Source organism: Muntiacus reevesi, chromosome 12 (assembly GCF_963930625.1).
Source record: "Muntiacus reevesi chromosome 12, mMunRee1.1, whole genome shotgun sequence".
NCBI classification, from domain to species: domain Eukaryota; kingdom Metazoa; phylum Chordata; class Mammalia; order Artiodactyla; family Cervidae; genus Muntiacus; species Muntiacus reevesi.
Genome location: NC_089260.1, coordinates 3245764 through 3317852, shown reverse-complemented (window position 1 = coordinate 3317852; position 72089 = coordinate 3245764). Strand labels below are relative to the sequence as shown.

Sequence of the window (72089 nt, the reverse complement as noted above, 5' to 3'; positions counted from 1 at the left end):
CTATTCATCTTGGATTGACCCTCTCCTTATTTTGAATTTGATAGACTATTTATTGAGTTCTCAGTGTCTCCAGCTGTAATTGCTCAATAATAGGAATTGTGGGTATAGTGTGTTCATCAGTTGTGTTTATCTAGCAATAGTTTATTATTTCTATTTGCATTTAACAAGCAGACTCATGAAAATGCTAGAGGTTAGGAAGATGCAGGCTGTCAACCAACATGTGCATTTTAATTATGTGCTGCAGCTGCTTGGGAATGAATTCATCTCCAGGCTTCACCATTGTGGAAGGGCTGGATAATTTGTCATTTGTTGTAGAGCAGACAATTTCTGACCTGAATGGTATTTAAAGGCTCCTCACTTATTATGAAGATTAAAACAAACAAGGACAATGAAATCTAAAGTTTACTTTCTGTGTCAATTATAAAGATATCTTTAATGTAGTAATGTGTGGCTTTAACATTTAAATGTCACCTCCACTTGCATAAAATAGTGTGTCTGTGTTTATTTAACATATTTACATAATAAATCCCTAAAAGCAAGCTTGGCCATTAGAGATCAGAACAGAGGGAATCAACTGCCATTTTTCTTAGCATATACATAATAATTATGATCTCCATTAATTGCGTGGGATTCCCCAGGTAGCTCGGCTGGTAAAGAACCCACCTGCTATGCAGGAGACCCTGGTTTGATTCCTGAGTTGGAAAGTTCCCCGGGAGAAGGGATAGCTACCCCCTCCAGTATTCTTGGGCCTCCCAGATAGCATAGATGGTAAAGAATCTGCCGGCAATGCGGGAGACCTGAGTTTGATCCCTGACTTTGGAAGATCCCCTGGAGGAGGGCATGGCAACCCACTCCAGTACTCCTGCCTGGAGAATCACCAGGGACAGAGGAGTGTGGTGGGCTAGAGTCCATGGGGTCACAGAGAGTCGGACATGACTAAGCATAGCACAAAACCCAGCATAATTGTGTGCCTAATGTGTGATAAAACTTATTCATTTACTATGCCTAATGTCAATAGCATTTTTTCAAGATTTCTATAATTCTTGTTTAATACATGACAGAACTGCGGGTCAGAGTGATTAGGTAACTTTAACTCCCTAATTCATGTAATAAATATTTATTGGTTACCTACCACTGATTATCTAGTCTGTATCAGGCATGTTGCTAGGTACTCAGTATATGGTCATGGGATGACAAAGCGTATTTTTTGCCCATGTGGCACTTTAATTGGTGGTATCTATCATCTTTGGGTGCATCAGGAAGACTGAGTCACGTTCCAGGACTGCTGTTTACTAATCGAGTGCCACTTACTGGCTATGTGTCACCTTCTACCTGTCTTTAATTCACTAGGTGGACAAATTTCTTAAGCTTGATAACCACTGACTTCATCTGTAATATGAAGACTACAGTAATATTTAAGTACACAGTTAAGCCAGACACTTGTTTAAAAGGCTTTAACCCACTGACGGCTCCAGTGACTCTCCTAGAACAATGTACATATTTCTACTTGCTGGTAGCTCAGTGGTAAAGAATCCGGCTGCAAGTGCAGGAGATGAAGGAGATGGGGTTTCAGTCCCTGGGTCCGGAAGATCCCCTGGAGGAGGAAATGGCAACCCACTCCAGTATTCTTGCCTGGAGAATCCCATGGTCAGAGAAGCCTGGCGGGCTACAGTCCCATTGGGTTGTAAAGAGTCAAACATGACTGACCAACTGAGCATGCATGCATTATACTCTAATACCAACTTTTTCCCAAGGAGAAATATCTGCATAGTCATAAAATTGTGTTCTTGCACTTGTCCACTTGAGTAAGCTTTACTGGCACTAACAACGTAGGATACCAGTATTTTTTGGAATGAATCTCCATCCTTCCTTCCTACCCCCTCCCCCATCGCTCTTCTTTTTTCCCTCCCTTTTTTCCCTTCATCCTCCCTTTCTTCATTTTCCTTTGTCAAGCAAACAAAAAATCCCATTCATTCATTCATTATTAGACATGTACCATGTTCCATGCTAGGGTCTAGAGATATATCAATGAATACAATTTGAGATTTCCTGTGTATAGTGTAGGAGGAAAGAAAAACAAATTCAGAAACTACAGTAGTTTCTACCATCTACCAGGTGACTAGATAGCAAATTAGGCTTTCTGTCTGTGTTAAGGTACTAGCTGGACATAAGGAAAACAGTCTTTGCGCTGCTCTTGTATTGATGGTAGACTCATAATTCTACAGGGACACTGAGGCAAAAGTGTTGCTTTAATACCCAAGCGCGTTGAAAGATGGCACAGTGGCTGCATGATGGCCACCCTTGGTAAAGGGAGCATGGCAGTCAATGGGAGCTATTTTGATTTCCCCAGAGCTGTGCTCCAGTCCCCGGCAGCCTGCCACTGATCCCTCTTACCATCCTCCCACTGCAAATAACGGAAACAGAAGTTTCATTTCTGAAAGCCCATGGTGCAATTTTTGCTCAGCTTGACAGAAGCAATATTGACATTTTAATTTTAATGAGATGTATATATGAAGCATAATAAGGCTAAAACACTGCATTTTCCAGGTGTGGTGAAATCAAGCAGGTAGCTGGACAATGTAATATTTGTTCTTGTTGGAATGCTTTCTTTTTCCCTTAATGGAGGAGGACATTTTCTCTTTGTTAGGTAGATAAATTTCTTAACTTTCAATTTTACTTTGCCCACCTAGATACAGCTATGCTTCTAGAACCCTGACAGTTTTTGGAGGGCGAAATCATATATTCCTTTTTTAAATTTCCTTACCTTTTACTATGCCAGTCATTTCCACAAGGAGAATATTTAATAAAAAATGTACTGCATCCAAAACCTCTGAAGTCAAGTGCAGTAAAAGGTAAGAAGAGTCAGCTGTTCAGGCTCCTTACTAATTGCGTGCTGTCACTGCCTTCATTGCTGCCTCAGGATTTCAGCTCTCACTAAGGAAGGAAGGCAAAAAAAAATACAGCATCTGGGCATTCAACCAAAGCTCACATGCTGTCATTAAAACTGAACTACCTTGTGAAAAAGATTTGCTTAAATGATTTTTTTGCTCAGAGCAGGTGCTTAAATTTGTCAAGCTGTCTTTTTAGTTTGGTTGATTATTTCAGATCTTGCAAGTTTATTTCTAACAATATGTACAGCCATTAACAGTGTGAGGTGACATATTTATTGTTGTTTCCCCCAAGGTAGAAATAAACTGTACTTATTGAGTAGAGTGATCTCGCTTTTCTATTGAATCGACTACTTTATTCAACTTATGTAAAAGTCTCATAATGATTGTTTTTTTTTGATCCTCGAGCTTAACCATGCGACAGATTTTCTCAAGGAAAAGAAAAAAAATCAGTGAAACTGCACATCTGTCAACTTTGTATAAACTAAATTTCTCTTCCAATTAAAACATAATGTCTCTTACATTTCTTCAGATGAGAAAGGTATTAGGAATAAGATGCACTTAAAAATAAAATTAAGAACCTATGAATTAATTTTTCACTCCAAGAATCCTTTATGTAGTATAAGAAACCAATAAAATGATGAGATATCAATAGCATATTTTATATTGGGATAACTATAAACAACTGAATATTTAGGGCTTTTTAATGCAAAACATGAATTAATTTCAGAGAAAGAGAGAGAGAAAGTCTTCCTAATGATTACAGGGGTTTGCCATGTACTTACTGCCTCTCTGAAGTTTTCAAGACTTCTGCCAAACTGAACTTTCCAGGTCAACATCTTCTTACTTGGAAGAAATGATCTGTTGCAATGTAGTATCACAAAAATGCATTATGTTGCTTACGTTGCTTAAAAATCTTAATAAAATCTTATTACAATTTGACAATTTTAAAAGAAGTTTCTTTCTAAGATGAAATTCCTTAGACTGATTTATATGCCGCTTACATCGCTGGAAAATAAGTTTCCTATCTCTATGGTAGGTTAGCACTATCTGCTTGGAGAATCACTCTTTCTTTGGTACATTTGATACATTTCCCTTTTTGTCTTTGCAGGAATGACCGATTGACAATTCTATATTCTAATTAAGCGCAATTCTGAAGGCAAGTCCACGGCCTGAACAGAGGCCTGCTGCTTTACGCCGTATCCATTTTTAGTAACCCTCTAGGCGGTGTCTGTTTATCTCTTCCTTTCACTGCTCCTCTTGCTCTCCCACTTTGTAAATCTTATTTAAGGAAGTAGCAGCCCTTTCAGTTGCAAAGAAGCTTGCAATAAAATAATCTTTCAGGAGTGCTACTGTGCATTCATCTTCCTGTCTCATTCTCATAAATTATTGATTAATTCTTTAGGACATAATCAGCTTTTCTTAATTTGTCTAGTTGACCACATATGAAGAAACACTGCTATTTAGTGACACTATCAAATTATATTTTTCATAATGATTCATCTTTTCATATTCTTAAATGCAACAAGTAATGAGATTTATATTATTTTAGTCAGACAAAATTCCCATTACACTTTCCATTTTATATGTAATTATCTCATTCTTGGTGTTCTTTTTTAACCACACAACATTCATGTCATTTACAATTTATTGAACAAGCTGTTCATTTGATATTCACAAAGAATTAAAAAGAATGGGTAAAATTTAAAGTGTTAATTCTTTACAATTAGCAAATGGTCACAAAGTAAATAAACTACAATCTTTATTTAGTCTGTGAATCATCCTATAACCTCATAAACAGCTTCATGCTTTTGAACCAAAAATAAAGTGATTTTCAATGTAAAAATACAGAACAGTTTCTTCATTATCCTTTGTTGGCTGCAATATGCTATTCTTAATTTGAACTGGAGATACCTTCCTACTGTGCTCCTCTTATGATTTTCTTATTTAAAAGAAAGAAAAACACAAGTAAAAGAAGAAACATTCTTTTGCCATTTCTAGTTCTATGGACATCATCCTATTATCCATAATAAAATGAAAACCAATAAAATGTCACAAAGAATACAAATTAAATCCAGCTACAAACTATACATTCAACAAAATCTTATCTATGACCTCCATGTGACAATAGGCTGCGAAACCTTATTTGTAGGGATTTGTGATTAGTTTGATGAGTGAATCTTTCATCACTTGCTGTAATTTCAGGATAACCGAGATTCTAAAGAAACTCAGAAATTTACTGGTTGTCTTACGAATGACTACTGCTGTGGATTTGGTGAGAATGCTGTCTGAGAAATCAGGATGAGAAAAGGACTAGAAGAATTAATTAAAAAAAGAAATGTAGTGGACAGTAAATAACACATTTCCAAACATTTAATAATTTTAACAGAATCTATAATGGAATACATCACATATATATCTCTCAAACCACTAGTTTCTTAATGCTAGTATATTCTGAGTTAGTCAGAGAGCTTTTCTGCAAGAGTCCTGGAGAAGGCACGTACTCCTAGTTCTGCAGATTACCACCTGAGTGCTTTTGTGTTGTTAATATCTCTGATCTGTATACTATCAATAAGAGACTCATTCCAGGTCTGAAAACACACACAGATTAAAAGTAAGGAGATGGAAAAATATATTCTTTATGAATGGAAATTAAAAGAAAGCGAGGGTAGTGACATTTAAATCAGACAAATAGAATATAATACAATGACTTTAATAAGAGATAATGAGGGACAGTACATAATGATAAAGGGATAGATACAAGGAGAAGACATAACAATTTAATATATATATATTTTAAATTATAAATTATAAAATATAATTTTCTAATTATATAAAATTATATATAAAATTATTAATAATAATACTTATATAAATAATTAACATATACATTATTTATAATCATTTAAAATTATGTAAATATAATCATAAATAATTATACAAATATATAAATACATAATTTATATATAATATATATTAATTATATAAATAATTGACATATAAATTAATTATAATTATTTATAATTATATATATAATTTATATATAAATTATTATTTATAATTATTTACAATTATATAAATGTAATTATAATTATATAAATATATAACATATATAATATATATTTATATATTATTAAAATATAATAATATATAAAATATAAATTGTAAAATTATTATATATATATATTATTGGGTATATATATATATACCCAATACAGGAGAACCTAATTACATAAAGCAAATATTAGCAAACATAAATGGAGAAATTGACAGTAATACAATAAGAGTAGGGGATGTTAACACCTGACTTGCATTAATGGGCAGATCATAAAGAGGAAATTAGTAAGGGAAATTTGGCCTTATAAGAAAAGTTAGACCAGAATGGGAAAAAAAAATATATATATATATTTATATATATAGATCTATCTATCTGTACATATACATATAACATTCATTCTAATACAGCAGTATACACATTCTTTTCCAGTGCATGTGGAACATTCTCCAGGATACATCTCATGCTAGGCCACAAAGCAAGTCTCAATAAATTTAAGAAGACTGAAATCACATCAAGAATCTTTTATGACCATGATGGTATGACACTCAAAATTAGTTAAAAGAAGAAAATCAGAAAAATACAGACATGTGGAAGCTAATGAATATAAACAACTGATGGGTCACTAAAAAAAAATCAAGGAGAAAATTTTTAAAATACCTGGAGACAAGTAAAAATTGAAATCAAGATCCAAAATCTATGGGATGCAGCTAAAGCAGTTTTAGGAGGGAAATTTCTAGGGATATGGACTTAACATAGGAAACAAACAAAGCAAAAAAAAAACAAAACAAAAATCAAAAACAAAAAACTCAAACAATCTAACCTTATACCTAAAGGAACTAGAAAAAAGAACATAAAAAACCTTAAGTTAGTATAATGAAGGAAACAATAAAGATCAATTATGCGCTTTGCTGTGCTAAGCCACTTCAGTCATGTCTGACCCTTTGCAACCCTATGGACTATATAGCCTGCCAGGCTCCTCTGTCCTATGGATTCTCCATGCAAGAATACTGGAGAGGTTGTTGTGTCTTCCTCCAAGGGATCTGCCCAACCCAGGGATCAAACCCATGCCCCCTGTGGCCCCCACACTGCAGACAGATCTTTACTGCTGAGCCACCAGGGAAGTCCAAAGATCAGTTGACAAATACATAAGAGACTGAAAAAAAAAAAGGAAAATATCACTGAATCTGAGATTGTTCTTTTAAAAGATAAACAAAAGGATAAATCATTAACTAGACTCATCAAGAATAAAACAGAGGGAATCCAACTAAATAAAATCAGAAATGAAAGAAAACTGATAAACATAAATACAGATGATCATACAGGTTACTATGAACAAATTGGACAGCCCAGAAGAAGTGGATAAATTCCTAGAAATATCCAGTCTTATAAAACTGAATCAGGAAGATACATAAAGTATGAGCAGACCAATTAATAATGAAATCAAATCAGTAATTAAAAATACTCCCAATAAACAAATCCAGGACAAAGTTTCACAGGTGAATTCTATCAAACTTTTAAGGAATAGTTAAAATCTATCCTTCTAAAACTATTTCAAAAAATTGAAGAGAAAAGAATGTTTCTGAACTCATTATATTAGACCAGCATCTGCAAATGACATGAAAAAATATATATAGAAAGCTCTAAAAGTACAACCAAGACTATTAGAACTAATAAATAAATTCAACAAAGTTGCAATATACAAAATCAATATGCAGAAATCTGTTTTTTTCTATATACCAATAATGAACTATCAGAAAGGGAAGAAATAAGACAATTACACTAACAATTGCATCAGAAAGAACAAAATACCTAGGAATAAATCTAATCAAACCAGTGAAAAACTTATATTCTGAAATATCTAAAACATGGATCAGAGAAATTACAGACAATACAAACAAATGGCAAGATATACTATGCTCATTAAATGGAAAAATTGATATCATTTAAAAGACCACACTACCTAAGTCAGTCTACAGATTCAATCAAAATACCTATAATATTTTTCACAGAACTAGAACAAAGAATTTTAAAATTTTAATGGAATCACAAAAGACCCCAAATAGCTAAAATAACATTGAAAAGAAAAAATTAAAATGAAGATAACACATTTTCTGATATAAAACTATACTTCAAAGTTATAGTAATCAAAACTTCATGGTATTGTCAAGAAAACAGATACATCCGTTATGGGAATAGAATAGACAGTCTAGAAATAAACTAATGCTCATATTGTCAATCTATGACAAAGGAGGCAAGAATATACAATGGGGAAAAGACAGCCTCTTTAGTAAGCAGTGTTGGAAAAACTGAAAAGCTACAAGCAAAAGAATGAAGCTGGACCACTTACACCACATGCAAAAATACAATCAAAGGAATTAAATACTTAAACGTAAAACCTGAAACTGTGAAACACCTGGAAGTAGCCAGAGATAGTGTGGTCCTTGACCCTGGTCTTAGGAACATTTTTTTTTTGTTTGCTTTTAATTTGTTTCAACAGGCAAGAGAAACAAAAGCAAAATAGACAAATGGGGCTACAGCAAGCTAAAAGTCTTTTGCACAGCAAAGGAAATCATCCATCAAATGTAAAGCCCACCTACTGAATGGGAGATGTACATAAAGTGCATATCCAATAAGGCACTAATATCTACCAGACAGGGTTCCCAGGTGGCACAGTGGTAAAAAATCTGCCTGCTAATGCAGGAGGCAAGAGGCACTGTTTCGATCCCTGGGTCAGGAAGATCCCTTGGAGAAGGAAATGGCAATCCACTCCAGTATTCTTGTTTGAAAAATTCTGTGGTCAGAGGAGCCTGGTAGGCTACAGTCCATGGGGTTACAGAATCAGATATGACTGAGTGGCTGAGCACAGATACGCATCTAACATATACAAAGGACACATATGATTCAATATCAAAAAAGACAACCTGATTTAAAAAAAAATGTGCAGAGAAACTGAATATTTTTCCAATTAAGACATATCGAAGGTCAACAGGCACAGGAAAAGATACTCACTGAGAATCACACTGAGTTAGAATCACACTGAGATCTCACCTCACACAGGTCAGAACAGCTGTCATTAAAAAGACATAACACGTGTTCACTGGGACGTGAAGAAAAGCGGACCCTAGTGTACTTTCCTGGAAATTAACGTGTTACAGTCACTATGGAAAACTGTATGGGACTTTCTCAAAAAGTTAAAAGTATAACTGCGGGCAACCCAGAGATTTGACTCCTGAGTATTTACCTGATGAAAACAAAAATGCTAAACAAAAATATATGTGCACCCCAATTTTCATTGCAGCATTATTTATAATAGAGGATATATGCAAGCAATCTGAGCATCTATTGCCAGATAAATGGATAAAGAAGATGTGGTATATATACAGTGAAATATTATTCTGTCACAACAAAGAAGGAAGCCTTGCCATTTGCAGCAACATGAATGGAACTGGGAGAGTATTATACTTTGTGAAATAAATCAGAGAAAAACAAATACTGGGTGTTTTCACTTATATATGGAAATTAAAAAACAAAACAGATTAAGATGAAAATAGACTTATAGGTACATAGAACAAATGAGTGGTTCCCAAAGGAAGGGTGGTACGGAGCTGGATGAGCTAAGTGACAGGGATTGCCTGGTATACACTTCTGATTATATAATTAATCCTGGTGAATAAATAATTCACCAGGAGTGAATACCACTTAATCCCTGACACTTGGTTCACCCAACTCCATATCTCCCTCCCTTAGGGAACTACTCATTTATTCTTTGTGCCTAGGTACTATACTGACTTCCCTGATGGCTCAAATGGTAAAGAATCTGCCTGCAATGCAGGAGGAGCAGGTTTGATCCCTGGGTGGGGAAGATCCCCTGGAGAAGGAAATGACTACCCACTCCAGTATTCTTCCCAAGAGAAGGGAAGTTTTCCCTTCTGTCCCTAGACAGAAGGTGCTGGTGGGCTACAGTCCATGGAGCCATAAAGAGTCAGACTCAACTGAATAACTAACACACATACACACACGTACTACACCGTATAAGAAATAGGTCAATAATATTATAACAACTTTGTAAGGGGATAGAAGGTTGCTAGCCTTATCATGTTAAGCATTTTACATATCTATATTATATATAGATAAATAATATCATTTAGTTGCTAAATTGTGTCCAATTTTTGCAACCCCATGGATTGTATTCTGACAGGCTTCTCCGTCCATGGGATTTCCCAGGCAAGAATACTGGAGTGAGTTGATATTTCCTTCTCCAGGGGATCTTCCTGACCCAAGGATCAAACCTGCCTCTTCTACATTGGCAGACAGATTCTTTACCCTTGAGCTACCAATAGATTCAGCAATTCTAGCAAATTCAAGAGAAATGAAAACCTAAACCCACCCAAAGATTGGCACCTGAATGTTCAAAGTAGCACTGTTGATTGCAGCCCCAAAACAGAAAGGACCAAAATGTTCATTTGTCAATGTATGATTCAACAGAATGCTGTATATCTATACAATGGAATATTATCCAGCCATGAAAATGAATGGAGTGTGGATGCACACTTCAACATGGATGAGTCCCGGAAAAAAAATTATACTAATTCCAATAGTCAGGCACAGAAGACTGTATATGACTCCACTGATATAAAATGTCCACAATAGGCTAATCTACAGAGATAGAAAGGATATGAACTATGCTAAAGACTAGTACTGGAGGGCAAGAGTGGGGAGAGATTGCTGAGAAATATGAAATTTCCTTCTGGGAAGACAAAAAAGTTTTAAACTTAGTTTTTGATGATAGCAGCAAAACTCAGAAAAAAACACTGCATTGTAATTTTTAGCTGTGCCAATTATATAGGATGTGAGTTATACCTCAGTAGTGCTGAGAATGAGTATGTTTACAGAAAATTCCCTAATTTTGTTCATTGTGTAAAATCACTTAATATGAAACTATTACCTTCTAATTTCCCCTCAGTGTAAGAACCACAGTACCCTGTATAGAAGAAAATGTAAACATTACCTAACGCCTCACCAAGAGGTTCTTTGTGCTCTATTATTCTATTCTCCTGTGACAGAAATAATTTTGGACTTTCTGATATTATTTCAAAGTCACACAGAGAAATGGAAGTAGACTCGTGTAGAATGACAAGAAAAACCGGGGAAATTCATGAAGGTGTTCTTACATTCAGGTTTGGTATAAGGCTAGTTGCTAATTACTGAAATCAATAATTTATCAGTGGTTCTATTGTCTTCTGAATCTTTAAAGGAACAAACAAAACAGCTGCCTGCTTTGTGTTCAGTGGGCTCCAGAGGAGGAAGCAAGGGCATAGCTGTCCCATCATGGGAGGCAGTTCTTCTACCCAGACCTGACAGCTCTCTGTACCAGTTTTCACATGGAGAGCCTGCACTAAAAATGTTTCACAAAGAAAGCTGTTACGTGTAGAGGTCAATCAGAGGTCTGTAGATTAAGTTCAGAGGTGCAAGGGGGGAGCAGCTTTTCTCCCAAGAAAGCCCAGGCCAGGGCCCTCCGCGTAGATCCGAATCGGTGATCTTGCTTCTTGCTTCTTCCTGAGGAGGAGGAAGCTCAACACCAGACGGCAGGAAAGGCGGCTTTGCGTCGGTTCCTCAGGCTGAAGGGCGCCCCCTGTTGCTTAGGCGGATTAGCTGCACTTCCCTTCTGGGTTCTTGGGGGTGTCTCTTAGCATTGCTTCAAGCGCTAAGTGTGGGACTTGCTACTATTAAAGTGTGCGGAGCTTCAGGTAAGTCATTGGAGAAATGAATGTGTGATTATATTTTACCCGAAGTTCACGGAGGTATTCACACTGGTTATATGAACAAAATTCGAATTCAAATGTTAATACAATAGTAGATGTAAGCTAGGTTGCAAGGAGCGGATAACTTTATTTTATTAAGGAAGAGTTTAAGAGGCATTCTTCTTTCTTTACTTGACACAAAACCTATTTGAAATTTCACTTCCACTATTAATCATGTTCTTTCTTGTCTTCCTCACCTAATATAAAAGACAATGACTTAGTTTCACCTTGAAGAATAATATTGCAAAATTGGCTTCAGTTGAGATGATTGTAGGCTATGTAGAAGGACTAAACCACCATTTCCTGTTCTCAGGAGATCTGTTGAACAAGAAATAAGGCCAATATATTTTGACTTTTAGCTTTCTTTTTAGCAACAGAATTCTTTCATACCTGTACAAGTGCCTCCTTACCCAATGAAATCTAACAAATAGCATGAGTATTTGGGCTGTTCCCAAAGGATGCCTTAGTGATAACCTTGGGAAATCTTTCAACAGAAAATGATATAACAAAAATGTAGCAAAGGAAAGTGGGCAAGAACTTGAAACCATGCAGGTATGTGGAAGCAAAGCAAGGATTCATAAAACTATTGACAGTTGCAAACAAGTCTCTATAATTTAGGAACTACATGTTTTGTTTAGATTTTTCCATGTAGTTTAAATCTCCCCCTAACCCTGCATCATGCTTGGGCTCTTTAAATGTGGTTTGTTCATGTCAGGGAGGTTCAGATGGGAAGAGGAGAGGATGCATAAATCAGTAATGATTTTTGGTAAGAATTTCAGTAGTGAGTTGGGTATATTTTTACACTATGCACAGCTCTTCTGATGTGACTCCTCTCAAGGAAAAATCTTGGATATGCATGAAGTCACCCTACCATCCTCTTCCTCCATGAGTGATACTGATTTTAGCTGTTAGCTGTGCTCTGTTTGACTGTGTCTTTACCTGGTGTTAAGGGACAAAGGCAATCAGAGTACAGTATTTTGACCCTTTAAGGTAAAGCTTCCCCCCTCTTGAGGGCGCCGGCTGGAGGAGGAAAAGCACAGACCTCTTAGATACTCTTGCCCAGAACAGACTGTCTGCTACACAGACTTGGTGGGAATGAGGAACCGGCCCTGGCAGACGTAGAGAAACCAGAACCATAGATGGAATAGATCCTCTATTGCATTTATTAGTGGAGAGGAAGGGAGCAGGTCATTCCTCAAATGTTGCAGGCTCTCACTGTTTTAATCATGATTTAATAGATTTTTTTTGAACTTGTGTTTCTCTATTTGCTGCATACTCTTAGGATAAACATCATAGAAGACAAAGTTTCTAAGCACAAATATTTGCTTTAATCAAGATGCAAGCATCACTGTCAAATTATACATATGAACTAGTTGTTAATAATGAGTTCATTTTTCTATAGCTAAATTTTTAGTGTCATTAGGATCAATTCCAAAATTTAACTTGATAGATGGATTTCAGTGAAGAGATGAATTATGTTTCATTATCATAAAATTGTAGTATTTTGTATTATCGAGGGCAATAAATTCAATTTTATATCTCAAGAGTTCATAAGTCCATTTAGATACTAACATTGACTTCTTTGTGACTTGGACTTTGGAGATAATTAAACTCTTATGTTCTTTTTCTATGATTATATAGAAGGCATAGGCATGTCAACAGACATTATTTGCAATGTTAATTATATTTGAAATAGGCTAAAATGCTATTGAAATTTTGCTGCTTCCTTTCAGAAAAAAAAAAATGGAGCAATAAAATATAAATGTTTTAAGAAACTTGTAATAAAAATGTCTAAATATTAATATGTTGAAGCTTTAATATCAATAAACTTTTAAAGCCATGTACATGTGGAAAATAAATTGTAGAGTTTTTTTTTTTTTTGTCTCTTTGGACTAGTAATTAAGACAGGAGGTTCTGAAATCTGAACATTTCCATTCAAATAAGTGCCCTCTCAACTGCTGTTAACTATTTAACTTTGGACAATTTACATGATGACGTTCTTCTTGAGACTTTTAATTTTTAAAGTAGAAAGACAAGCACCTGTCTTATAGAGTTATTTTAGACATTAAGCAGTATAGATACTTTAATATAAGTATTTTCAGGGCAATTTAAAACTTAGCATACATACTCACAACCCACATGTACACATGTGAACTGTATATGTAATTTTTTAAAAACGATCCAACCATCTTTCAACTTTTCTCAAAAGCATCAGAAATCCTAGACAATAGACTGAGACCTCATGAAATTCTTTAATAGACTGTGTCCCCAGAAAACCTGAACCTGGAAAAATAGCCAGAGAATGATTTAAGTGACTATATGATCTAAAGCAAACTGTCTTCTTTCTTTCATTTTAACATTTAATTTTCTTTTTGCTATTTCTGAAAATCAAGCAGGAGTCCTGCCATCCCATTTTCTGATCCACACATTTATATGCATGATGCATTTCATTTTTAATCTTAAACTTGCTGCTCTTCTTCCTTACTTGTCTTCCCTTGAATTATTTTGCCTTTTTCTTTCCAGAAAGAGATAGCTATTTTATCTTTGCTTCTACACCTTATGACTTTCATATGTTCTGTATTCACTTTTTTTTTTATCACATTCTTTTTTAATGCTGTTAAGCTTAAAGCACACTCTCATCAAAGGGTAATGAACAAATAGCTGGAAGTTTTGAAGACGAGGGAAAATTATTACTGAGATATTTAACAAATGTAGACATCCCAAGGTTAAAAAAAAACTTTATTTTTTTTTCTTTGTAGAGGAAATATCCCTATAAATATTATGCAAACTATTAACTTTCTAACTTATTATTTGTATTTTAATCATAGAAATTAGTATTTAAGGCGATACATAAATATACACACACACACACATATATATAAAATCTTTAGATAAGGACAGACACAAAGCACATACTGTAGTAAATGTAGGTCTTCACTTCAGTGAATACTTAATTGAAATATAGGTCCCCTTGTGTTCACTCTGTTAGATGAAAATCACTAAATTAGAATTCCTGGAGTTCGACAGGACAGAACTTAACGGTATATAAAGATTTTATTCAACAATCTATCAGAAGAAATAGCAAATGCACGCCTATTTTTTGAATAACAGAAACCTCTGTGGAAATAGTACATCTTTTCTGAAATGGTTGCCTTTTAAATGATCTTAATATTAAATTTTCTGTGATAAAATGACATTTTTTTTGCTACTCATTTGTGCGGCCTACTACGTGTCCAAATTGCTCACAAGAACACTCTCTAAATAAGAGGCTTCTCTTCAGATTCAGAGAGTCTCAAACTGGGTTTCTCAAGAAGACATTAGCAATAACAGTATATAAATCAGGGAGGAAATCTAGAGGTAGTTTATATTTTCCTCTAAAACAAAGAGCTAAGCAAGCATATAAACCAAATAGACAGTATATGCTGTTTTTAATAGCCTTTGCTTGGGTCCTTCATACTAGATTAAAATTTTCTGGGGATAAGTATTATTCTGGCTCATTAAATATAATTAATTATTGATAATTGTTGAATTAGTGAATAACTGAATGCATAGTATGTATATATAACCAGAATTCCTATTATGAAGGAATGAATAAGCTGTATTCCACACTTATTTGGAGGGCTTCTAAAAAATGTTCAAAATCTACAATTAAAAATATTCAAAAGCAAGGTCTAGAGAGTGAATCTGAGCTCCACTTACTTCTGTAGGAACTCTGATATAAGACATTTAAACCCTCCATTTTGGAGATTGACGAAAATGTATACTTACATGTACGAAAAAACTGCTCAAAAACTGAGAGCTGCAGAATCTACTTCTGCCACATACTTGCCACGGTAGAAATTGCATTCTGCATTTGTATCTACCCAGGTTTTAGCATATTATTTAATGTATACTATTGGAGTTAAAATCTTACTGCCATTTTTGTAGAAATCTAAAAAAAAAAAAAAAACTTTTTTCTGATTTTACTTTAAAACTTGCATGTATAATCTTCAGTAACTATCTCATTAATAGATCCTGTTATTTTTTCCTAATTACACACTTATAAGAAGAATCGATGCTTTTGAATTGTGGTGTTGGGGAAGACTCTTGAGAGTCCCTTGGACTGCAAGGAGATCTAACAAGTCCATCCTAAAGGAAATCGGTCCTGAATGTTCATTGGAAGGACTGATGCTGAAGCTTAAACTCCAGTACTTTGACCACCTGATGCAAAGAGCTGACTCATTGGAAAAGACCCTGATGCTGGGAGGGATTGGGAGCAGGAGGAGAAGGGGACGACAGAGGATGAGATGGTTGGACGGCATCACCGACTCGATGGACGTGGGTTTGGGTAAACTCTGGGATTTGGTGATGGACAGGGAGGCCTGGTCTGCTGTGGTCCATGGGGTGGCAAAGAGTCAGACAGAACTGAGTGACTGAACTGAACTGAACTGAAGAGCTATAATGGCAATAGGAGATTATTATTGCTGGACAACTCCTTTTCCGGACTATCCCCCTACTCTCTATCCTGTGAAAGACATGTCAGACACCTCTTACTTTATTATGAAAAAATTGCTGGCTCTCACTAGATTCTTTTCAAGGACTGTTCCCATTGGAGTTTCTCTAAAATCCAGCAGTCCTGTGGAGGTTCTTCCTTTAGTAAAGAGAAAGACATGCTACCGTTGTGTGCCTGAATATCTTGTCTTCCACTGAACACAGTCAAACTCCTGCTCAAGCTCAAAGAGCTAGTAAGCAGCTAGGGTGTTACTGAAACCCAGCCAGCTTCCCACACTTAGGGAATATGCTGTGGAATGGTCATCCTTAGCAAGTCAGTGTCACAGACCCCTTAGCACCCTGAAAGCTAATCTTTTTGCTCGTTGTCTAACCAAGGACTGCAAAAATGCTTATCTCAGCATGACTAAGCTTTAGACAGGGTTTTTCTTTTTTTTTTTTTTTTAACTATGGACCCCTGGACAGAGGATGAGATGGTTGGATGGCATCACCGACTCAATGGACATGGGTTAACGTGGACTCCAGGAGTTGGTGATGGACAGGGAGGCCTGGCGTGCTGCGGTTCATGGAGTCGCAGAGTTGGACATGACTGCGTGACTGAAATGAACTGATGGGCCCCTGGCCTCTTTTTTTCTTAAAACATTTACTTTAGAAAAATTTCAAATATAAATTCTTTCTCAGTCCTTTTGTGATGTAAATCTTCTTGCAAGTGCTTGCCAGTTTTATATGCTAGGAACTGTCTTCCTCAAAGACCTGGGAGCCATCCCACTGAAGGTCATCCTTGCAGGAGGCAGCCTTTTCTGGCCCCCAGTCTCTGTGGGGGAGTAGAGGGTAGGAGTACAGTTGTGGGAAGAGGAAATGAGCAAACCCAGATGGCCTAATCCCACTGACCAACTTCCCATGGAATGTTCTCCAGGACTTTTCCAACCGTTCATCCCAAGCACTTAAAAATCCTTCTGTTTTTTGCTCCAGTATAGTTGAGCTCAGTTTTTTCTCCTCTGTGGCGGTAATCGTGAGTGAAATATTCCATGTCTGTTTAACTGTCTGCACGGCCATTTTTCTTTGATGGATCTTATGCCCAGATATCCCTGCACTGCTGGAAAATGGGAGGTGCATTCCTGATGCTACCAAACATTTTCAAATGCTTTTATGTTCCTTGAAAATCATACTGCAGTAGTAAAATAGTCTATCGATTGGCCAGGTCAACGTTATTCTCATTCCTGATATAAAAAGGACACCTGTGAAAACTTTTTGTTAAATGGGGCAGGATATTTTTTCCTTTGGCTAGACTACCACATAACAAGTTGTTGTTTTCAACACATAGGCAAGACCAAACATGGTTGCCTTTTTATTAGCATCACATTCTAACCAACTGCGCTAACTGGCCACGACTGGTTGCCTTTTTAAAAAAAGTCATATGCTGGACACTTAGGTTATGTCACAGACTGCTGACATGGCTATCAATTTATTTGTATTGAATTCTCGAGTAATTCACCTTGCATTTACCAAGTATTCAGTTTTATTTTTTCCTAAAATGGCATCTGTGACTTAATATGTTACACATTAACTTTTACAAGGAATTCTGTATGCTGGATTCTCTCAGATAAGGGTGCTGAATGCTTTTTTTTTTTTTTTTTTGGTAACCCAAAACATTTTATAACAATCTCTATTATCTAGACAGTTTTGGGATGACTGCTGGCAGCAACAACAAAAACAAAGTCCTTTCTTTGAAATTGAATCTATTTCTGGATCTGCTTTCTGTATGAAATCAGGCTATCAATCCATCAGTTTATCCATATGCATTTTTCCTTTCAACGCCAGTGTCAGGCAATAGAATGCAGGGCTCTCGGCTAATGGTTTCTTTAGCAAAATCTTTGTCTACCTGCAGTGCTAATCTCTAGCTTTAAATTCAAGATGAGATCTGCTTTGTTTGGTACTTATTTCCTTCCATCTCTCTTCTGCCCTTCTACTTTTATTTTTACAATGTAATGGAAAAATATAACTAATCCCATTATGACACAGCATGCTCTGGTATCCACTTACTTTCCATCAGCCTCTTTTAAATCACTGTTTTAGAGCAATATTTTTTTAATTTCTAGAAAAGATTCTGTCCACTGACTGGTGAAAACCCATAATACAAGAATATAACCTACAACTTAACTGTATCAGTGTGTATGAAGGTGTGTATATGTGTGTCTAGTTTTGTGTATAGTTAGTTATACATAGAGCAATATGCACATGTGAAGATAGGTATACTTATTTTCATGTAATGTTTTCTTCATGTTTTAATTCATGGGGGTCATTACTTTTCCAAACACAAGTGAATTGCTTGATAAATTATAGCTGTTTATATTTTCAGTGTTTTGAAATAGAAGTTTAAAGAATACTTTTAAACCATTTAATTGTGAGTCATGAAACTTCATGTGCTAATACTGTTTTCTTTTAATATTGTAATCACTTTGGTTTAGACACTATATCAGTGACCGAAGTTTCAAAGACAAACAAAATATGTTCCTATTCTTGAGGCCTAACAGTCGTCGTTTTCCACCCTGTGTGTAATAAATCACTTGGGGAGCTTTGGAGTCTTATGCGTCCCCTTCCAGGAGATGATGATTGGCTTAACTTTTAAAAGCTCTCTGGTTGATTTTATTGTGCATCCACTGTGAGACCCATTGTCTTCTGAAAGGCGAGGCTGGAATACACATAAGCAGATGCCACCGCGTAGTAGGAGCCCTGAATAGACACGCACAGGAAGCGTGGGAGACGGAGGAGGTGCAGAGCGAGCTCCCGGAGCCGTTTTACGGGAGGTCCGGCAGGGATGCGGTGGGGTGGGCAGTGGGATCATGAGGCCTGCGCTGAGTGTGGCGCAGAGAACTTGTGAAGTAGTGAAGGGGAAAGTGGATAGGAATATGGAGCTTCAAGGGAAGGAAATCCAGATAGAAGAGACTATTCGCAAAAGGAGCCATGTAACAGCCTGGCGTGTGAGAGCTGATCGCCCTTCCAGCGTCGTGGAACACCCACGTGCGCGGCTGGGCGGGGCAGACGTGGGGCTGGAGAGGAGGAGACCGCGGAGCATCATTAAAACTTCCCCTCCCTTATAACGCATGCTCAAACCCCCCATTCAACAAAGAGGAAAATCCGGGAAAGTAATAAAGGCAAGCAGACTCTGAGCAAGCATTCAGTGTTGACAGTTTGCATATAGAAGAAAGATCAGTTGCATAACCCTAACCTATCCTGGTGGTCATTAAGCAGAGGAAAGATTCTACACATTGTGTATAGCCATGTGTGGAAATATTGCTTTTCATACATCGCAGAAGATATAATGCCTAAAACATGTGTAAAATAAAAAGAAACTCCTTTCTTGCTAGTTTTATCTCCTTATTCCAGGATAAGGTTAAAAGAAGTATCAACTTCCCTAGCAAATAAAACATACTTATTAGGAAAACGTAATAGTCCAGGCACACTAGAAAAACCTTGGTCTGCAAAAATGTCATGTATTTTAGCCAAAATATCCTTCATCATTCCAATAAAGTCAATTAACTCATCATTGGTTTTATGGCTACCCTTTAGAATTTTTTTAATGGAAAATGTGCATTTCTGGATTAGAAAGAAAGAGCACACATTTTTAACTTTCCTTCTTCTGAGATGTCATTAAGATGATATTAATGAAATAAAAAGGGTTTAGAATTCACAGTGGTAAATAAAAGTGGGTGATGACTTTATTTTTCTGGGCTCCAAAATCACTGCAGATGGTGATTGCAGCTATGAAATTAAAAGACATTTACTCCTTGAAGGAAAGTTATGACCAACCTAGATAGCATATTAAAAAGCAGAGAAACTGGAGCCCATCACGAGTGAAGTAAGCCAGAAAGATAAAGACCAATACAGTATACTAATGCATATATATGGAATTTAGAAAGATGGTAATGATAACCCCATATGCAAAACAGAAAAAGAGACACAGATGTACAGAACAGAGTTTTGGACTCTGTGGGAGAAGGCGAGGGTGGGATGTTTAGAAAGAACAGCATCGAAACATGTATATTATCTATGGTGAAACAGATCACCAGCCTAGGTTGGATGCATGAGACAAGTGCTCGGGCCTGGTGCACTGGGAAGACCCAGAGGAGTCGGGTGGAGAGGGAGGTGGGAGGGGGGATTGGGGTGGGGAATACATGTAACTCCATGGCTGATTCATGTCAATGTATGACAAAAACCACTGCAATATTGTGAAGTAGTTAGCCTCCAACTAATAAAAATAAATGAAAAAAAAAATAAAAAATAAAATAAAATTAGAACCACCAAAAAAATAAATAAATAAATAAAAAATAAATAAAAAGCAGAGACAAAAAAATAAAAAGCAGAGACATTACTTTGCCAACAAAGATCCGTCTAGTACAGGCTATGGTTTTTCCAGTGGTCATGTATGGATGTGAGAGTCGGACTGTGAAGAAAGCTGAGTGTGGAAGAATTGATGCTTTTGAATTGTGGTGTTGCAGAAGACTCTTGAGAGTCGCTTGGACTGCAAGGAGATCCAACCAGTCCATCCTAAAGGAGATCAGTCCTGGGTGTTCATTGGAAGGACTGATGTTGAAGCTGAAACTCCAGTATTTTGGCCACCTGATGCGAAGTGTTGACTCATTGGAAAAGACCCTGATGCTGGGAGGGATTGGGGGCAGGAGGAGAAGGGGATAACAGAGGATGAGATGGCTGGATGGCATCACCGACTTGATGGACATGAGTTTGAGTAAACTCCAGGAGTTGGTGATGGACAGGGAGGCCTGGTGTGCTGCGATTCATGGGGTCGCAAAGAGTCAGACATGACTGAGTGACTGAACTGAACTGAACTGAGAATTAAAATTTAATAGAATGGCTGAAAGGTAATAAAAGGAAATATCCCAGAAATATATAAGACAAAAGGAGTCAGGAAATATTATTTAAAAATTACAAATGCAGATAATTAAAGCAGGAAGTCAAACATCCAACTGATTGGTATTTAAGAAAAAGAAAATAGAGGAAACCTAAGAAGAAATTATCACAGAAATAATAGAGAATTTTCCAGACTGAAGATCACAAGACTATAGACTAAAATTCCTATTTAGATTATAATTCCTGTTCACTGTCTTGGGAAAGTTGGAAACACCAAAGCTAAAAAGAAGTTAGTGAAATTTTAGAATGAAAAAGCAAAACAAGTTAGAAACAAAATAGATCAGCTACAAAGAAAGACTAAACTGATTTCACAATTTTGGCAGCAACAATAGACATAAGAGGACAGTGAAAAATGCTTCTCAGTTTCTTTACTTTTCTGTTGACAATTTGGTGCCCAGGTAAATTGTCAATCAAGTGTGAAGATGGAATGAAAACCCTTTTTAGACACTTCAGAAATCATGTTTATTTATCATGTATCTTATGCACCACATTATTTTAAGAGATATTAATACTTCAGTAAAATGAAAGAATAAACAAAATAAAAAAGTGGATTTAAACCAGTAGAACAATGAACGAAAATCCAGATTGAAACTGATACACAGATTTCAATGTTAAGATAGGGGCAATTCCCTGACGATCCCGTAATTAGGACTCCATGCTTTCACTGCCAAGGATATGGGATTAATCCCTGGTCAGTGAAGGAAGATACCACCAACTCTGCCACACAGACCAAAAAAAAAAAAAAAAGGTTAAGATTGGGGCAAAAAGGAAGATTACTCTGGAGAGCTGGCAAGTTGATCTCCATAGACTTAGATAATATAATGGTGGTGCTTGAAAGCATAAAGTACATTAAAAAAGCAAATGGATTGTTTTTCTTAAAGGCAATTAGTAACTGCAAGAAGCACAAAAAAATCTAATAATTGAACTGCCATAATGGAATTCTCGACATCACAACAGTCAATACTTTAATATGTGCAGTAATAGGAAAATGCATTCATTTCACAGGTTAAAATCCATGTAAAGACAAAGAGCACAGAGTCTAATTTTACCGGTTGGATGGGATCAATCTTGACAGTATGAAAGTAAAAATACACGTGACAGACCTGGATAGAAAAAGAAGAAAGAGAGAAGATTATTGATGTCCATGTCTTGATTTTAATCTTAAGTGTGCAAAATATAAGTAACATTTAAATGTACCCAAACTAGTGAATAGACCAGATAAATTTGATGTTGTTGTTATGCTGCAGGCTAAACAGTACAGTGAGTTTGACTGAACACATCATAACCAAAAAAAGCTAAACATTTAATAAGTTGATAAAAGAAAAACATATCAACATCATTATGTTATTGAAAATATGGGTGTGATCACCAGGAAAAATAGTTAGAAGAGATGACTATGTGGAGGGATTAGACAAGATCATGTTATATTTGATTCTAAACTCTCTTACCTGGTTCTTACACAAATTCATATACTGCTTTAATAAATAGATACAAGCTAAAATACAAATTTAGACGTGTACTCTGCGGTTGCAATATTTATTAAGGTAGCTGCACTTCACTCTCCAACAATTATTTTTTTATGACAACCAGTTGGCAGCCACTACCGGGAGTAACAGACAGACTAACCGTTTTGCAATCCCTAAAATCTGATGAGCGTCACACTCAGTTTATTTGATCCGCTCACCATCCTGACTGCACCTTACTCATCGTATTTCTAGCTGTTACTGATTTTCTAGCATATCATACCTCAACTGCCTTATTTTTTTGTATTTACCCCTGCCTTCTATAAGACGCTATCGTGTGCTGGCACTGCTGATGGCTCACTCTTGAAAACAGTGTAGCACCTTATATTCTTGACAGCATTTCCTCCCCATTCCTTGTATCCCTTTTCACAGTCTTTTTAATGGAGTTCTCTTCTTAGTCTTGATAATAAATCTCTAGTTCCTCTGTTTTCATGCACTCCTGTGAGTGTTCACTTCAGTTCAGTTCAGTCGCGCAGTCGTGTCCAACTCTTTGCGACCCCATGAACCGCAGCACGCCAGGCCTCCCTGTCCATCACCAACTCCCGGAGTTTACCCAAGCCCATGTCCATCGAGTCAGTGATGCCATCCAACCATCTCATCCTCTATCGTCCCTTTCTCCTCCTGCCCCCAATCCCTCCCAGCATCAGGGTCTTTTCCAATGAGTCAGCTCTTCGCATCAGGTGGTCAAAGTACTGGAGTTTCAGCTTCAGCATCAGTCCTTCCAATGAACACCCAGGACTGATCTCCTTTAGGATGGACTGGTTGCATCTCCTTGCAGTCCAGGCAAAAGCATCAATTCTTCAGTGCTCAGCTTTCTTTGTAGTCCAAGTCTCACATCTATACATGACCACTGGAAAAACCGTAGCCTGGACTAGACGGACATTTGTTGGCAAAGTAATGTCTCTGCTTTTTAATATGCTGTCTAGGTTGGTCATAACTTTCCTTCCAAGAAGTAAGCGTCTTTTAATTTCATGGCTGCAATCACCATCTGCAGTGATTTTGGAACCCAGAAAAATAAAGTCAGCCACAGTTTCCACTGTTTCCCCACCTATTTGCCATGAAGTGATGGGACCAGATGCCATGATCTTAGTTTTGTGAATGTTGAGCTTTAAGCCAACATTTTCACTCTCCTCTTTCACTTTCATCAAGAGTGTTCACTTCTATAAAAACTACTCTATGTAATGGTTTCTGCATCTATATTTAAAGTCTAACTTCTTATCCAAAGTTATTCTTTAAAATATACAGTTATACTTTACACCTCTATTTGAATAACTTACTAGCACCTTAAACTAAAACTGTCACGGATTCAAAACGGTTCTTGCTCCACCTGTGCCATTCCACCAGTCTGCTGTTCCTCCTAAAATAGATCCATCATCTATTTGTTTGACCTATGAGTAGGAAAAGCAACACTCCATTGGTAATTATTATGTGTACCTTCTTCATTAATTGTTCCTTTAGTCATCAAATCATGTTGATTCTCCCTTTGTAATAACTTCCAAAGAAAATTTCCTCAACCCTTCAATCTAATATGCATACTGCTTTAGATGCCCTCTCTTTATGAAAACTTTCAGGGGCTGATTATATATCATTCTTCCCCTTCACAAATGATATGCCCTAGCTAAATGGGACTTGAGTTTCTGTAAACATATGCTGACTATCTTATTTTCAAGGATTTACTTTCAAAACCACTTTTATCTCTTTACTCCACTTGCTTGTATCTTAGCCATACTTCAAATAGAGCTTGATCTCATTCCTTCCATAAAATTTTTACTTATTCTTTCTGTTTAGTTCAGTTCAGTCGTTCAGTCGTGTCCAACTCTTTGTGACCCCATGAACTGCAGCATGTCAGGCCTCCCTGTTCATCACCAACTCCCGGAGTTCACCCAAACCCATGTCCATTGAGTCGATGATGCCATCCAGCCATCTCATCTTCTGTCGTCCCCTTCTCCTCCTGTCTTCAATCCCTCCCAGCATCAGGGTCTTTTCAAATGAGTCAACTCTTTGCATCAGGTGGCCAAAGGACTGGAGTTTCAGCTTCAGCATCAGTCCTTCCAATGAACACCCAGGACTGATCTCCTTTAGGATAGACTGGTTGGATCTCCTTGCAGTCCAAGGGACTCTCAAGAGTCTTCTCCAACACCACAGTTCAAAAGCATCAATTCTTCGGTGCTCAGCTTTCTTTATAGTTCAACTCTCATATCCATACATGGCTACTGGAAAAACGATAGTCTTGACCAGATGGACCTTTGTTGACAAAGTAATGTCTCTGCTTTTTAATATGCTATCTAGGTTGTTCATAACTTTCCTTCCAAGGAGTAAGCATCTTTTAATTTCATGGCTGCAGTCACCATATGCAGTGATTTGGGAGCCTCCCAAAATAAAGTCAGCCACTGTTTCCACTGTGTCCCCATCTATTTGCCATGAAGTGATGGGACCAGATGCCATGATCTTAGTTTTCTGAATGTTGAGCTTTAAGCCGACTTTTTCACTATCCTCTTTCACTTTCATCAAGAGGCTCTTTAGTTCTTCTTCACTTTCGGCCGTAAGTGTCATCTGCATATCTGAGGTTATTGATATTTCTCCTGGCAATCTTGATCCCAGCTTGTGCCTCTTCCAGCCCAGCATTTCTCATGATGTACTCTGCATATAAGTTAAATAAGCAGGGTGACAATATACAGCCTTGATGTACTCCTTTTCCTATTTGGAACCAGTCTGTTGTTCCATGTTCCACTTCTAACTGCTACTTTCTGACCTGAATACAGGTTGCTCAAGAAGCAGGCCAGGCGGTCTGGTATTCCCATCTCTTTCAGAATTTTCCACAGTTTATTGTGATCCACATGGTCAAAGGCTTTGGCATATTCAATAAAGCAAAAATAGATGTTTTTCTGAACTCTCTTGCTTTTTTGTGAATGTTGGCAGTGAATGTTGGCAATTTGATCTCTGGTTCCTCTGCCTTTTCTAAAACCAGGTTGAACTTCTGGAAGTTCATGGTTCACGTATTGTCTGGATTGGAGAATTTTGATCATTAATTTACACTAACCATAAGATTCTCCTACATTTTGAAAATGTGAAAAAATGTATCTTAGAATCTGAACAATATGGTATATGATATTGTTCTGAAAATTTAACAAGTTGTATATGAAACTGGATTGAGAGAAAATAAACATTTGTAATTGTTATCACAAATTTTATCATTTTATACCTATATACCCCAAGAAGACTAAAGTGAAGATGAAAATATGTATTTAAAATATATATTTAAAGTAGTTACCTATTTGCAACTGATAAAACAATACTTAAATTACATGATTCTATATATGTATATATGTATGCACCCTGCCATGATTATTTAATGATATGCATGCATTATTTATCCATATTATACATATGCATTCATGAAAAATTAGGTTTGATCCTATTGCTGTTGTTCAATCACTCAGTCGTGCCCGACTCTTTGTGACCCCTTGGACTGCAGCATGCTAGGCCTCCCTGTCCATCACCAACTCCCTGAGTTTACTCAAATTCATGTCCATCATGTTGGTGATGCCATCCAACCATCTCACCATCTCACCCTCTGTCGTCCCCTTCTCCTCCTGCTCTCAATCTTTCCCAGCATCAGGGTCTTTTCAAATGAGTCAGTTCTTTACATCAGGTGGCCAAAGTAATGCAGCTTCAGCTTCAGCAGCAGCAGTTCTAATGCATATTTAGGGTTGATTCCTTTAGGATTAACAGGTTTGATCTCCTTACAGTCCAAGGGACACTCAAGAGTTCTTTCCAGCACCACAGTTTGAAAACATCAATTCTTCAGCTCTCAGACTTTTTTTAATTGTCCAATTCTCACATCTGTACTTGACCACTGGAAAAACCTTATCTTTGACTATATGTATATGTGTAGGCAAAGTAATGTCTCTGCTTTTTAGTATGCTGTCTAGGCTTGTCATTGCTTTTCTTCCAAGGAGCAAGCGTCTTTTAATTTCATGGCTGCAGTCACCATCTGCAGTGATTTAGGAGCCCAAGAAAATGGAATCTGTCACTATTTCCTTTGTATCCCCATCTATTTGCCATGAAGTGATAGGACTGGATACTATGATCTTAGTTTTTTGACTGCTGAGTTTTAAGTCAGCTTTTGATCTTATTTAACTCATCAAAATCACAACTCTTTAATCTGGTAAAAGTTAAATATTTTTTAGAATTTTTTAATTGTAGGATAACTGCTTTACAGAATTTTGTGGTTTTCTGTTATACATCAAAAAGTTATATTTTTTTACCTTTATGTATTTGATGTGTCTTCCTTTTGAGAGCAATAAATGCTTCCTAATTATATTTAAAATTGTTATATAAAATTATATTGTGACTATAAAGAAATGTACCATAATATTAATAAAATTTGGCTTATTACCAATGTACTATGTTTCACAATTGAAATACATCTTGAAGATGAAATAAAACTTTTGCAATTTGATATTGTTATGACTAATAAACAATTGTATATTAATGACTGGAAAAATAGACAAATTTTTAGAAAATGCTTCTGAGTTGTAATTATGGCTCTTTGCCTAATTCTTACTTTTGCAACTAATACTTTTAGATTTAGGGTTTGATTTTTTTTTATCTGGTTCTGCACTTACTGAAAATTGATGAAAAGTAAATAATATGTCAGAATACCAAAATTAGGATGTTTCTTACAGATTTAAATAAAATCAAAAGTAGATAAAGATAAACCCCATAGTTCTTTTCTGACATTACATCATGCACAGCAAGAATAGGACGGGATGAGTTAGTTAAAAAATGATTCCTAAAAAAATATAGGATTTTAAAAAAATTTATCAAATAGATGATCTAGGATTATTAGATTTATCTTAATAATCAGTAATTTTTATATGTATCATTAATATTAATTTTCTGGTCTTTCAATTTGACACAACTTTGGGCACAGATTCTATAGAATTCACATTTCTTTTTGACAGTAAGAGCAGTGTGAATAAAATATATTAACATTTTCACTGCTGTGGTGAGGGAAATCTAATAAATTTGTACTATTTGATGAATGATTAGGAAGAAAATGAACATTTATAAATGTGTAAATATATAGTATGTAGTTATAGACAAGAATATAATAGATGTATTATAAAATTATTTTAAACAAAATCCCTTAAAATATTTATATAGTATAAAATATTTTGAAAATGTTTTCTAAGGGATTTATTTGTCACCTCGTAAGTGGATTATTTTCTCCCCAAGTATTTCAGTGTTTTGGGATTTGGGGGAAATGTGATAGATGGGAAGTAATTGCTAAATTATACTAAGTAAATGGTTTAATGTGCTTGATGACATAATCAGAAGGAAAAAAGTTGTTGTAGAAAAAAAGTCATAGGATTCAGAAGAGTTAAAATGTATTTGCCTTTATTCTCACTCATTGTTTATTCATTCTTCCTTTAAGTAAACATTTATGTGTTAGTATCCCAGCTCTTTGAGCTTCATCCCTTCTTTTCCTGTTTATCATAACAAATTGCTTTACCTGTGAGATATTTTTATTTACATTAAGGTGTGACTGATTAAAAAAAATCCTTACATTACAGTGTATCTTTTAATCAAATTACTTAGAGTTGAAAATATAGAGAACATAAATATTTTGAGTATTAAAATATCTGTGATCTTAATTTTCATAGCTGTTTCAATTCCATCTTGACTATTCATAGTGAATTATTAGAGAACAGAATCCTTTGAATTAGTTCTAGTTATTAGAAGTTGTCTCTACTTGTCCATCTGCTGCATCCATTCCTCAACAAAAAAAGATAAAATAAAATAAAGCCAGAAAAGACTAAAGCGAAGCCTCTTACCTGTGGTTTGGCTCAGTGAATACCAAAGGTTTTGAAGACAAATAATGTTTTAAAATAGAAAGGTATATTATATAATTTTAGGTTAAATTGCATATTCTACACACAATGTATGTATAGCATAATGAACAAATATCAACACGGACTTGTCATTGAATTAATTTATACTTTGATTTAATTTGACATGTTAGGAACCAAGTCTCAACACATGTTACCTGGTAATACATTAAGCAGTGTCAACGGATCTAAATGTAATTTTATAAAATTAGGAAAAGCCTTGACTCCCTATGAGAACCTAAATGTTGGTGCAATTATCCCATTTCAGGTTCAGCGACAAATTAAAGTTGACAAAGTAGAAACGAAATTAACATACTTTGAAATGGAAACATGTTCAGTCTAATGGATTAATTTCTACATTCACCTGCCATCTTTCTGTTTCAGCAATAACAAGGGAGGAAAACTTAATGAAGTTAGATGAACCTGTAAACTTCAATACAAAGTGAGTTCACTGATGTGATTATGGCTTTATCATTTCCTCCATTTACAAAGATATGTAGTTTTTTCTGAGGCTTCTTTTTGATGAGAATCTCACCTACAATTTAGCTCTTTTTCAATCTGATAAAATTGAGACTTAGTCCTTTTTCTTCCTGTGGTTTCCAAATGATCACCATGATTCTTAACATAATAGTTTGAGATACTTTAACACTGTTTTTATTAGCTTATTTCCCATCTAGAAACATTAGCTTAAGTGATGGAAAAAACACAAGATATAACTATCTTATAATTTCTCATTGATTTATATTTTAGCTATTTGTCCATTTACTTTATAAGCTTGAGTTTTATACTATGCCTGTACTAAGCATAATTATTCCAAGTCTAAAGAGAGTAATTTCATTCCTGTTTCCTCTTACTATCTAAGAACCAAGGGTCTAATGAACAATGGTGATGGTTAGCTTGAGCCTGTTTTCTTTGTACTTTCTTTCTGTTTTGTCCTCTGAATACAAATGACAGAGGAAATTTGGGGGGGGGGCTTGTTTTTTAGCTTTAAAAAATTTTATTTTTAATTGGAGGATAATTGCTTCGCAATGTTGTATCCATTGCTTCCATACAGCGATGTGAGTCAGTCTTAAGTGTACAGATAACCCTTCCTTCTAGAAACTCCGTCCCACACCCACCCGTCTTCCACCCATCTAGCTGGTCACAGAGCATGGGGTGGACCCCCCTGAGTTATGCAGCAGCTTCCCACCAGCCGTCTGCTTTACATGCAGTGGTGTCTAGGTCTCAGGGCTCCTCTCTCAGTTCCCCCACCCTCGCCTCCCCCGCCGTGTCCACACACCTGTTCTGCACGTCTGTGTCTCTGTTCCTGTCCTGCAAATAGGTTCATCGGTTGAGCTGAGGCGGATGAACGTAGAGCTTGCTATACAGAGTACAGTAAGCAAGAAAGAGAAAAACCAATATTGTATATTATCACATCTAAATGGAATCTAGAAAAATGGTTCTGATAACAGAGGGATGTTAACGGATGAGTAGAATGGCAATATAAAATGGCCCAAATTCTTCGATCAGTACATGGAGCTGAGCTGCCTTTTGTATGAATAAGAAGTCAGGCTTCATTGTCTTCAAGCTCCTATTGAAGCTCATAAGAATACAGGCACGCCTCAGAGATACTCCAGATTCAGTCCCACCACTATAAAGTAAATATTGCAATAAAGTGGGACTCAGGAATCTTTTGCTCTCCCAGTGCATATAAAAAGTACACTATACAATTTACACTATACTGTAGTCTATTAAGTGTGCAATGCATTAGGTCTAAAGAAACCAATTTCTATACCTTAATTAAAGAACACTTTATTGCTGGTCTTTCCGTTCAAGATGGCCGGAGTAGCAGGATGGGTGCTCATCTCCTGTGGACCACCAAGGTCACAACTCACTGCTGAGCAGCCATCAACAGGAGGACGCTGAAAGCTACCACAAAAGGTTCCCCACATCCAAAGACAAAGAAGAAGCCACAGCAAGACGGTAGGAGGGGTGCAATCATGGCAAAATCAAATCCCATACCCACTGGGTGGATGACCCACAAAGATGAGAACAATAATACCGAAGAAGTTCTCCCAGTGCTGTGAAGGTTCAGAACCCCACGTCAGGCTTCCCAGCCTGGGGATCCCCAGGGAGTCTGACCTTGAAACCCAGCGGGATTTGATTACAAGACTTCCACAGGACTAGGGGAAGCAGAGACTCCAGGCTTGGAGTGCACACACAAGACCTGCTCACACCAAGACTCAGAGGAAAGGAGCAGTGACTTCACAGGAAACGGAACCAAAACTGCCTGCGCGTGTTGGAGGGTCTCCAGTGGGCGTGTGTGTCAGCAGGGGCTCGCCACAGGGATGCGGGGAGTGGGCAGCATCTGTCTGGGGAGCTCCCCTTTAGTGTAAACCCTCTTGCAGCTCCCCATTAACTTGACCATAGGTCCCTTAGACCTGCAGTCAAAGGCCAAGAATGGGTAGGATGGGTATGTTTCCAGCTACACCAGGGTGGGAACACAACCCCAGCCATCAGTGGATAATCGGATTAAAGGTTTACTGAGCCAGGCCCTGCCCGCCAGAGCAAGACTCAGCTTTTCCCACCACCAGTCCCTCCCATCAGGAAGCTTACACAAGCCTCCTAACCTCCTCCATCAGAGGGCAGACAGAGGAAGCAAGAACAGCAATCCCACAGAGGCTAAAACAAAACCACATTGCAGAAAGCTAATCAGCATGCAAAAGCAGAAAGTTACATCCCAGATGAAGGGAAAAGATAAAACCCCAGAAAAACAACTAAATAAAATGGAGATAGGCAAACTTCTGGAAAAAGAATTCAGAATAATGACAGTGAATATGATTCAAGATCTAGGAAAAAGAATGGAGGCAAAGATTGAAAAGATGCAAGAAATGTTTACCAGAGACCTACAAGAACTAAAGAACAAACAAACAGAGGTGAACAATACACTAGAAAAAATCCTCAGCAGAATAGCTCAGGCAGAAGCACGGGTAAATGACCTGGAGGATAGAATGGTGAAAGTCACAGTCACAGAACCGAACATAGCAAAAAGAATGAAAAGAAGTGAAGACAGCCTAAGAGACCCCTGGGACAACGTTAAGCACACCAACATTCACATTATAGGGTCCCAGAAAGGGAGGAGAGAGAAAGGACCTGAGAAAATATCCAAAGAGATAATATCTGAAAACTTTCCTAACATGGGAAAGGAAATAGTCAACCAAGTCCAGGAAGCCAAGATAGTTCCAGGCAGGATAAACCCCAGGAGGGACACATCGAGACACACAGTAATCAAACTAACAAAAATTTAAAAGACAGACATAAAGTATTAAAAGCAACAAGAGAAAAATGACAAAGTAAAAAGGAACTCCCATCATAGCTGATTTCTCAACAGAAACGCTTCAAGACAAAAGGAAATAGCATGACATATTTATAGTGATGAAAGAGAAGAATCTACAACCAAGAATGCAGTACCCAGCAGGACTCTTCAGATTTGATGGAGGAATCAAGCACTTTACAGACAAGCAAAGGAAGTGAAAGTTGCTCAGTCATGACCAACTCTTTGTGCCCCCATGGACTATACAGTCCAGGCCAGAATACTGGAGTGGGTAGTCTTTCCTTTCTCCAGGTGATGTTCCAAACCCGGGGATCAAACCCAGGTCTCCCGCATTGCAAGCAGATTGTTTACCAGCTGAACCACAAGGAAGCCCAAGAATTCTGGAGTGGGTAACCTACCCCTTCTCCAGCGGATCTTCCTGACCCAGGAATCCAACTGGGGTCTCCTGCATTGCAGGTGGATTCTTTGCCAACTGAGCTTATGAGGGAAGCCCTGACAAGCAAAAGTTAAAAGGATTCAGCACCATCAAACCAGCTTTACAACAAATGCTAAAGGAAATCATCTAGGCAGAAAACAAACGAAAGGTCCTACCTAAAAAAAAAAAAAAAAAAAAAAAATTAGGAAAACGGTGATAAGATCATAAATATTGATAATTACCTTGAATGTAAATAGGTTAAATGTACCAATCAAAAGACAGATAGAAAGAGCAGACGAAAATATGTGCAGGTAGGCAGTTCACCTCGTCATTCTGCTGGACCCTACAAATTGTATGTAATTATTTTATATTGTTAGGTTAATCATGTTCCCATTATGGTTTGCAATTGTAATTATCTGTTATCCTTGTCTAGTAATTGATTATGAAAACTGATAAATATCTTTTACTATTGTGATTATGTAGCTATTACTCACTTAATACAACTGTATCATGATTGTCAACAGAAAAATTATAGAATTCTATGTCACCAACATTACCATTTAATAGAAAAATCTGTAATCACTTTTTATAATACAAATGCATATCAGAATTATATTGGAACTTTTTGAAAAATATAAATGCCCAGGTATTGCATTATTTTTTTTGCCAGAGCTCCAGTTATGTTTCTAATGAGCAAGCCTTGTTTAAAAGCAGCTGGACTCTGTGAGGATCTTTTATTTTTATCTAGTTTGTTTCACATTTTCTATTTCATATTCAGTGAAATAGAATTTCATTTACTTCATGTTTTTCAATTTCTCTGTCTCTTCTTTCTTGATGTTTTTTCTCAAGCCTATATTAAGTGTAGTAGAAAAGCTTTTGTATGCCTATACATAAACAACATGTATAATACATATATTATAAAACTTATGAATTTCTACCAATCTAAAAGATTTATGATGTTTTGATTTCACATGTTTGACTTAGTTATATTTCTAATTTTAAAAAATAGATACAAAAAGCAACAAAGCTTTACTGTGTAGCACAGGGAGCTATAGTCAATATTTTACAATAACATGTAATGGAAAATAATTTCAAAAATAGCATATGTGTATATGTATAACTGAATCACACACATACAAAAAGAATTCTACTTTTTGAAATTTAGTAATATTTATCTTTTTGCCAATTTTTCTAAATGTCCTTTGACATATAACAACAATGTATGAGATACAAAATTTTAAATATATTTGTGTAGGATATGATTAATATAAATTACTTAAACATAAATCTGTTATATTTAAATTATTAATGACATCACTCAAGATGCTCCTATTCTTATTTTTTCTGCACTTGATCAAATGAGAAATGTTAGTATGTCTCACTGTGACTATATATTTTTTCTTTTCCCTTTTATTTCTTCTAATTTTTGCTTTATGTATCTTTGTTTCTTTGTTTTTAAGGTGCCTACTTGTTTATCATGTCTATTTTCCCTGTGAATTGTACCTTTCATCATAAAAATATTTATCTTTGTTTCATTTAAAATATGTAAATTTTAAAAATAAAAAAGTATTTTATTGCTAAAAAATGCTGAACATCATCTTAATGAGTCATAATCTTTTTGCTGGTAGTGGGTTTTGCCTCAGTATTAATGGCTGCTGACTGATCTGATTGATCAAGGTGGTGGATGCTGAAGTTTGGGGTGGCCATGACATTTCTTAAAATAAGATAGCAATGAAGTTTCTCGCATCAACTGACTGTTTCTTTCATGAACAATTTCTCTGTAACATATAATGTCATTTGATAGCATTTTACTCACAGTAGAATTTCTTTCAAAATTGAATCAATCCTCTCAAATTCTGTTTATATAACAGTATACATTCTTTGTTGTTATTTCAACAATCTTCACAGCATCTTCACCAGGAATACTTTCCATCAGAAGAAACCACTTTCTTTGCTCATCCATAAGAAGCAATTCTTCATCTGTTACTTTTATCATGGATTGCAGTAATTCAGTCACATCTTCAGGTTCTACTTCTAATTCTAGTTCTCTTAGTATTTCCACTATACCAGCAGCTACTTCCTCCACTGAAGTCTTGAAACCCTTAAACTCATCCATGACGGTTGTAATCAACTTCTTCCAAACTTCTGATATTTTGCTCTCTTCCCATGAATCAAAAATTTTGTTAATGGCACTTGGTGAGCTCTTTCCAAAAGATATTCAGTTTATTCTGCCCAGATTCATCAGAGGAATCACTATCTATGGCAGTTATATGCTTACAAAATTTATTTTCTAAATAGGAAGACTTGAAAGTTGAAATTACTCTTTCGTCCATGGGCTGCAGGATGGATGTTGTGTTAGCAAGCATGAACAAATTAATCTCATTGTACATCTCCATCTGAACCCTTGGGTGACCACGTGCATTGCCAATGAGCAGTAATAACTTGAAAGGAACTTCTTTTCTTTTTTTAATAAAAATTAGTTTTCAACAGTGGATTTAAAATATTTGGTAAATCATCCTTTAAACAGATGCACAGTGATCCAAACTTTGTTCAATTTATAGAGCACAGGCAAAATGATTTAGCATAATTTTTAAGAATTTTTGGAATGGTAATGAACATCAGTTTCAACTTAAAGATGCATTAGCCCCTAACAAGAGAAGGCAGTCTGTTCTTTGCAACTTTGAGACCAGGTATTGCCTTTTCTCTTGCTATGAAAGCCCTAGATGACACCTTTTTCTGACAGAAAGCTGCTTTGTCTACATTGAAAACATGTTGTTTAGTGTGACACCCTCATTCATTACCCTAGCAAGGTCTTCGGGATGACTTATGCTCCTTCTACATCCACACTTGTTGCTTCCCCTTGCACTTTTATTTTATGGATTGACTGCTTATTAAACCTCATGAACCAACTGCTACTAGCTTCAAATTTCCTTCTACAGCTTCCTTTCCTCCCCCAACCTTCACAGAATTGGAGAGAGTTGGGATTAGAAGGGCTTGCCTGATAACTCAGCTGGTAAAGAATCCACCTGCAATGCAGGAAACCCCAGTTCGAGTCTTGTGCCAGTAAGATCAGCTGAAGAAGAGATAGGCTACCCACTCCAGTATTCTTGGGCTTTCTTTGTGGCTCAGCTGGTAAAGAATTCACCTGCAATGCAGGAGATCTGGGTTCTATCCCTTAGTTGGGAAGATCTGCTGGAGAAGGGAAAGGCTACCCACTCCAGTATTCTGGCCTGGAGAATTCCATGGACTGTGTAGTCTATGGGGTCTCAAAGAGTAGGACACGACTGAGTGACTTTCCCTTTCACTTTCACTTGGGATTAGCAAGGTCGTCACCCTAACACTGGGTTAAGCTTTGGCTAAAGGGAATGTTTTGGTGGTCTAGAAAAAAGACCAAGCCAACCCTCCATGTCAGCAATAAAGCTGTTTTGCTTTCTTATCATTCCTGTGTTTACTGAACTAGCAATTTAAATTTCTTTAAGAAATTTTACTTTGCATTCACAACTTGGCTAATTCACACAGGAAGCTCAGCTTTCAGCCTGCCTTGGCTTTTGATGTGCCTGCCTCCCTAAGCTTACTCATTACTAGCTTTTGACTTAAAGTGAGCGATGTACAATTCTTCCTTTCACTGAACACTTAGAGGGTATTGTGAGGTTATGAACTGGCTTCATCTCCATGTTGTTGTTCCTTGTTTCTCAGGGAATAGGGAAGCCCAAGGAGAGGGACAGAGTTAGAGGTCTGGCTAGTCAACGGAGCAGTCGGAACACACACAGCACGTGTGGGTTACGCTTGCTGTCTTCTAAGAGTATGACTCATGGCACCACAAAACAATTTCAATGGTAATGTGAAAGGTCATTGATCACAGATCGCCACAAAAATATAATAATAAATAATAACAAAGTTTAAAGCACTCTGAGCATTGCAGAAATGTGGCTCAGAGACATGAAGTGAACATAATTGTTTTGGAAAAATGATGCTGATAGACTTGCTCAATGCAGGGTTGCCAAATCCTTCGATTTGTAAAACACACAGACCCTGTGAAGCATATAAAACAAGGCGCAGTGAAGCAAGGTGTGCCTGCACAGAAATTGGTATTAGGTCAGTGGGGGGAGCGTGCTACCACAGATTGAGCGAACTTGATTCTGATTTAATTGGTAGAGAAAATATTATTTTGAAGTTTAAAGAGTGAGAGAGCCCTGTCAAGCTGTGAAAATATTTGGCTAAACTGTCATATAATATGGTGCTAGTCAGTCAATCATGTTCAACTCTTTGCAACTCCACGAACGGCAGCCCGCCAGGCTCCTCTGCCCCTGGGATTCTCCAGGCCAGAATACTGGAGTGGCTAGCCATCCCATCTCCAGGAGATCCTCCTGACCCAGGGATCGAATCCAGGTCTCCTGCATTGCAGGTGCGTTCTTTACATCTGAACCAGTAGAGAAGCATGGAAGCATATGAGGTAACTGAGAAAGCAGAGCAAATACGTGTTGAACTTTTAGATCTATTGGAAACAGTTGAAGAAAATAGAAGGTCACCATCTGTTGACTACTGCTTACAGCTTTTGGCAAGGTACGATAGGATTTGAGGTTAGGTGGGAATTGGCAGGTTTATAAAGAGAAGGAAGAAAAGAGAAAGTCCAGAAAATAGGAAAAGGGCTGAAAAAATTTAAGTTCATCGTCTCACATAGCTTCAGGGTATAACTACTATTTGAAAAGAGAACTGACAATAGATCACGGTTAAAAAAATAAAAATACGGTGGAACTAATAATGATGTTTTGCAAAGAAATTTGGTTTTGCCACCAGCATACAGAAGATGTTGAAAACAAATATGCCAGAAAACTACCAAGTTTTTGAGGGAATTTTATTGTCATATAAAACTGAGCTCTGCCTAAAAAGCCTGTGACTATTCAGACCTTAAATCTGTCTTCATGCTATCAAGCATCCACGAGCTGAAGGGCACTGTGAAAAGCAGGTGGATCTCCCAGGGGAACATTTTCTCTCTGCTCTTTTCAGATATGGCCACAGGGCATCATGGACAAGAAAAAGTCTTTGAGAGGACAAAGTTGGGAGTCAAAGAATGTTAGCAAAAGCTTAGAAAAATAACAAGGGTTAGGGTACACTGGGCTTTATATTCCATTGTAAATGACTTCGTTAGTTTGGGAAAAGGTGGGTTTATAGGATTTTGAGCTGAGCTATAAAACAATCTCAGTTAAAGGATTAACTGCTTTTTCTTTTTTTACAGGAATTACTCTGGATGGCAAGTTTTGTTTTGTTTTGTTTTGTTTGTTTTTTGGGTGGTGAGTTGAGAATAGGTTATAAGAGGTAACCTAGTGAGACCATTCAAGACATTATTGAAATAACCTAGAAGGACATGGTGGTGTACTGAACCAGGCTGAGTTGAGCAAAAGTAGTGAAAATTTCTGGAAGTCTGCATATTACTCAGGTTGAGTCAAACAGACCTCCTCATTAGATGTGGGGTATGAAAATGACAGAAGTGAGGGATTCTGTTTTTTGGCCTGAGCAACTGGAAGGATGGAGTTGTCAGCAGCTGTGTTGGGGAAGGCCTTCTGAAGAGCAGGGTCAAGAAAGGAGAACAGCCATAACTTTTGACGTGTGAAGTTTGAGATATACATTCCATAGTCAAGGGAAGAGCTTTAGTGTGAGTTAGATAAAATTGGCTAGAATTCTTGACAGAGGTCTGAGTTGACTACCTCTGGGAGTAGTAAGCACATATCACATATTAAACCACACATCAAGATGATATCACCCAAGGACTGAGGATTATAGAGGAAGAAGATAAAAGATTCAGGGATTGAGCCCTGGGCAATTCTAACTTTAAGAGTACAGAGAGAAGAAAATAGTTGAGGAGACTGAAAAAGAACAGCCAATGAGGCAGGAACATTGAAGAGAGTACAGAACCCTAAAAGCCATGTAGACAAAGTTCACTAGGGGAAGGGGACACGTCACTGATGCCAGGCGCTCCTGAGTGGCCGAGTAAAATAGTGTCTAGGGAGACTTTCTTCAGTAGATGAGTCCACGTGGCTATTTCTTTCTCACAGAACATGAACAAAAGTTATGCGAGCTATTTCCAGGCTTTTTAGAGAATGCTTATATTTCAACCACATCCTTCTTTTTATTAAATATGATGCAAAAACGATCAGCCTGATTCCCCCAAATGGAATTCCGAAGCCTCGTCACTGAGTCACTCTATGGAAGAAAGTCACAAACCACCTACAGCAAGTGCCCAGACTTATTACCTGAGCAAATAACAGTTTTTTAGTGATTATATAGCTCAAGAGTCTATTTTAGAGTATTTTGGCCTACCTTAATTAACACAGTAAGTTAGCATGACTCTTCGTCTCAATTTCTTCACCCAGAAAGTATAGCACAACTTTCTCTATTCAGTAAGTTGGTCATTTACTGATATGTTTACAAACACCTTTGAATGTTTAAATAAGTAAGCCCAATGCCTATTTTAATTTAGCTCAGATTGATGCTCAGAGATTAGTATACCACATATTAGGAACACTAAAATTCTATTAAATGACACTATACTGCTTAATTATTTTAAAAGGAGTAGATTAAAATTATGAGGGTGGTTTAGCAAAAATAAGAGCAAACTCTGCACCACATTTTCCCTTTTAATATGACAGTTGAATCCATCCTGGCTTCTATTAGTAAACTAGAGTGGTAGCTGCTGCTGCTCCCACTAAGTCGCTTCAATCATGTCCAACTCTGTGTGACCCCTTAGACGGCAGCCCACCAGGCTCCCCCGTCCCTGGGATTCTCCAGGCAAGAACACTGGAGTGGGTTGCCATTTCCTTCTCCAATGCATGAAAGTAAAAAGTGAAAGTGAAGTCGCTCAGTCGTGTCCGACTCCCAGCGACCCCATGGACTGCAGCCCACCAGGCTCCTCCATCCATGGGATTCTCCAGGCAAGAGAACTGGAGTGGGGAGACATGCCCTCTTCTAGAGCGGGAGAGGAGACTGTTTTTAATATTTGCCTAAATAACTTGGGCAATGAAATGGTTTCAGAGAAAAGAGAGCCATACAAGACTTTTCATTATAAGAGAAACAAGAAGTTTGCCTTTTTGCCACATGACTAACAAAGGTTATAGGAAATTTCAGAACCTGAAAACCAAAAAATTCTTGGAAAGCAAGTTTCTACTTCTTACTTTGGAGAAGAAGTGAATTCCAAAGACTGAACAAATTTGAGAGTTTTCAGTTTTGAGGTAGAATGGGAAATATTCTACCTTTGGAGATGAGAGGTGTGGTCAGCAAGTCTCTGGGGCATCCCTCCCTGGTGGTGTACGTGCATACTATGCCTCTTCAGTTGGGTCTGGTTCTTTGCCACCCCATGGACTGTAGCCCGCCAGGATCCTCTGTCCATGGGATTTTCCAGGCAAGGATACTGGAGTGGGTTGCCATGTCCTCCTCCAGGGGATCTTCCTGGCCCAGGAATCGAACCTGCATCTGTCATGTTACCTGGATTGGCAGGTGGGTTTTTTACAAGAATTCCTCGTGAATGAGCCATAAAGAATCCACCTGCCAAAACAGAAGATGGGGGTTTGATTTTTGGGTCGGGAAGATCTCGTATGGAAGGAAATGGAAACCACTCCAGTGTTCTTGCCTGGGAAATCTTGTAAACAGAGGAGCCTGGTGGGCTTTAGTCCATGGGGTCCAAAAAGTTGGACATGACTTAGTGACTAAATGATAGCAACAACAGCACAGCAAGTTACTGGAACACCAAGAGGTGCTTTAGGATTGATTATGGGTGCAAATAACGTAGCAACACATCAATGCTATCATGGTCAAGTTTAAAACCCCTCGTAATAGCTCCTCTATATTCACAAATTATGCACCCACTATATTTTCCAATTATCTCTTTATATATCTGTGTCCTCTTTTGAGCTGAATTCAAATACTCTCACTTGGTATTCCTACATTTGGTAAAGTGGCCCATTGTAGACCCATACTGAGGTTGAAGTGAACAAATAACTGTGAAAAAGTGAACAAAACAAATCATCATTGTTAGATGATGAAATTTTAATACTGAAGAGTGTGGAATAAAGATGCACAAGGTGGAATAAAAATGAGAAGTGGCACAAAGCCGAATAGCCAGAAATCTTACTCCTAAGACAGCTAATTTTTCCTTCCAGAATGTGATTTTTCATAATCTTACTCTTTTCAAGACACAGCCTGGGAGACACTGCAAAACAAATGACACCTGCATAAACACGTAATTTTTCTTTTCACAATTATTCTGCAAGATTGTAAGAGGAAAGCAGGGGATCTTTTGATAAGATAGATATATTTATCAGATTTCAGGATGAATGTGCAAAGAAAATACGAAAAGATTGGACTCTAAATCACCAGAGGCTCTGCATTCCACGATAATTCTAATAATAACATATGTAGGTAGCTTCTGCTTTGGCTAATTGTCTCTACTTTCTTTGCTGTAGGCCGTACCAAAAATGGAACTTCCTTGGTGGCTTAGTGGTAAAGAATCCGCCTGCCATGCAGGAGATACAGGAGATGCAGGTTTGATCTCTGGGTTGGGAAGATCCCTGGAAGAGGAGATGGCAACCCATTCCATGTTTCTTGCTTGGGATATCCCATCGACAGAGGATCCTGGTGGGCTACAGCCCATGGGATTGCAAAGAGTCAGACACGACTGAGCAAATGAGCAAGTGGTACCAAAAATATTAACATATACTCTACCTGAATTTCCATCATGGATGTTTATATCCTTTTCCTTCTCCCTATTTACCTTCACCAAGCTTCCCTGGTGGCTTAGTGGGAAAGAATCTGCCTGCCAATGCAGAAGATGCAGGTTTAGTCCTTGGTCTGGGAAAACCCCTTGGAGAAGAATGGCAACCCACTCCAGTCTTCTTGCCTGGAAAATGCCATGGACAGGGACGCTTAGCGATTAAACAGCATTTACCCCTACCAGCCCCTGACAGCACCATTATACTGTCTGTTGCACATATAAGCAATGCTATGCTGTAGTTATTTGTCTTTCTCTGGCTGCAATAGTTTAGCAAATGCTCTTCAAGTCTTTTGTGGCCAGAAATGGAAGAACTTTCTTTGCTTTTCTGTCTCATTAATATTATATCGTGTGTATATGTGTTTATATATGTATATATCACATTTCCTTTATCCATTCATCTGTGACCCACACATAGGTTGTTTCTAAACCTTGGCTATTTTGAATAGCACCACAATGAAGAAAGGAGTGCATATCATTTCAAGACAGTGATTTTGAAGTCTTGTTTCTGACCTTAGAGGAAACACCTTCAGCTTCTTTACCATTGAGCATGATGTTAGCTGTGATTTTGTCACATATAGCTTTTATTCTGTTGAGATGTTTCTTTTACATTCACTTTCTGAAGTGCTTTCATCATCAGTGGGTGTTGAATTTTGTCAAAAGTTTTTTCTATATCTATTGAGAGGGTCATATAGACTTTACTTTTCAGTTTAACGTACTATAGCACATTGAATGATTTCTGAATATTGATGATTCCTCGCATTCCAGGGATAAATCTCACTTAGTCATTCATATTCTTTTTTCAGTTAGTTCAGTTCAGTCATTCAGTCGTGCCCAACTCGTTGTGACCCCATGGACTGCAGCACGCCAGGCCTGCCTCCCTGTCCATCACCAACTCAAAGAGTTTGCTCAAACTCATGTCCATCGAGTCAGTGATGCTATCCAAGCATCATCCTCTGTCATCCCCTTCTCCTCCTACCTTCAATCTTGCCTAGCATCAGGGTCTTTTCCAATGAGCTAGTTCTTCGCATCAGGTGGCCAAAGTTTTGGAGTTTAAGCATCAGTCCTTCCAATGAATATTCAGGTCTGATTTCCTTTAGGATTAACTGGTTAGACCTCCCAGCAGTCCAAGGGACTCTCAAGAGTCTTCTCCAACACCACATTTCAAGAGCATCAGTTCTTCGGTGCTCAGCTTTCATTATAGTCCAACTCTCACATCCATACATGACCACTGGAAAAAACAAAGCCTTGACTAGATGGACCTTTGTTGGCAAAGTAATGTCTCTGCTTTTTAATATGTGTTCTAGTTTGGTTGTTACTTTTCCTCCAAAGAGCAAGAATCTTTTATTAAGTTTTGCTTTATTATAATAGTTAAAGAATTCACATGATTCAAGCTTTATTTTGAAAGAATATGACATAATTTAGGTGACTTTGCAAATATTTTGTAGTCGTTTGTATTGTCTTGCCATGGATGTGGTTAGTATATATCTTTTCAAGTACAAAATAATATTTTGTTGTTCAGTTACTCAGTCATGTACGACTCTTTGCAGCCCCATGGGCTGCAGCATGCCCGGCTTCCCTGTCCTTCACCATCTCCTGGAGCTTGCTCAAACTCATGTCCTTTGGGTCGGTATGCCATCCAACTGTCTCATCCTCTGCCATCCCCTTCTTCTCCTGCTTTCAATCTTTTCCAAAATCAGGGTCTTTTCTAATATGTGCGTTCTTCACATCAGGTGGCCAAATATTGGATCTTTCAGTAAATAATTCAGACATTACTGATAAGTATTAAAATAAAAAGTGAGGAAGTTACTTTTGTATTCTTTAACCATTAACAGTTTTACACTCAAGTGGTAACTGTGTTAACAGTTTGGTTTGTATCCTTCCATACTTTTTCTTTATGGACATATAAATACAGATATAAATTGAAGCATAAAATCTTATTGTTGACAAATTTTAAGTGCTTATTTTTGGCATCTTTCTTTATCACATATGCCTCTAAATCTTATCCTGAGTTTTCACATTTTTATGGCATCTTTTGCAAAAAGGTTTTTTGGGTTTTTTTTTTTTTTTAGTTTTTAGGTAGTAAATTATGTTAATTTTTACCTTTATACCATCTGGTTTTATCTCTTCTTGTGTCTTCAACTCTGACAGACAAATTTTCACCCTACTTGTAATAACAGGGATGTTGTCTGCTTTGCTTAAATCTATTTTAAAGTCACCTAGCAAAGGTTTTGGGACATAAGAAGGACTCAACAGACATTCTGGACAGACTGACTGTACATTTCTATTAAATGAGTTTTATCAATTGTACTCACTTTAAATTCTACACCAAGTCTAACTCTTTAAAATCTATGGGGTCTTGAAATATTAAGAACACTTGAAATGATTAAGCAAAACCTCTGCAATTAAGGTAAGTTTTATTACCATCATTTTGAAAATTATATCTTAATCCATATCAGAACAAATGTATCCTTCAGGCTTTGAAAGCTTGATTCTGTTCATAGAGAGCTTATTAGCAGAGGTCTGAAACTAGAGGCCAGATGCCTATACAAGACTATTTGCAGCACAGCTCTCATGCTGTGAAATAAAATTATAGTGTAAGGCTGATTTCATTTTCTTGCATTTGCTAAGGAAACCCTTAATTTTTTAAATATAAGAGGATTAATAGCTAATGCTATTATTGGAACATAATGCAAAAACCAATGGCTATTATTTAAACATAATAGCTAATAACTTATGGCATTAATTTTAAACTTTTATTTTTGAAACATGGCTGAATATCATGAGTTATTGCACTAATTGTCCACTGCTCTTGGAGGTAAATGGTGCCTTCAATATTCAAGGATACATAGGGGAAAAGGAGGGATGTTGTGTATAAAATATTGGAAAAACATGTCTACTGACTAGAAAAATTTCCCATCCATAGTGAGTATCCTGAATTTATTTATTTATTTATTTTGGTGTGTTCTTAGACAGTTCAGTAAAGCATTTCCCATCCATAGCTGTATTACTATTAAATGACTACCGTGTGATGGCCACCACACTTGGAAGGCTCCATATACCAGCTCATTAATCTTTACAACAAGCTTAGGTGAAAAGTCTTTCCACGTCATTTGACAGTTGAAGAAACTGCTGTTTAAAGGTATTAGGCAACTTGCCAAAAATTACATAGTGAGCAAGTGACAGACCTAGAAGTGCACCTCAGACCTGTTTCATTGTAAAGTTCATCTTCTTTGCTTTATTGTCCCTAGAGTTTCAGTTTTCTCAGCAGCGAGCTGAGTTCTCTTCAAACCCAAAGTCAAGGCAGGTCCAAGGGTTCTGTGAGATAGCTACTGGTGTCACAGGTTATATAATGAGGTTGATGACATAGCTACTGGTATCACAGGTTTTATAATGAGGTTGATGGCACAAGAGGAGGTCCAGTGATTGACAGAGCCTTTTGTGATGAATAAGTGAAGAATGTCCACCTCCATGCCATGAACTTGTAATCAAACTAAGAGTCTAAAAATCAAGACATACTTTCTGGAAATTAATGCCTAGTAAGAGTGTTTGATTGAGTTTTACAACAAGTTGTGGGCACGTTTGAAAAAGACAAATAATCGAAGCAGAGATTGTGAATAAAGAAAATGTTGGAAAGTTCTAGATTCTCTCATATTTTGAAATTGTGGACTTGAAACAAACTTTCCTAAATCATCAAGGTCCCAGACAGCCTAATATAGTTGTACCACTTTCAATACCGTATATTTGCCTCTGGGGAGAATGAAAAGCAATGGGATTATTCTGTAAGGAAGGAGCATTGAGTAACTCTCCACCAGTCAGACTCAGCCTTGTGCTAAGCCCTGGAGACAGAGTGAATGTGCATGTGCATGGGTCTAGCACCCAAGGGACGGCTGCAGAAAACAGGGAAAGACAACAATGATAGCTATAATAGTGCAGCGGTGGCGTTCTCTGGAGACACATCGTATTTTTTCAGCTGTAAGATGCCTTTAAGGTCAAAGAGCCTGATGTACCCTTGATTTAATAACACTCAATATTTTGGAAAATAGAAAAAAAAAAACACATAATACTTTGAATGAACATGCCATTTGAAAGATGAGTCTAGATTTCAGAAATATTTGAAACTGTCTCAGAATTGAACACGTCAGGGAAGACTTTCATGAAAATCTAATATTTAATTGAAGACCAGAAGGTTGAGCAAAAGCTAAGGGGCAGATAATTGAGGAGGGAATGCAGCAGGCAGAAACAGTAATTTAGGTAACGTTCCTGAAGCAAAAAGGAGCAGAGTTCATTGGGACTGAAGGACAGAAAGTCCTGGGACTGATCATCAACTGCAGCTCTGGGTAATGTTGCCCAGCGTGTGAGGACTCAGTAAGCTTGAAAATCATGAGATGGATTTCACACCCAGTGCACCAAAATCTTTAAGCACAGAAATGAAATTAATTAACGTCTATTAAAATATCTTGACTTCAAAATGAAGGAAAAGTTTGACTGGGACAAAGAAAGATCCGTGAAGAGAGATATCAATTAGTACAGTATTATAGCTGTCGCAGAGAGACATGAGGCTGAACCAGAGGAGCTGTAGGGATACGGGAATCAGATCTCTCTAAAATACGTGAAGGATTTTGAATAAGTTAAGGAAGAAATCGCTGAGTGAAAGCTTTGTTAGACAATAGATTCATCTATAGGTGTGTTCGAGAACCCCTCATTGGTGAGTATGTCACAAACTACGGCCTGCAGATCAGAGTTGGCCAGGCTAGTGCCCAGTGACCTGTGGATCTGTACATTTGTCAGTGACCAATTCAAGCAGTCAGCACTGCTTGAATTGGTAGGAAGATAAACAGAATGCAGAAAATAAAGTCATGGCTCGATTTTGATGATGTCTTTGTGTTGAGAAAAATTAAAAGTTAATCAACTTTGGACTAAGATGTTTGCAATTTTAAAGAGCAAGGGATAGAACAGGATGTGGAAAGAACAGATTGGATTTAAAGAGGTTGATGCAGGTGATAGAGGAATTCTGCCCAGGGAAAGCAACCTGGGGAAATGCAGAAGAGTGGATAGGAACAGTTTGTGCATAACATGAAGCTGACCTGAGTGAATGAAAAGTTACATAACCGGGCATAGGTCTTGCTACCACATAAATCTTTCACATAATCACAAAGGCCTACCTATTCTGCTTCTTGAATAGTTCTGCTGTCCACACTTTTTTCTGAAGTCTTTTCCAAAGTGAGTATCTGCTAATAGCTTTCGTGTGCTTAGCATCCATTAATGCTTCCTCCACTGTTGGCAGGACGAAGTTGACACTCCTTAATAGCGCCAGAAAAAAATGAAGCGACTGAGTCAGAGCAGAAATGACACTCAGCTGTGGATGTGTCTGGTGATGAAAGTAAAATCTAATGCAGTAAAAAACAGTGTTGCATAGGAACCTTGAATATTTTGTCCATGAATCAAGGTAAGTTGGACATGGTCAAGCAGGAGATGGTAAGAGTAAGCATTGACAATCTTAGGAATCAGTGAACTAGAATGGTTGGAATAAGCAAAAGAGGAGAGTGAGAAAGTCAGCTTAAAACTCACTTTTAAAAAACTAAGATCATGATATCTGGTCCCATCACTTCATGGCAAATAGAAGGGGAAAAGGTGGAAACAGTGACAGATTTCCTCTTCTTGCATTCTAAAATCACTGCGGATGGTGTCTGCGGCCATGAAATCAGAAGATGCTTGCCTCCTGGCAGGAAAGTTATGACCAACCTTGACAGTGTGTTAAAAAGGAAATATATCACTTTACTGACAAACGTCCCCATAGTCAAGACTATGGTCTTCCCAGTTGTCACGTACAGATATGAGAGCTGGGCGATAAAGAAGGCAGAGCCCTGATTGATGCTTTTGAGCTGCCGTGTTGGAGAAGACTCTTGAGAGTCCCTTGGAAAGCAAGGCGATCAAACCAGTCAATCTTAAAGGAGATAAACCCTGAATACTCACTGGAAGGACTGATGTAAAGAGCCAATTCATTAGAAAAGACCCTGATTTGGGAAAGATTGAAGGCAGGAGGAGAAGAAGACGACAGAAGATGAGATGGTTGGATGGCGTCACTGATTCAATGCACATGAGTTTGAGGAGCTCCGGGAGATGCTGAGGGACCGGGAAGCCTGGCGTGCTGCAGTCCGTGGGGTCAAGAAGAGTCAGACACAACTTGGTGATTGAAAAGCAATAAAACATGACTTGTGAGATCCATGGTCTGTGTGCTGCCTAACTTTCTGGCCTCATTTATTACTCCACTATGCCTCTCTTTTTCACCATGAATGCTTTAGACAGAAGAAGTTCTTTTTTCTTTTAACAGCCATGCCAAGTTTGTGCTCATCTATCAAATGCTGCACCTAACTTTGGTTTATTCTCCCTGAATCCTCCGATCTTCATTTAGACATCACTTCCTCCAGAAACTGTTCTCTGTCAACACTGAAACTGAATTTACAGCTTCTCTCCTTACAATATCTTATATTTTATTCAGATTTTAGCAATCTTACCCTGAATGATATTTGCTTATATTTCTATTTGAACCATCCATAAAGCACAACGCCGCCACCAAAGTAACCTGGCATGTAGTAGGTGTGTGTGTGCACGCTCAGTCGTGGCTGACTCTTTGCGACCCCCTGGACTGTAGCCCACCAGCCTCCTCTGTCCATGGGATTTTCCAGGCAAGAATACTGGAGCAGGTTGCCATTTCCTCCTCTGTATTTAGTAGGTTCTGAATACCTATCTGTTAAATGGATGGTTAGTTGATGAGTTATCCTTGTTGAAAAGTGAGATTTGGTTTGACAATTTGGGGAACTCTTTATGAGTGGTTTTGGCCACTTATGAATTGAATAGGGTTCAAAAACTCTTTGTATTAGCAGTCAGTAGTCTCAGGCCAAGCCTGGTATATGATTGACTCATATGATCTGTGAGCTAAGAATGGATTTTACACATTTAAAGAGTTGAAAAAATATACAATGAGATTTTATGTGGCCCAACTTGGAAACTATTTACTCTTTGCATTTACTATCTGGCTCTTTATAGAAACAGTTTACCCACCATTCTTCTATAGATAGAGGTAATGTGTCATCTTTGCAAATGTTCTCTAGAAAAATGATGAGATTGATGTGCTTTTAAAAATGTTTAGCAACTCATATTCTGAGACTTTTTGCTCTTGCCATCAGTGTTATGCCCTAACTGCTACTTTTTAAAAATTCTATTACCTAAATTATTTCTAATTATCTATATTAGCTTTTGAAAAAACAGGGAGATTAGCTAAATTACTTCTTTTATATATTTTGAGCTGATATTATTTTATAGTAATATGATCTGGTAGAAGCTATGAGGTCCCATTGTAATAAACACGTGGAGAATGGGGAAATAGAAAATGATACTTACATTTGCTTTTTGCATAAGTTAACCTCCTTAGTCTTCTGAACAACATATGAACCAAGAAATAGTTTACTTGTTTGCCACTACTTTTCTGGTTCATAGACTGCATCCATCCTCACACATCAAAGTTATCAAATAAATCATTGCTGAATAAATGAGCTAATGACCCAGTGGAGTATTTTGGTTCACAAAGGTTAGGAGACTTGGTTCTAGTCATATAACTAGTAAGGGATATAGTTGGGTACTTTAACTTAAGGTTACTCTTAAGGCCCATAACATTTCCGTGGTTTTTAAATACGAATGCCTTTTATCTTAAGATTTCCTTAAGGAACATTACAATTATGATATGTTCAATTATTCCTAGTATTAATATTGAATATTTATTGAGCTGAGGATTGTTGCAAAAATGTTACATGAATAAAAACACTATGGAGTAAATAAACTTATCACCTCAATTTTAGGAGACTAGAAATGAAGGCAGAGAAGAACAGGGCGTTACCAAAAATCAACCTTGAGCAAGTTCTGGCTTGAAGCAGCCTCACTGCCAGAGCTTATAGCCACAGCTGTGCACAGCCCAAGAGTTACGATAGCGTGTAGACGTACTGTTGTGTCTAGCAGCGTGCCAGGTAACGTTTGCCTAATGACTAGCTTTCCTTCATAACCATACTGCAGGTCACTATCATTTTCCTCTTTTGGAAGCTTTGCAATGAGTGTATTTGTAAATCAATACAAATTCTATGGAGGATGAAATTGAAACTTAGAGGTTAAGTCATGTATTTACAAAAGAATATTAGTATGAGTAAAGCGGATTTGTGGAGTTGTGATCTCTAGGCATCTTATTAAAGAAATATACTATATTTTTTCTCATGCTAATGTCATACAGTTATTCACTGGATGAGAGCTATTCAGAATTGTGATTCTTCTGTTCACAATTTGACAAAATATACATTTGATTATCAATAAAATAAGCAATATATTGAAGAGTGCACACTTTTAAATTGATGGCAGGTGAATAGCCAGCTACTTTGACTGAAGGTCATTTAATATCTATATCAATGATAAACCCATTTTTGTAGCATAGAATGACTTTCGTTTGGCACAAAGAAAGTTACTTGATGATATCAGAGAGATACAAGCAATAAATTGCAGAGATATTTGCAAAGAATGGCTTATACTATTTTGTAGGTGTATACGCACATCCATTTTTAATAGTGTCTACATAATATAGATGAGAATGATGTGTAATAAAATGTACCTGAGCTAGATTTCTGAGTAAATATTATATGTAGAAAACATGCATTTATATTGCTTACTTGGAAAACTACTAAAGGTTGGTAAAGGGATTTTCAAGAGACATAAATCAATAGGGTCAAAATGAAGCAATATAAGAAAACAATAAAATTGTGGAAGCTAAACTTCAGGTGGGAAAAATAAAAGTGATCCTTGATCTATAAGAAGTAAAAAAGCCCTCTCTTAAGGTGGCAAGTGAAAGCTGCAATGTAAGCTAAGTCATCACACAAAATGTTTTGAGGATGCAATAACTGGTAGCACTACTTGTTTTTGGAATTGGGATTATTTTCTTGAAGTGTGAATAAAAAACAACTGGACATCAGTAGAGCTTCTCTAGCTTCTCAGTACCAGGGAACTGCCTTTTATCAATTTCACATGAATGAATAAACAGCATTTGGTATATCCAGATGTCAGAATATTGCTTGACAATAAAGCAGAATGAAATACTGTTACATGCTACGGCATGGGTAAACCTTGAAAGCTTCATGCTAAGTAAAATAAATCCATCAGAAAAAACACACAAATATTGTATGACTCCATTGATGTGAAATGTGCTGACTAGGCAAACCTATAACGATAGAAAATAGACTAGTATTTTTCAAGGACTACGTGTGGGCCTAGGGGTGATGGGGATCAGTTACTAAAAAGTATGTGCTTGCTTTTGAGGGAGATAAAAATATTCTAAATTTAGATTATGATGATGGATGCACAATTCTGTGAAAATGATAAAATAATGACATATATTGTAGGTGGGTGAATAAAAAAGCACTGAAATATATCTCACTGAAGCTTTTATTAACAGAACAAAACAAAACGCCTCAGCATTTTTTCTGCAGAGAAGGTGAAGCAAAGGGTCTCTGAACTAAGGATATAAGATACAGTTGACAGTAGGAAACCTTGCTGAAAATAAAGATTAACTGAATGTTCACATACTGAGGTCAGTAGTCTGCAGCCATCTGCAGTCACTTAGCTCTAAGAACATTGTCGTCCAGCTGTGTGATTTCCCAAGACTGTCTGTCTCTCAGGCATCTGATCAGCCCCAACGGATGTGCTTACAGGTAAAAGCAACAAGGATTTCCCAAACACGATCAACCTGATCACCCCACAGGGGGATTAAAACAAACCAGTCCCATTCATCCCACACACTGAAAACCTCTCACTGGGTTTAAATTAGCACTCTTAATATGAGCAGGCAACCATGGTCCCAGACAACAGATAAAAGCCCTAAAAAGCAGAGGGAAAAAAGCAAGCTAAACAAGACATAGTTCATGCAAAGGTTAAAATAAACCAACAGAAAGTACTAGGGCTGATATCTTTGGAGAAATGAAGAAATATGTCATACCCAGGGCCAGGCTTCCCAGGTGGTTCAGACAGGAAAGAATCTGCCTGCAACGCCGGAGGCCTTGATCCCATCCCTGGATTGGGAAGATACCCTGGAGGGGGGCATGGCAACCTACTCCAGTATTGTTGCCTGGAGAATCCCATGGACAGGGTCTACAGTCTACAGTCTATGGGGCCGCAAAGAGTTGGACATGACTGAGTGACGAAGCAGAACACAGCACAGCACATGAAGTTCATGTAGGAATTCAATAGGAAGTAGTTGTTTGAAATTAAAAACATGAAATAATATGAAAAATCCATGAATAGCTGTGAACAAAAACTAGAGGGAAATCTTTCATAACTCTTCTAGGATTTAAAAGAAAAACACTCAGATAATATATACAAGTTAAGAAATTTGGAGAATCCATCAAGAGGTTTAATACCTGAATCAACAAAGCAGAGAAAATCATCACTGAAATAATTGAAAAAAATCTTTCAGAACTCAAGGCAAATATGACCCAGCAATCCCACTGCTGGGCATACACACTGAGGAAACCAGATCTGAAAGAGACACGTGCACCCCTGTGTTCATCGCAGCACTGTTTATAATAGCCAGGACATGGAAGCAACCTAGATGCCCATCAGCAGACGAATGGATAAGGAAGCTGTGGTACATATACACCATGGAATATTACTCAGCCATTAAAAAGAATTCATTTGAATCACTTCTAATGAGATGGATGAAACTGGAGCCTATTATCCAGAGTGAAGTAAGTCAGAAAGAAAAACACCAATACAGTATACTAATGCATATATGTGGAAATTTAGAAAGATGGTAACGATAACCCTGTATGCGAGACAGCAAAGGAGACATAGATGTATAGAACAGTCTTTTGGACTCTGTGGGAGAAGGCGAAGGTGGGATGATTTGAAAGAATAGCATTGAAACATGTATTTTATCGTATGTTAAATACATTGCAATCCAGGTTGGATGCATGAGACAGGGTACTCAGGGCTGGTGCACTGGGATGACCCTGAGGGATGGGATGGGGAGGGAGGTGGGAGGGGGGTTCAGGATGGGGACACATGTACACTCATGGCTGATTCATTCCAGTGTATGGCAAAAATGACCACAACATTGTTAAGTAATTAACCTCCAATTAAAATAAATAGATTTTTTAAAAAATTTAAAAAATTAACAAAATATCACAAATTAAAAAAAAAAAAGAACTCAAGACAGTGAGGATAAATGCTAACATACTTGGGATTACTTAAGTAAAAACTATGACAAACAAGATTTAGAGATGAGAAGATCATGCTCAAAATTCGTATTTCAGGTAGGTGACAACCATGGGCAGTGGATTCAGTGTATGAGAGAGAATGTCAGGGGTTTATTAAATGACTGGAAGCCAAGGGAAAAGTAGGGGGTTGGGATGATGGTTTTGAATAAGCAATGGAAATAAGATCATTTTGTCTTGGTGGAGCTAAACCCCTGATATGGAGATAAGAGGAAACTTGGATAAACAATGAAAAGTAAACCAAACAATAAAAAAAATCTTCATTTGAGAAAATTGCAAGGAAGGCATTATCATAAAGAGACAGCCAAATTGAGAAGGTGGTGAAGGGAATTCTTGGGGGCACCTTGGAAATAGTTGAGGGGAAGAAAAAGAAGTGGGAGACTGGGTGAGATTGGGGTATGTGCCAAACATCACAGAAATATTTGTTGAAATGGAAATAATTTGGAGAACATACAGCTTCTAGTAGTAATTTAGGTAAACTAGACTCTGAACTATAGTTTTGATAATTTCTTAGAGAAGGATGAGTAGTTATTGCGGTGATACGGACTGTTTCCTACAGTTTCTTATAGGGTACCCAATCACAGATGGTGTGGTCACACCTAGAGCCAGTCATCCCGGAGTGTAAGAGGGTGGGACTTAGAAAGCATTACTATAAACACAGTTATTGGAGGTGATGCAATTCAGCTGAGCTATTTCAGATCCTAAAAGATGATGCTGTTAAAGTGCTACACTCATTACACCAGCAAATTTGGAAAACTCAGCAGTGGCCACAGGACTGGGAAAGGTGTTTCCATTCCAATCCCAATGAAACGCACTGCCAGAAACAGTCTAACTGCTGCACAATTGTGTTCACACCACATGCTAACAAGGTGACGCTCAAAATCCTTCAAGTTAGGCTTAAGGAGCACGTTAACCGAGAACTTCCAGATATGCAAGCTGGATTTAGAAAGGCAGAGGAACGGGAGATCAAATTGCCAACATCATCTAGACCATAGAAAAAATAAGAGAATGCCAGAAAAACATCTTGTTCTGCTTCACTGACTGCGCTAAAGCCTTTGGCTGTGTGTATCACAACACACTTTGGAATATTCTGAAATAGATGGGAATACCAGACCACCTAACCTGCCTCCTGAGAAATCTGTATGCCGGACAAGAAACAACAGTTTAAAAAAAAAGAAAAGAAACAACAGTTAGAACTGGACATGGAACAACAGACTGGTTCCAAATCAGGAAAGAAGTACATCAAGGCTGTATATTGTCACCCTGGCTTATTTAAGAGCACATCATGTGAAATGCTGGGCTGGATGATGCATGGGCTGGAATCATGTTTTCCAGGAGAAATATCAACAACCTCAGATATGCAGATGATATCACTTTAATGGCAGAAAGCGAAGAGGAACTAAAGAGCCTCTTGATGAAGGTGAAAGAAGAGAGTGAAAAGGCTGGCTTAAACCTCAACATTCAAAAAACGAAGATCATGCCCTCCGGTTCCATCAGTTCATAGCAAATAGGTGGGGAAAAGTGGAAACAGTGTCAGATTTCATTTTCTTAGGCTCCAAAATCACGACAGAGGTGACTGCAGCCATGAAATTAAAAGACGCTTGCTCCTTGGAAGAAAAGTTGTAACAAACCTAGGCAATGTACTAAAAAGCAGAGACATCACATTTGCTGACAAAGTCCATATAGGCAAAGCTATGGTTTTTCCAGTAGCCGTGTAGAGGGGTGAGAGTTGGACCATAGAGAAGACTGTTCTGGTTCAGTCACTCGGTCATGTCTGATTCTTTTTGACCCCAGTGACGGCAACAAGCCAGGCTTCCCTGTCCTTCACCATCTCCTGGAGTTTGCTCAAATTCATGTCCATTAAGCTGGTGATTCTATTTAACTCTGCTGCCTCCTTCTCCTTTTGCCTTCAATCTTTCCCAACATCAGGATCTTTTCCAATAAGTCAGTTCTTCCCGTCAGGTGGCCAAAGTATTGGAGCTTCAGCTACCGCATCAATCTTTCCATTGAATATTCAGGGTTGATTTCTTTTAGGATGAACTGGTTTGATTTCCTTGATGTTCAAGGGACTCTCAAGAGTCTTCTCCAACACAACAGTTCAAAAGCATCAATTCTAGTAAAGCAATAGTTAAAAAAAAGAAGAAGAAAAAGAATTAGGCTGATTTTGATATATATTTGATATAACTTCTACATATTTCATTTGTCTTATTTTACCTTGATTTTGATTATAAAATATTTAATTCAAATGTCATTATATGCTAATGGCTAAAATGTGATCATTTTTTCATTTAAACAATAGCATTTTGCCTTGGAGCAAGCTTTTCATTTAATTCCTTATCAATGTGAAAATTCTAACCAAAACCAAGATACAATAGATTGCAATACTGCTTAGTCAAGCCACTGAAGTCAAGCCACTTCATAAAGTAGAAGGCAAAGTGCAATTACGTCTTGTTTGAAATACTTATGATAAGAAAATTTAAATAAGTATGAAGCTATTAAATTCTGATGATTTTAGGAAAAAAGGTGATAGATGTAAGGGACAAAGTTATTTATAATATATATATGGTGAACTTTAGGATCTTGAAATGTTATGTAGCATTTCTTTTACTTATAATGAAATTTATAGTAGTCAATCTGTAAAACTTGGAAAAACAAAGAATAACATAAAAGTTAATGTGTAAAACTTGAAAAAAAATAGACTTTTTCAAACCGGTGAGAATCACTGAATGCATCTTTTTGTTTCTTCAAGTACTTTTTAAATGTGTATGTTAATATATGCATTTTATGTAAGTAGGCTATATTTAGTTTTATATCCTGAAGTTTTAAATTTGGAATTATATATCATAATTTTTTTTAGATCATTAAAACATATTCTACAATGTATTTTAAATGATTGCATGATATTCCATTTTGTAGCTATGACAAGCACCTACCATTCTAGGAGTATCTATCTAGTGTGGCTATTGATTATTCAAAATATCAGGCAAAATATGTTTTTAGCCTTTGGATTCAAAGGTGACATCATATGCTCTATTTGTGTTTGCACGTGCGTGTGTGTGTGTATGTTTTAAGCAGTTGTCCAAAAGAAAGCTGTACATATGCTCTTGACCTTATCTGTGTAGTTACTGACTATATAATCTAATACTAGCTATGTTCCTAGAATGAATGTCAACCTCGCAGAGAATAAGCACCTCTAATCAATTTTTGATTGACTCACTTTAAAGAGTTTTACATTTATGTTCATCCAGTATTATTGTTTCAGCCAATGTTATTGTTGACGTATTTTAATAAATGACTCTCTCATTTAGTTAGAGTATGTTGCTAGCTTTGGAATTTGAAAGTGTGGTATTGTTGACTGAAAAAAAAAATTGCAAAACATGAGAAGCATGAGTTAAGTTTTATCCTGGGCAAATTGAGACTATAGTCTGGGAGACAGTATTTCAGAGTTCTCTGAGAATCTACTCTGAAGAGGCAAGAGGAGGGTCAGTATGTGAGTGATTTTCAGGAAGGGAGAGGACGTGCAATCAAGCACACACTTATTTTTGGCAGAAAGCTTCTGCTACTCTCATGAAGGTTACAGCTAGTTAGAAGCAGACCTCACCATGAAGGATTTCAGTGTTGTTCCAGACATGAGGAGACACAAGAATCGGACTCACGAAATCTTCTGAAATATCTACCTAAATGAAGATGCGTTCTGCCAGTCTGCCCCGCAGCACAGAGCGCCTCATTTCTCATCTCTACCTTGAACTCCTTTCAGGGGGTGTTGAACTTTAGCAGCTGCAGAGGCTATTAATTTGACCCTTGTAGAGGTAGATTGCAAGTGTCAATTTGTAGGTGACACGATCTAATTATTTCTCTCCAATAACATCTAGGACCCTTCGGCTTGCACAGTAAGCAGAAGAAAAAGTCAGAACATGTGGTTCCATGGATCATCTTGAGTTTAACTCTCTGCAGAGTTGCTTATTACCTATTTGACCACAAGCCATTATTTTAAATGTTTTAAAATCAGTTTTGTTCACTGTAAAGTCCACATTTCTACAGGTAGCTTTGCAGAAAGCACTGCAATCACTGTAATTCTTGATAACAATGGCACATGGAAGGAATGCCAACAAGTGGTGACAATTATTATTAGCGAGATTAGGATCTGGACGCATTAGGCCTACTTTCCGGAACTCAACATCAGATCAGCTACAGATAAGAGACCGTGAGAGGATGCTGTAGAAAGACAAACGGTCCCCTGTCGGGCAGTATTGAGACCTGTGACTGTTTCACTTTACAGCCTGCTGCTCTTCTTCTAAACCCCATTCAACAGCAAATCAGAGAGACAGGCAGTTTTAATTATATGGGCCCCAAGAAAGGTAATAAATGGTTGTTCATAACCATTCCCAGTGATTTTCATGAGATAAAGATAAATCTGTGGAACTGGACTTCATTTTTGGTTGATGCCCACAGATGGGCATTTGATTTTGATGCATCATCAGTCGGCAGAGGCTAATAGTCTTCGAAGGAAGCTGTGAGGCCTCACTTAGAAGCTAGTAAAGCCTCCAGGAGTGATTCAGATCAGCAGCTTCAGAAATGTATCCCCCTCACATCGGATGAAACATATCTGTCTAGAATTTCTAGCCATAAAGGAAGATCTACTTATTTAGTGTCACTATGGAGTTCTTAAAATTTACTCAAATTTTCTTTCAAAATTAAAGATAAGAGTAATAAAACTAATGTTTTCTATATTTTTACTAAAAGGTCGATAATTGATATATTGGTATATTTAGCTGGTGCAGCCACTTATAAGCCACTTATAAAAACACATACACAATTTAAAATAAAAATAAGAAGAAAGGTTATTTAAGCAAGTACACATGTGAATATTTAGTATTTTGCTCCAGTTCAGTAAAACAGAGTATATAAAAATATTTTAAAACAACACTTCTTTAAAAAATCATAAAGATTTTAGCTTTAGTTATTTAAGACTATTAATTTTCAGTTAATTCGAATAGTGTTAACAAGCATGTGATAGCTCAGATGATGGAAGATATAAGAAATAACATTCCTTTCTTTTTCTTGTGGTTTGCATATGGTAAAACTAGTGTTTATCTCTAATTCCAGATTAACACTGCTATTTCCAATAGCAAAAGGAAAATAAGAAAATTAAATATTTTCTTCAAACTAACTGCACTTTCAAACAAGCAATTCCTCAGGGTACTAAAGAAAGAAGCTCAGTTTATGCAAACAGCTTATGTTTTGTTATATAAGGCATGGTTATTTTTGTGTCTATGTGATGTTTAAGTGCATACACTTGTGCATATATACTACGAAAGCATTTTTCATATATAAGTGGATTTCTTTCATGATGAGCATATGAAGTCAAATTTATTACTGTTTGCATGAAAGTTGACTGATACTGACTTTTGTACAATGTATGAAGATAGGTTTTGCCCAAGTGCAGTAAAATTCCTAATGATATTGCAACAACAATGTTCAAATTTACTTTAAGGCATAAAATGTCCCCAATCCTTAAAATATTATAAAATGCCTCTTTTATTTTACAGACATCATATTTTAATTATAAGCCACTGATACTTTGTCACTAAAAATTCTTCTAAGAGACTTTTTAAAATTAATATACAAGTTGGTTCAATGTTTAACTGAAATGTATTAGTTTGCAACCCATTAATTCATCTGTAGATTAAATATGAGGGTGGCTTATTATATGCCCGTCAATTTTATAAGTGCTAAAAGTTAGGATAGTGTCTACATATAAGTAAACATCATTTATTTAGCATCTGCTATTTAAAAACTATTCATCTATTGTTAATACATTTATGACAGCAGAGCAAAATATTCCAGCACATGTATTCTTAAATCACACTAGTGAGTTTTGATACAGGTTTTCCCCTTGCTAGCTATGTAATCTTGCTCCAGTTTGCTCTGTTAATGATGTTTCCCATCTACATGAAGGAGGAAAAAATGCCTCCTGCATCATCAGATGCTTGTGAATATTAAATAAGCATTTCATATATAGCAAAAATTATTATTTTTGCTTTAAATGGTAGTAATAACAATCCCAAATCCGAAATGGTGGAAATAATTATTGCTGTGAGATCACTGTAAGCCAAGTTCAAGTGACTTGTCACAAATCTCACAGCCAGGAATTTTCGTAACTGGGAGTGAAATGCTGATCTGTCAGCTTCCAAATCCCAAGCTCCATTCCTGTTTCATCAAATGTTCCTGCGTCCATTGCCTATTAGGGCCTCTTTTTCCTATTTAAATGGAAATATTCAAACTTCATTTCTGGTCTTTGGGAAATCCAGAAGGGTTCCTAAAACACGTGAATACTGAGAAAGAGGTAGGAGAGTCTTAAGTTCCTTAGGTCACTCTAAATTCTCATTGAAATGTATTTATTCATTATTTTCAGTTTTAATTTTCACTCATCATTTCATAATCTATTGGGTATTCTTTCACCTTTGTGTTATTCACACTTCTTATTCCCTTCGAAACAAATTTTCTAAGGTTACTGAAAAAAGGTAAAAGTTGGTCTTGGAGTGTTGGATTAGCACTGTCATTAAAAAAAAAGAAATAACTTAAAATAAATAATAGACATAATTATTGTTTAGGTTTGTTGAACATTTTTTGTGAATCAGTGTAATAGAACCTGCCATTAAAAATTGTCTTCTCCCCGTAAACTCATCTTTCATATTTAAATTATTTTTATTGGAGTATAGTAACCCTAACTTACAATGTTGTTTTAGTTCTGCTATATGGCAAAGTGGATTAACTATACATATACATATAGCTCCTCTTTTTTGGATTTCCTTCCCATTAAAGTCATCACAGAGTATTGAGTAGAGTTCTCATCAATCAACTTTCATATGTTTTCAGTAACATACTGTATCGACATTTTCTTAGTGGTCATACAAAGGCATTCTGAAGAAACTCATAATACTTTTTGAAAGATATTTTATATGAAGTTAGAAATACAATCTAAGAGCACATTGGATTAATTTGTGTATGTGTGTGTGTGTGTGTGTGTGTGTGTGTGTGTGTGTGTGTTTAGTCATCCTGAATCTTACTACTTATGGCTGGCAAATAGAGATTTGGAGAATAGGTAGCTTATTCCTTGTAACAGCTGTAAACTTTTGCCATTTACTACGTAGAAATGCCTAGGCTTCCCTGAAGTTATTGAGCTTTATGAACATTATGACAATAATATTAGACTTCACAACCCTTAATAATAAATTCTTTATAAATCAGCTTGGTATGTTTAGTTAGATTGAATGATGTGGTTTCATTGTGCTTGCAGTAATAAATGAGAAGAGGAAGGCTTCTTTCCCCATTCTTTTATACCTCTGAAGGAGGATACTTCAAATTTTAAAAGAAGAACATTTCTCAACAACTAGACTCAATTAAACCACTACATGGAAAAAAAAATAGGAATCCATATGATCATTGCATTGTTCTAAGCAAGAACAATAAAATGAGCTTATTTACTTTATAAATTTTAAAAAGCACAACTTTTGGAAAAAAATTTCCTAAGGCTTGTAAACTTCTTTGTTTCTTAAATAAATGTAACATATAGGAAAAGTATTTACTCATGTTTTTTCCCCCACTTTCTTTTGAAAGCTGCAGGTTCATGGGATAATGCTGTATCTCTTTTCAACTGTATACTGAAAAGAGCACTTTATTAAAATATCACATGGACAGACGTACGAATTCAGAGTATGGATGACTGAATTATATTTTACAGAGTTTTTCAGTCAGTTTCTAAGGAGTTGATTTTAGAAAATTAAATTTAATTGAGAAAGTAACTATTTGCTTGATAACGCAAAAATGAACTGACGATGTGTTAACATACATGTTCTCAATGCAAGACGTCTGTATTGTCTCACTTTGCATATCTATATTGTTTTAAAAGTGTGTATGTCTATGTGCTCACACACACTCCCCACAGGCTCACATGTATTTTTCTGAAAACAAATAAATAAAAACCCATGTAAACTCATGGTTCAGTTCAGTTCAGTCGCTCAGTCGTGTCCGACTCTTTGCGACCCCGGGAAGCACGGCATGCCAGGCCTCCCTGTCCATCACCAACTCCCGGAGTCCACCCAAACCAGGGTAGAAAAATGACTAAAACATCCTGCTTCAAGGGATCAAGAGGTACTGAAAAAATGAAATATATAGTTGAGAAGACTCGAGGAAGTCAACAAGAAATGCTCACTTACACTGCAAGTTTATCTTATAGCAAAATAAAAGTAGTGAAGGATACTACCTGAATTAAATATCAGCTCTATTAGTTGTTTGCTGTATGAAATTTACTTAATCTCTCAAAGTATAAATTTCCTTACCTGTAAAATAAAATACTCGTTACCGTATAACAAAGATTTTAACAATAATAATGATAGCATTAATGTCATTATCAACTTATAAGAATAGAATATTTTTTATTAAGCTCTGTGAGAACTTTTCATGCAATATATCTTTTTATTTTTATTTATTTATTGTGGGCAGATTTTAGGTTTTAAGTTGTCTGAATTCACAAAGTTAAGTATTTAATATCTGGTTTTAATTCTCTTTATAATAAAGATCAAGGTTATTTATTTCTTAGTTTGTATTTAATTTTGTATGTAATGTTTAACGGTTGCACTCCATTCACAGCTTCTACAAAAGATTGGCCATGCTCCTCGTGTTGCACCATACGCCCTGCAGCTGGTCCTTCCAGCTCCTCCAACCCCATCTTGCTCCTCCCTCGCCCCTTTAACTGTTCTCTACATCTGCGAATCTGTTCAAATACATAAGGAAGCAAAAAAGACCCCAAATAGCCGAAGCAGTCCTGAGAAAGGAGGGCAGAGCTGGAGGAATCACGCTCCTTGGCTTCAGACTACTACGAAGCGACGGCCGTGAAAGCAGGGGATGCTGACACAGAAACAGAGGCGGAGCTGTGCGGGGCGGGAGAGAGGCGGGTGGACCAGGCTCCCAGCCGCTCAGTCTCGGGCCGAGGGGCCAAGAGCTTACAGCGGGTCAGCCGCTCAGTCTCGGGCCGAGGGGCCAAGAGCTTACAGCGGGTCAGCCGCTCAGTCTCGGGCCGAGGGGCCAAGAGCACACAGCGGTGAAAGCGGCCTCTGCAGTATGTGGTGACCGGAAAACCGGGCTGCCGCCTGTGAAACAGACTGGAACATCATAAACAAAGTCAAAATGGGTTAAAGATCTAAAAAGACCAGGTACTATGAAATTCTTACAGCAAAACATAGGCGGAACACTCTCTAAATCACTGCAATACTTTTTGGATTTGGCTCCTAAACTAAAGGAAATAAAAGCAAAAATAAACAAACGGAAGCTAATGAAACTTAAAAGCTTTAACACAGTAAAGGAAATCATTGACCAGATAAAAATATCTACTGAATGAGAAGAAATATTTGTAAATGAAATAACCGATAAGGGCTCAATATCCAACACAGATAAATAGCATATAAGGTTCAGCTTTACAAAATCAAACAACATGATCAAAACTCAGGTATAAGAACTAAATAGACATTTTTCCAAAGAGGAAGTGCAGATGGCCAAGAAGCATATGAAACACTGCTACTCATCAGGGAAATTCAGGTGAAATATCACCACACTCCTGTCAAAATGCTTATCAGCAATAGAGCTCAAATAGCAAATATGACTAGGATGTGGAAAAAGGGAACCCTCATATCCTTGCTGGGAGTATACTGCTGCAGCCACTGTGGAAAATTGTAAAGACTGGTTGGGGGGGGGGGGATCTCGCCCAAAAAAAGACTAAACTAAAAATAGAACTACTATAGGACCCAGCAATTCTACTCCTGGATATAGATCCAAAAAGGAAAAATAAAAAAGACAATAATTTGAAAAGATACATGTCCAATGCTCATTGCACCGTTATTTATAATTATCAAGGTATGGAAGCAACCTAAGTGTCCAACAACAGGTGAATGGATAAAAAAGATGAGGTTGGAATACTACTGAGTCATAAAAAGAATGAAATTTTGTCATTTGCAGCAACATGGATAGACTTGGATGGCTTTATGCTAAGTGAAATAAGTCAGAGAGAATGACAAATATTACATGATATCACTTACATGTGGTATCTAAAAATATACAGCAGCCTAGAGAATATGCGGCATGTCTTTTAAAACATAATGTATAAAATCACATACGGAGAAGTGCAAGTACTAATTGTTCAATGCTAGGAAATTTTACAAGTTGAAAGCTTTAGTGCAATATGCGTCAGATCAAGAAACTGAATATTATCGAAGATCCAGAATCTCTTATGTGACATCTTCCTGTCACCCTATTGCTAACAAACATTCCACAAGTGTACTCATTATCTTGATTTCCAACACTGCTAATTAGTAGTTTCTGTTTTTAATTATATATTTTAATTCTCTCATTAACTATTACATGTGAAAAATTAATTTCATTCAAAACCCTTATATATTGATAAAGTCAAAGGAAATTCATTCCCATGAAAGGTTAGAGGAATATTTCTTGAAAAATGGATTCACCTACTTCTAATTGTGATTCAGCTGGTAAACAATCTGCCTGCAATGCAGGCGACCTTGGTTTGACCCCTGGGTTGGGATGATCCCCCGGAGAAGGGAAAGTCTACCCAATCCAGGATTCTGGCCTAGAGAATTCCATTGACTGTATAGTCCATGGTGTTGCAGAGTCAGACACGACTGAACGACTTTCACTTCACTTCACTTCTAATTCACTGAATTGGAATTAAAAAGCAAAACAATGAGCTTATGTTTGAATGTAACCCTGCCTCTTGCCAATACCAGAATCCTGAGAAATGTATTTAATGTCTCTGATCCCGGATTTCCTCCTATCTTAATAAGATTGTCATAAGGATCAAATAAGAAGAATTACTAAATTTTAAGTTCTATACAAATGTGAAATGTCACCAGTAGCAGAAGTAGTAATACAAAGAAAAACATGAGCGATAGCTTTGGGCAAAGCTGACATGTACAAGGGTGTGTTCAGGAAATAGCAAGAACTGCATTCAGGTGAGGTAGCAGCTGCACTGCTGGGTACATGGCAAAAAGATTATTTCCGAGGATATAGATTAACATCTAGTTTAGGAATGTATAGCGTCAATTGTTTTCAATAGTCCGCATGGCCTGAATTTTTTTTAAAAGTAACATATGTTCTTTATCAGTGTCAATGGACGTTTAGGTTGCTTTCATGTTTTGGCTATTGTAAACTGTGCTGCAATGAACATTGAGGGGGCCTATATTTTTTCCTTTTTTTAATTTTTAAAAAAATTTTAATTTTAATTAAAATTTTTTTCTTTATTTTTATTAGTTGGAGGCTAATTACTTTACAATATTGTAGTGGTTTTTGCCATACATTGACATGAATCAGCCATGGATCTACATGTATTCCCCATCCTGACCCCCCCTCCCTCCTCCCTCCCCATCCCATCCCTCTGGGTCTTCCCAGTGCACCAGCCCTGAGCACTTGTCTCATGCATCCAACCCGGACTGGCGATCTGTTTCACACTTGCTAATATACATGTTTCAATGCTATTCTCTCAGATCATCCCACCCTCGCTTTCTCCCACAGAGTCCAAAAGTCTGTTCCACACATCTGTGTATCTTTCTTCAAATCATGTTTTTCTCTGGATACATGCCCAGGAATGGGATTTCAGGGTCATATGGTAGCTCTCTTGTTAGGTTTCCGAGGAACCTCCGTACTGATCTCCGTAGTGACTGTACCAATTTACATCCCACCAGCAGTGAGGGCTCCCTGTCTCCACATCCTCTCTGGTGTTTATTGTTTGTGGATTTTTTGATGATGGCTATAACGACTGCTATGCGCTAGTACCTCATTTTAGTTTGCTTTGTATTTCTCTAATAATGAGTGATGTTGAACATCTTTTCAAGTGTTTGTTGGCCATCTGCATGTCTTCTTTGGAGAAATGTCTGTTCAGTTCTGCTTGTTTTTGATTGAAGTGTTTGTTGATATTCAGCTGCATGAGTTGCTTGTATATTTTGGATATTAATCCTTTGTGAATAAAAAAAAAAAAGAGAGAACTATCTAGATATATGCCCATATGGCATATAGGGTCATATGGTAACTCTATTTTTAGTTTTTAAGGAATCCCATGCTGTTCTCCATAGTGGTTGTACCAATTTACATCCCCACCAATAGTGTAGGAGGGCTCCCTTCCCTCTATACCCTCTCCAGCATTTATTGTTTGTGAATGTTTTGATGATAGCCATTCTGGCTGGTGAGAGGTGATATATTATTGTAGCTTTGATTTGCATTTCTCTCTTAATCAGTGGTGCTGAACATCTTTGCATGTGCCTCTTGGCCATCTGTATGTCTTCTTTGGAGAAATGTTTATTTAGGTCTTCCACCCAAGTAGAAGTGGGTTGTTTGCTTTGAATTACTCAGACATTAAGAAGAATGAAATGATGCCATTTGCAGCACCATGGATGGAGCTAAAGAGTGTCATACTGCATGAAGTCAGAGAAGGAGAAATGTCACATGACATCCCCTATATGTGGAATCTAAAAAGAAATGATACAAATGAACTTACTGTTAGTGGATAGGGAGAGTCAAGGAGGACCCCTCCTCAAGAACCTCCGTTCTGGGAAGCCTCACCCATGGTAAAAGCAAGTTAATCAAGGAAAGAACAAAAACAACACCTCAGGGGAGAGGTGGGCCCAGACAATTGTGGGCCGTGGAGTGATGAGGTGTGGAGGGTTTCAAGACAGGCCTTTCACATCTTCATATTAGGTGGGTGTGAACTGACCATTTTGGAAGTTGCATAGTAACAGTCTCTATTGCATGTATCTCCCATAATTCAGTCTGCTATAATCAGTTGTATATATGTGAAGAATATTTATGAACCCTTAATGGGCTACTGGCTGCCTAAGGTCATTTGAAGACACAGCTGTTCATCAAGGGTGCATGCCCTGGAGTTGGAGAAGTCTCTGGTTATTCTGTAACATATATGTGAGCTCTCCTGGACCTCACTGGGGCATGTCTGGAGTGGGGTTTAGAGGTCTGCATCCTTTTTGGCTAGCCATCTCTCTTTACTCATGCCTGACTTCCTACCTAAAACTTACAAAACTGAAAGAGACACGCAGACTTAGAAAATGAACTTAATGATTGCTGGGAGGGAGGGGCGGTTAGGGAGGTTGGTATATTTAGAAATGGATAACCAACAGGTGTCTCACTGGTAAAGAATCCACTTTCCAATGCAGAAGATATGGGTTTAATCCCCATATTAAGAAGATCCCCTGGAGAAGAAAATGGCAACCCACTCTAGTATTCTTGCCTGGGAAATCCCATGGACAGAGGAGCCTGGCGGGCTACAGTCCATGGGGTCACAAAGAGTCAGACATGACTGGGTGACTAAGCACACACATGGTGCTAACACTGAGTGTGCATAGGAATCACTTGGGCAGCTTGTGAAAATGTAGGCTCTAGGTCCCATACCTTCAGAGACTCTAGTTTATTATGTTTGAAGGGAACTGAGTGATTTTGATCAAGTTATTCCAGAAACTGAATATCCTGACTCTCATTTTAAGGAAAACGAACTTGAGAAATATGCAACGTAGGCTAAAAGTTGAAGGGGGGCATTAGACAAAAATGAAAGCTGGTGGAACTTAGGAGGGGGAAGAGGGGAATGTGTGTTCAAATGAATCAGCAAAGAGGAATGTGGAAGAAAATCTGCAGAGGCCCAGAGCAGCAGCAAGATGCAGTGTGAGAATCACAGGAGTGTACATGGCGGGGAGATGGCTCAGAAGAAGAGAATCAAAGAAGTTTAGGAAAGAAAGCATTCCAGAGACTTATGGGGATATTGTGACAAATTGCACTTGAGAAACATAAAAGAAATCTGTAAACTCTATGATTTATACACATGAAGCACTACACCAGCCATTCATATCCATAGAATATGCACTAACCTAAGGCTAACCCAGGTTTTGTGGGCCTGGAATGCATACAGTAACAAACATAAAACAAATGTAAAGTAGGAGTGAAAAATAAAATATGCAAAGGAATATTTATTTAGAATGAGAAAAAAAAATCACAGAACATAAATTTTAGAAAGCGGAGAACAGTAACATAAAAAGCATCTCTCTGGCCCATATTGATAATGTGCTTCATAATCTGTTTCAGGTCTTTGGTCTCCATATTAAATGACAATTCAATTAATATTCTTAATTAAAATAATGGACCGATGGCACATTATTTCTTCTACTATCATTTATTGAACTATTGTTATTGCTATTGTTGTTACTATTGATGGTTTGGAAACTTTTCTTCCAGCTTCACAGCTCCTTATTGGTGCTCCTGCATTTGTGTCTCCTTCGCTTCTTTCTCAGGCGATGGTGAGTCTCTTGCCAGGTGGAAGCGTCAGAGAATTCCAGGACATTAGGCCCTCTTGGCAGAAGAACTGATGCATGTGAACTGTGGTGTTGGAGAAAACTTGAGAGTCCCCTGGACTGCAAGGAGATCCAACCAGTCCACCCTAAAGGAAATTAGTCCTGAAGATTCATTGGAAGGACTGATGCTGAAGCTGAAACTCCAATACTTGGGCCATCTGATGCAAAGGGAAAGAAATATCAATGAATCAAAGATTGAGTTACTCAGCCATATTAGCTGCTGTCCAGAGAATGGGGTTCAAATCCTTTTTCTGGGCACAGAGGCTGACTTGGACTATTCTGGTCCCTATAGAAATGTAATTTCCATGATTGTTTCAAGTATGAATTAGTATCAGTTCAGTTCAGTTGCTCAGTCGTGTCCAACTCTTTGTGACTCCATGAACCACAACACACCAGGCCTCCCTGTCCATCACCAACTCTTGAAGTTTACCCAAACTCATGTCCATCGAGTCAGTGATGTTATCCAACCATCTCATCCTCTGTCGTCCCCTTCTCATGCGTGCAATTTTTCCCAGCATCAGGGTCTGGATTAGTATAAGCTCATGGAATAAAAACCTATTTATCATTATCATATTAAATCATAAATACAAAGATATACTTGTCACCATAAAAGATTACCTAATTTCCTTCAAATTACAGACAAATTATTAAATAATTAAAGCTAAATTATTATTGTGAGTGATGTGCCCCATTTCTATCCCATATACCCACACTTTGTATAGCTAGCTAACTTAATGACATATTTAAATGTCTTAAAGCTGTTTTGTATCACATTCTATTTTCTGAGAACTTTTAGAAAGTTGTTCTTCAACTTTGTGTTCTAAATTGTAGGTTATCATAATCACCACTAATGATTTGTTCCATTGATTGAATCACTTACAGGACTCTGCCAGTAAAATGATGAACATTTTTTTTAGGGTATAATCTATGGAATAATTGAAGTCTCTAGAAAAACTGACTGTGAGTAATAATTCTAATTCTATTTGACTGACAGAAGGAACGCCTCATGATGAATTGGTGTGGGATCTAAAGCAACGCTTATTGTTGATCTGATTTTCCCGTCTTTGCTAAAGTCAAAATAAATTCATATTGTTGAAGAATGGAGACTAGAGAAAAAAAGCTTGGGTTTTTGAAAGGTAACATGCAGTGTGCTCAGTTAATACGTCATGTCTGACTCTTTGTGACCCCGTGGACTCTAGCCTGCTAGGCTCCTCGGTCTATGAGATTTCCCAGACAAGAATACTGGAGTGGGTTACCATTTCCTCCTCCAGGGAATCTTCCCGACCCAGGGATAGAACCCACATCTCCTGCTTGGCAGGCAAATTCTTTACCACTGAGCCACCAGGGAAGCCCTTTTTAAAAGGTATGCTGCCGTTAAAAACAATCATATCCTGAAGTTTTGAACACTGTATTCTTAGTGTCTGCGTCCTATGTATTGACTGGGCTCTCAAGCAGTGGTCTCGCCAAAGAGCACTGGTGTGTGTATGTGGGGAGGGTTGTTTTTTGGAGGGGGGAGGTAGAATCCAGTGGAATTGGGAGAATTCGACTGACATGATCACAATGTCCATCAGTGTGTGCTTTCTCAACCATCTAAAGCTACATTTGGATAACCACATCTGCTCAAAATAAGCATGCAACTTCATTAGTATTCATACACATGAATGAAGGTTTGGGATCAAGACAAACCACCTAGCTCCTGCCTTTCAACTATATTCTCATCAGGTTCCCTCTACCAAGGGTGTCCTATATAGGAATTTTGGAGCTGCTACTGCTGCTCTTCACTTATTTTCAGGAAAAGAGAAGTTTGTCCTATAATACTGTTTGAATAGGAAGACAACAATTGAACTTTTTATTATTAATAAAGAGTAGTTTAAAGAATAGTTACATTGTACTATATCAAGATTGTTGATATGTGAGACTATGAATTGTCAACATTTATTACACAACAATGTCTTATTTATAAAACTAAATAGCACTTATACTTCACACTTGTCTTATTTTCATCTGCATAAAAGCATAATGCATTATATACACACATTTACCATTTCATAGATGAGAAGCTGAAGGAACACACGTAGATAGTGGTCAAATGTGGAATCTTAGAACTCCAAGTGGAGGGTGTTGTGACCACACTGGGCTCCTAGGAGTCTGGTCTTTAATTTGATCATCTCACTTTCTTCCACTCAGGTTGGGGCTTTATTATTTTCCCTTTTTCTTTCAATGTTTGTTAAATTTTTCTCACTTATACCTATGACTTAGCTTGCATTTCGATTTTAAGAGAAATTTCTCAGAATCCAGGAAGATAAAGAGAAATTGAAATATGTGATTATGATTTCTAAGCATGCTAGTGATATTATGCTTAATCGCTCAGTCATGTCCAACCCTTTGGACCCCATGGACTGTAGCCTGCCAGGGTCCTCTGTATAATAGTGATATTACATATGACATTAAAAGTATATTTCTCTGGGATATTTGTTGCTCTGTCATTATAACAGACTTGTCAGAATGTTAAGGTCATGTCTCTGAGTTGCCCTTGTCTTTTTCAATGAAGTTTTCCATTCTCCCAGGAGCCAGCTCATTTTGCAAGCTGATTTAATGATCATGGTAGGAACAGTGTTGAAAGTGACACCGTGCCATCCTGTTGGTGGCAAAGAGGTCATCAAAAATATAGATGGCAAGGAACAATCAATACATTTCTATTATACACAGATGGAAGGGAAGTATTTAAGGCAGCAGTTCTATCATTCAAAGGTGCTTATATATTCTCATAGCAGCTGTCTTTAAAAGAATCAATTTTTAATGGGGTTAAGGCCTTATCACTTTAAAAACATTTGACTGGTCTACAACTTTTGCAAATACCATTACATCATTTCCCATTTGTGAAGCTCTTTCTCAGCATTAACTGCCTAAAGTAATATGTGTAAAAAACAAAGCAAACAAACAAAAAAAAGCCTAACTTTTCTTTGAAAGAAGGTTGTCATACAAAAGTTTCAAATTTTGTTCAACTTGGAAGTAACAATTATCAGTTAAAATATTAGTTTACAAAAATTAATTAAAGATCATGTGTTAAAAAATCTTTAGGCTCAACAGTAATAAAAATAAATTCTTCCCATAAGAGATTTAATAATTGGATAGGAGAGTGAAATGCGTTGGTGGGAGGTGAGTTTGGGCACTTTCATGCTGGCTAATGATGACACTGATGTGAAACCAACTCAAGCTTTTCACTTGAACTTGACACCCTGGCATTAACAGCCTCAGGGCCTCAGCTGTTCTCGCTGAGACTTACTGTAGTTATCTGCCATACCTGAATCTCCCTGGCATTGCATGACACTCCTATTTTAGTATAGTGATGCTGATCCATTGACAGTAACTTTTTGCTCTGATTGAAAGACTTGCACTATCTGTTACATGTCAGATTGACCCGCCTTAATTTGATCTGTACATTGTAGAAATTTTGCAAATTATTTTTGTTAACATTTTATTGGTACATAATTGACATATAATTCACTACACATATTTAAAGGGTAAAATTTGATATTTTCACGTACGAAGTCAATGCCACAATCAAGTTAACGATGGATCTATCATCTTCCAAAATTTCTTATGGTCTTTAGAAATCCTCCCTACCTTCCTGGTTCTGTCATATCCTTTAGCAGCTACTAATGCTTTGGTATGTTTAGTTTTTTTGATCTTAGACATTCAAATAGTATGCAGAGGTACCATTTTGTAGTTTTAATTCACATTTTCCCAGAGAAAATGATGATGAATATGTTTTTCCTGTGGTTATTTGCCATCCACATATCATTATCAATGAAGTAATTATTCAAATGCTTCTCTAATTTTTAAACTTTGGTCATTTATTCTCTTATTACTGAGTTTTAAGTAATCTTTATATATTCACGATATGGCATTTATCAAATTTGTAATTTGCAAGTATTTTAATTCAATTTGTAGCTAGATTTTTTTTCCAATTAAGAATAGTTTTCAGAAAGCACATGTATTTATTTTGTTATAGTCTAGTTTTACAATTTGTTTTATGGGTCATGCATTTGATGTTGCCTCTGAAGAATATTTGGTTAAAAATTTTTCTAACATCTTTCCTTACATCAGTTGAAGAGTTTTTGTCTTTATATTTGGATATAGGGCAAATTATTACTTATTTTAAGAACATATCAACACTTTTTTGCATATGAATATTTAACTGTTCTAACACCACTTGTAGAAAAGCTGTTTTTTTATCCCAGAAAGTACCTTGCACTTCTGTTAATCATTTGTTGAAACTGGTATGGTTCTATTCTGTTTCACTGATTTCTCTTTCCATTACCCCAGGTCCATACTGTCCTGATTACTAAAGTTTTGCAACAGGTCCCAGACTCAAACCGGGTGTATTTTCCAACGCTGCTCTTTTTCAACGTTGTGTTATCTAGTTTAAGTTCTTTTTTATCTACCTATGAGTTTTTGAATCAGCTTATAAAGTAGTACCAAAATGCCTGTTTGAAATTTGGTTGAGATTGTATTGAATCCATAAATCTGCAGAAATAGTCAGGAAGGATTAACATCTTAATATTCTGATTGAGGTATACAGCATATTTGTTCATTTACTTGGATTTTTAAATTTTTTTCAGCAATATTTTGCTATTTTCAGAGTACAAGTTTGAACAATTTTGTTAGATTTATCACCAAGCATTCTATGTTTTAATGTCATTTTAAATGACATTGTCATTTAAATGACATTATTTTCTTTATTTCAATTTCTGCTCAATTGCTGCTAGTATGTAGAAGTGCAATTGTTTTTTGTATATTCGTCTTGTAAACGTCAGCCTTGCTAAATTAGTCCTAGGAACATTTTTGAAGATATGATCATGCATTCTACAAATAAGAAGAGTTTACTTCTTCCTTTCCAATTTCTTAACCAGTGGTTTGTCTGGAATGGCCAGTACATTTTTGAATAGAAATACTGAGGGTGCACATTCTACATATTTTTGTGATTTTAGGAGGAAAACATTCAGTCTTTCACAGTTAGGTATGATAATAACTGTAGGATCTTAATTAACACCCTTTTACAAGTGGAGAAAATTTCCCTCTTTTCTTTTATATCAATATATTTTTATAGGGAATGGAAGTATAATTTTATCAATATTTTTGCATCTGTTGAGGTGATCTTATGTTGCTGGTACTTAGTCTGTTTATACAGCAGTTAATTTAATTGATCTTTTAATGTTAAATAACATGATATCCTGAAATAAATTCCAACTGGTTACATGTAGTTTCTTTTTTCAAAAAATATAGTTGTGTT

At 37.0% G+C, this 72089-nt stretch overlaps 1 pseudogene; it reads right to left on the bottom strand.

Moving 5' to 3' along the window:
* Positions 1-33916: 33916 nt before the first annotated feature.
* LOC136145192 (tigger transposable element-derived protein 1-like) lies at positions 33917-61107 on the bottom strand (annotated as a pseudogene).
* Positions 61108-72089: the final 10982 nt, after the last annotated feature.